Source organism: Ornithorhynchus anatinus, chromosome X5 (assembly GCF_004115215.2).
Source record: "Ornithorhynchus anatinus isolate Pmale09 chromosome X5, mOrnAna1.pri.v4, whole genome shotgun sequence".
In the NCBI taxonomy this organism is placed as follows: Eukaryota; Metazoa; Chordata; class Mammalia; order Monotremata; family Ornithorhynchidae; genus Ornithorhynchus; species Ornithorhynchus anatinus.
This window is the reverse complement of record NC_041753.1, coordinates 14262338-14334114: the sequence shown is the minus strand read 5'-3', so window position 1 is coordinate 14334114 and position 71777 is coordinate 14262338. Positions and strand designations below refer to the sequence as shown.

Here is a 71777-nt window from a genome sequence, read left to right as displayed (position 1 = left end):
AGGCACTGCGAGAAGTTAGCATTGGAGGAGTGAAGTGTGCGGGCTGGGTTGTAATAGTAGAGTAATGAGATGAGGTAGGAGGGGGCAAGGTGATGGAGTGCTTGAAACCCAATGGGGAGGAGTTTCTGATGAGGAGGTGGATTGGCCACCACTGGAATTCTTCGAGGAGGGGGGGAGGGGGTGACATGTCCTGAAAGTTTCTGTAGAAAAACGATCCGGGCAGCAGAGTGGAGTATGAACTGGAGTAGGGAGAGGCAGGAGGCTGGAAGGTCAGCAAGAAGGCTGGGATGCAGTAATCCAGGAGGGATTTTCTCCTCTTATCTCTCTGGTCACTCGTTCTCCGTCTCCTCCATGGGCTCCTCCTCTGCCTCCCACCCCCTGACTGTGGGAGTCTCTCAAGGTTCGGTTCCAAGTCCCTTCTATTCTCCATCTACACCCACTCCCTTGGAGAACCCATTCACTCCCGTGGCTTCGACTACCGCCTCTATGCAGATGATGCCCAAATCTACATCACCAGCCCTGCTCTATCTCCCTCTCTGCAGGCTCGCAGCTCCTCTCGCCTTAGAGAAGCAGCGTGGCTCAGTGGAAAGAGCACGGGCTTTGGAGTCAGGGCTCATGAGTTCGAATCCCAGCTCTGCCACTTGTCGGCTGTGTGACTGTGGGCAAGTCACTTAACTTCTCTGTGCCTCAGTTCCCTCATCTGTAAAATGGGGATTAAGACTGTGAGCCCCACGTGGGACAACCTGATTCCCCTGTGTCTACCCCAGCGCTTAGAACAGTGCTCTGCACATAGTAAGCGCTTAACAAATACCAACATTATTATTCAAGAGATTTTTACTTGGATGGCCTCAAGCTTAACCGTGTCTAAAACAGAACTCCTTATCTTCCCACCCAAACCCTATCCTCCCCATGACTTTCCCATCGCCGTTGACCGCACCACTACCTTTCCCGTCTCACAAGCCCTTAACCTTGGAGTTCTCCTTGAGTCCTCTCTCTCATTCAAACCACACATCACTAAATCCCCTCGGTCCCACCTTCGTAACATCGCTAAAATCCGCCCTTTCCTCTCCATCCAAACTGCTACGCCGTTAATACAGTCACTCATCCTATCGCTCCTGGATTACTGCATCAGCCTCCTTGCTGACCTCCCAGCCTCCTGTCTCTCCCCACTCCAACTCCAAACTTCACTCTGCTGCTCGGATCATTTTTCCACAGAAACGTTCAGGATGTCACCCCCCCCCCCCCAAAATTCCAGCACTTGCCCATCCACCTCCGTAGCAAGAAAATCACCATTGGCTTTAAAGCAGTCCATCACCTTGCCCCCTCTTACCTCACCTCGCTTCTCTCCTTCTACAACCCAGCCCTCATACATCACTCCTGTAGTGCTAACCTTCTCGCCGTGCCTCGATCTCACCTGGCTCGCTGCCCACCCGTCGCCCACGTCCTGACTCTGACCTGGAACGCCCTCCCTCCTCAAATCTGACAGACAACTACTCTTTCCCGCTTCGAAGACTTATTGAAGGCACAGTTTCCCCAAGAGGCCTTCCCAGACTGAGCCCCGTTTTTCCCCATCTCCCACTCCCTACTGCGTCACCTTGACTTGCTCCCTTTGCTCTTCCCCGCTCCCAGCCCCACGGCACTTACGTACGTAGTGATTTAATTTAATTGTATCGATGTCTCTCTCCTCCTCCCCCCCCCCCCCAGACTGTAAACTCGTTGTGAGCAGAGAATGTCACTGTTTATTGTGGTAATGTACTTCCCCAAGTGCTTAGTATAGTGTTCTGCACACCTAAGTGCTCAATAAATACAATTGAATGAATGACTACAGCATCTAGTATCAAAACATGCTGCAGAACATTTGCTTTACCTACATTTAGCCTAAAATATAATAAGCCAGGTTTTTTCACATAGAACAACAGAGATTGCACATTTCAAACTTCAGGTCTTTATGCATTTTATAATCTCCTTTAATAGTAGTAATATTTATCAAGTGCTTACTGTGTGCAAAGCACTGTACTAAACACTGGGAAAGGTACACAGGTGGGAATTGGAGAAATGATGTGATCTAATGGAAAGGTCACAGGCCTAGGAGTCAGAGGACCTGGGTTCTAATCCCAGCTCTGCTAGTTGCTGCTGTGTGACCTTGGGCAAGTCATTTAACCACTCTGTGCCTCAGTTTCCTCAAATCCCTGCAAAATGGGGATTAAATACCTGTTCTCCCCTCTACTTAGATTGTGAGCCCCGTGTGGGACAGGAACCGTATCAAACCTGATTACTTGTATTTACCCCAGCTTTTAGAACGGTGCCCGACACATAGTAAACGTTTCACAAATTCCATAAAAAAAAATTAGAGATGGACCTTGACCCTCCAGGGGCTCCCAGTCTCTGAAAAACCCTGAAAATTAAGATTTCTAAACAAGCTTTTCCTAACTTGTGTGCAGAGCTCTTATTCCCAGTATAGTTCCGAAAAAGAGATGCAGAATATGTCATAGAATCCTACAGTGTGAATAAGAGAAATATGGTTTGAAGATATATATATATACATTTATGTATACATATTTCATGGAGATGTGAATTGAGTTTGTATGTAGTAACACAGACACAACTATTCTTAAAGATGTGAAAGTTGGCATCCCGTCTCTAGTGTGTGTGTGTGTGTGTGTGTGTGTGTGTGTGTGAGATCAGGGCAACTCGGATTCTGGGTGTAGGAGGCGGAGTTACCATCCAGCCGCATCATCGGGAAGTGCAGGGACGTATATATTTTTTTTATTTAATGGTATTTGTCAAGTGCTTACTACGCGCCAGGCACCGTACTAAATGCTGGGATAGAGACAAGCTAATCGGGTTGGATACAGTCCCTGTCCCCATTTTACAGGTAAGGTAACTGAGGCCCAGAGAAATTTAGTGACTCGCCCGAGTTCCCACAGCAGACAAGTGGTGGAGCTTGGATTAGAACTCAGGTCTGTTCTCTCATCCACACTGTTTGGTCTTTTGAGAGCCAACAGTGGATGGATAAATCTGAGCGCTTCCTGCCAAGCTCACCCTTTGTTTGCCAGATCTGAAACTTTGCAGCTGCTGTGTTGTGCTGCTGATACTAAATAGTTTAGAAGTGAGAAAGGAGGGGCAAGTCATGTTTTCCTTTCCTCCTCTGTGATTTCTGGGTTGCCCTTTTCAGAAAGACACAGGGTAAATGGCTCCACCTTCTGGTTTCTCCCTCTTTTAGACAGAAGAGGAAGAGAGAAACTCATTTATTTTCTATCTTCCCCCTAATGCAAAAAGTGAAGAGTCACTTACGCATGGCATAGCCTCCCCCTGAGGCTCTTCATGACGATGAGAATTCGTCGCCCAGAAGGTACGGCGTCACCTGTAGCACTTACCCCGCTTGGGCATGAGAGCCTGGAGGTACATTCGCCGGTAGGAGTTCGGAGCAAGAGAAAGAGCTGGTGACAGACAGAAGAATTGGCCAGAGAGGTAGGAGGAGAACCAGCAGAGAACTGTGTTGGAAAAAAGCAAGAGGAGATTTTTATTTTTCCCAAGAGAAGAGAGTGTTGAAGTCAGTCTAGAGGTTGGGCAGGATTAGGATGGCGTCGAGGCCGTTAGAATTGAAAAGAAAGAAGTCAGAGGTGACCCCTGGAGAGAACGGTCTCAGCGGAGTAAAGCGGAGTAAGCGGTCGCAGATTTTAGAAGGTCGAAGAGAGAAGCGGAGGAAACCAGGTGGAGTGGGTGCGGTCACAGAATTCGTGCAGAGAGTTTGGTCAGAAATGGGAGGTGGATAATGCGGTGATACCTGGATAGTGCAGTGGGGTCCAGAGAAGGTTTTTATAGGATAGTGGGGACGTAGGTGCGTCTGACCCCTCTCGGGATCACACCTGGAGAGATTCCGGTCCTCTACCGGTCTCGGCTACGGGAGGGAGAGTCAAGCAGAGGCCTAACCGTTCCATTCCTAGCTGGGGCGGTGGCTAGCGGGTGGAAGGCCACCTGCTATAGACTCAACCGTGCTGGGCAGCAGCGGCACGGGAGAGAGTCGAGGGCGGAGACTCGAGTTTACTGCGCGGAAGGAGGCAGTGGTAACCCGCTTCTGTATTTTGACCAAGAAAACTCAACCAGAACAGTTGCAGATGGAGGTGGGGCGTTCTGGACGAGACGTGCCCATGAAGTCCCTATGGGTCAAAGAAGACTTGACAGCATAAGACAAGAGAAGGTATGTTTGAAAGAAGAGGGGAAGGAGTCAAGAGAGAGTGAGAAGTTGAAGATAGCGGTCAGGGAGGGAAAAAGAGCGGGCACAAGTGTTTGGAGAAGCTTAAAAGGGTCAGATGGAGGGATTAGTGTTTGAAAGCAGGGGGAGGATCTTCCGAGCGATGTCCAAGGATGAGAGAGTGGGTGTGGAAATGGCAGGGAGTTGGGAAGGTGAGGGTGGGAACCTCAAGCCTGATTGTGTGTCAATAACGAAGTTGGCACAGTCATCAGGGGCCAGAGATAATAATAATAATAATGATAATGGTGGTGTTCATTAAATGTTTACTATGTGTCAAGCACTTTTCTAAGTGTTGGGCTAATCGGGCTAATCAGGTTGGACACCGTCCATGTTCCACATGGGGCGCACAGTCTTAATCCCCATTTTACAGAGGGAGTAACCGAGGCACAGAGAAGTGAAGTGACTTGCTCAAGGTCACACAGCAGACAAGTGGCGGAGCCCGGATTAGAACCCGGGTCCTACTGACTCCAAGGCCTGGGCGCTATCTAATAGGCCGCTTCCCCGGAGGGAGCGCTAGGGGTTTCAGGAGGAAGTTAAACGTATAGACTAATTGGTATGGGCGAGGGGCATGGGAGTCGATGAGGGATATATTCAGTTGAGGAAGAGACTATCTAATCATCATTCTTTTTGTAATAACCCTTCAAATATTTGAAGAACATTATTAATTCCCTCCATCAACCTTATTTTATGGAGTGGATAATCTCATTTCTTTCCATTCGATAGTCTGAAATTTCCATTAAGTAATTGTTTCCATCGCTCTCGTACAAATCCTTTCCAAATGCTGTGCATTCCTTTCAAATTGTGAAGTTCAAAGCCTGAGACGAGGCTCTAACAAGGGCCTGCCCTGTTAAGGTAATCAGATTTCCAGGGGCCCAAGCTAAGATGGGCATCCAGGGAGAGGCTCTTAAAAGGTAGAAAAGTCCGAGACAGAGAAAGAGGGAAAAGGGAAAGAGGTGGGAACGGGGAAAGAGCGAGATGGAGGGCAGGGCCAGAGAGAACAGAGAACAGAGAAAGAGAGACAGAAGGAAAAAGACAAATTAGTAAAGGTGGCCTTTTCTCTCCTCTGCTCCTCTAGGGAAGAGAGTGCTTAAGGCCACCTTGTTTCCGGGGAGCTAAGAGGACTCGATTTGCCCTGGACCCCTAAGAGGTGAAAAGTTGGTGTCGGTCGTCTTGGACACAAATGAAAAGCAGCATAGATCCAAGAATCAAGGAGGGATTACATTCAGATTTAGTTCTTCACTGATTTGCTTTGGTCTTGTCCCAGGCACTTCCCTGACCTGTCTTTTCTCATTTGTAAAATGGGAATGAGAATTCTCAATAATGAATTAAATGTTTTCATTAGCTGCCCACCTTTTGGCCACGTCACTGTCCGTTGGCCAGGGGGAGAGAGAAATGTGAACTTCAAATCAGTCAAATTTTCCTACAAGCTTATAATTCAGGTTAAGGATTCGGGGGAGGAGGGGATGGAAACTATTATTTGAAAGGCCGGTCTTTGAATTTCCGAATCTGTAGATTCCATTTACTCACAGTTTTGCTGTCCCCCAATAACAGTAGTTAACAAGATTGACTTCTGGCAGCCCCAGAGATAAGGGGTCTCTCTCACTTTGCCATGGGAGCCTAAATGTAGGTCCCAGGAGAGTGGGTGACCAACGTGGATGTCCATCACGGAAACAGGCTGGACCTATCCTGGAATTACCAAAAGCCAGGACCTCCTGGGGTACTTTCCGTGTCAGACCCAGCCTTCTGTCTGACCCAACCTAGTTGTCCATTGTTCTGCAGAATTACAGAGCTTCAAAAAAAGTAGCCCACGGCCTGAAAAGGTCAACAAGATGGAGCTCTACCAACATCAGGAGACAATGTGGCTGAGCCACAGTGGCTAGAAACCTGAGTGTAACTGACCGGCTCTAATCCCAAGGCTCTGTAGGCGCCACCAGACATCTGGGGATCAGGTTAGGAGGGCTAGGGTGCTTCGTAAAAGGAAAACATCTCCAAGGGGTTGGAGATGGCCTTTCTGACAGGACGGGCACCTTAACCCTCCCCAATTCCCCACTCAAATCTTCCCAGTAATGCATACGAACACTGCTAACCCCACACACCTTCTGCTGAGGCTGGGACCAGTCAGAAAATAGACGTTTGTGAGGGAGGATCCGTCAGAAAGTGACAAAGATTTGGGGAACAGGTGGGCAAATTTGATTGCAATGAATGATAGTGTCTGCTTCTAGATGTGAATGCTAAATAGGAATTAAAATAAGTTAAAAAGGACCAAACATTTCAAAATCGCCAAAACGGATCACATTCTGACTTAATTAATGTTTAATTAAATCCCAACTTCTGCGTAGTGAGTTGCATGCTATGGTTATAACCAGATGGTTAGGGAATCCAATTTTACAAATCAAAGCAGAGGGTTACGACTCGATACTGTCATGTCATGTACTCTTTCCGACTCTGTATTGTCACGTCACTTCAGGCAATGTAAAAGCATTCATCAGTGATCTCGGGAAAGATACATGACATTTGCTTTATTTAGGACTGGCCCAAAATAGTGTTCTTCATCCAGTTTGAGACAGACAGCCACGAGTGGAAAGCAAGAGGATGGGAAGAGGGGAAAGTGCAGATTCCGAGGTACGGAGGCAGAAACTCACGAGGAGGCATGGGACAAGATGCTTAAGGATCAGAAGCACGTAATGACAAGCAGTCACTGGCTGGCACGACGGAAATCTCCCTGTCGCTGCCAGCTGTCTTCCAGGTAAACTATTCTTTTTTTTTTCCCTTCACATCTCCCAGAACCTGTTTCCCGCCCCTCCAGCCTCCCTCTGCCCTTTGTCCTTACTCACCCTGTGACTGTTTCCGAAATTTCTGCACCCAGACTCCCAGTTTATGTACCAGCGTTCTTAGACGTGATGACAGGAACAATAATATTAATAATTATGGTATTCGTTAGGCACTTACTATATGCCAGGCACCGTTCTAAGTGCTGGGGTGGATACAAGCAAATCCAGTTAGATGGAGTCCCTGTCCCACATGGGGCTCACGGTCTCAATCCCCATGTTCCAGATGAGGTAACTGAGGCACAGAGAAGCAAAGCGACTTGCCCAAGGACACAAAGCAGACAAGTGGTGGAGCCGGGATTAGAACCATGACCTTCTGACTCTCAGACCCGTGCTCTATCCACTGCTCCCAGTAGTAGTAGTAATAATAATAATAGCAATAGTATTTATTTAGCTTAGGGGCAGTGCACGCTACTAATGACTTGGGAAAGTACAACAGAAACAGAGTTACATGCCCAAAATGAGTTTATACTCTAACGCGGGGGGGAAAGATTAAAAAAAAAATCAATCAATCCTTTGTATTTATTGAACACTTATTGTGTGCAAAGCACGGTACTAAGTGCTTGGCAGAGGAGCAGCTTGGCCTAGTGGCAAAAGCCCGGGCTTGGGAGTCAGAGGTCGTGGGTTCTAATCCCGGCTCTGCCCGTTTGTCCGCCGTGTGACCTTGGGCTAGTCACTTAACTTCTCTGTGCCTCGGTTACCTCATCTGGAAAATGGGGATTGAGACTGTGAGCCCCACCTGGGACAACCTGATTACCTTGTAGTTATCCCAGCGCTTAGAACAGTGCTTGGCATAGAGTAAGCACTTAAATACCATAATTCTTATTATTATTATTACAACACAATAGAGCCGGTAGACCATGTACTCTGCCCATACATGTTTGCAGATATAATGATTAAAAAGTTGACTATATAATAATTATAAATACATTGAGAAGGGATGAGGATAAGTATAAATAAACGTGTAAGTACTAAGTCAGTCAATCGGTAGTATTTGTTGAGCGTCCACTCCTGGCAGAGCACTGGGAGAGTACAGTGGGATTATTAGGTATCATCCCTGCCTTCAGGGAGTCTATAATCTTGGAAGGAGATAGGGACTAAAAATAAATTTCATGTAGGAGGAAGTAATGAAGTGTCAAGGAATGTACATAAGAACTATGGGAAAGCGCGAGTACCCAAGTGCTTAGGTAATAATAATAATAACGTTAATGTTGGTATTTGTTAAGCGCTTACTATGTGCAGAGCACTGTTCTAAGCGCTGGGGTAGATACAGGGTAATCAGGTTGTCCCACGTGAGGCTCACCGTCTTCATCCCCATTTCACAGATGAGGTAACTGAGGCACAGAGAAGTTAAGCGACTTACCCACAGTCACACAGCTGACAGGTGGCAGAGGTGATGCAGAAGTGCTTAAGTGGCAGACGGGGGAATATAGATTGGGGAGAAATGAATCAGGGAAGGCCTCTCGCAGGAGATGTGATTTCGGAAGGGCTCCGAAGATAGGTCGGGCAGAGTTCTGCCGGATGTGCACGGGGGTTGGATGTGGAGGGGGATTGGATCCGCAGGCAGGAGAAATGATGTAAGCCAACGGTCGGCGGTGGGAGAGACAAGAATAGAGCACAGTGAGTAGGTTGGCTTGAGGAAAACGAAGTGTGCTAGCTTGGGTGGGGGGAGACAGGGGAAGTGTGAGAAGAGAGGGAGGGAGCGCTGATTACATTAGGGTTAGGGTTACAAAGCGCCAGGGCTGGTGGCTTCACCATCACCTCCACTCCACTCTCCCTGGTCACACGCCCGTCTGAGGCACGGTTGCAGCCAATCCCACTCCCTTCCCTCTCCGGCCTTCCCCAGCCTCTGGTCCCCGCCTCCGAAGGGTACATCTGCTGCCCTTCTCCTCAGCCACCTGCTCTCTGTGACAGCAGAGAGAGGCGAGCCGGGGTCTAGGCACTACCTGTGTACTGTCAGGACCCTTTGGTCCACCTGGCCAGTTTTCCCAGGTGGAGAGAACAACTCCCCGACTCCCTCCTTTCCCAGCCACCAATCTCAGGTAAGGAGAGCCAACCTTGGACCTTCACCTCCCCTGGGAAGAGAGAGCTGAGCTCTCAGGCGGCTCAGTCCGGGATGAAGGGAAGTTTTGCGCTTCCCAGGATCTAGAGGCTCCCCGCCACCCCAGGGACGCAGGGAATTAGGAAGAGGGAGGAGTGGAGTGAGGGAAAAGCTCCTCGGTGCTTCAATAAGTGCATTTTTTCAAACATCAAACCTTTTAAATAGAATCCTTCATGTTTGAGAGTGGGGAAGTGGGAAGGAAGCATGTAAAAAAAAAAAAACCGAACGAAATACGATTGCCATGTAGATGGCGGAGGGGAAGCGGTGACCCTGAAGAGACTCTTCTCACGTGTGTCGCCATTTTGTTGGGGGTCGATGGTATGGGCACCATCTTGAATGTACCAAGTCATGGCCATCTTGGGAGGGTTGAGAGGCTGCTCACTTCATTTATCATCTGAAGCAGGCTCTGGTTTACCTTCAGAACACTGAGGAGATGCCAGAAAGATCTCAAAGACATCACCATCCTCACTGTCTTCAAGAAGAAAGGCAAGAGAACAAATCGCAAAAAACTATCATACCACATCACTATTCTCTATTCCTGGCAAGATCTGAGACAAGACACTTTTGTACCCGCATCGGAAATACGCGGTTAATCATACAGTCCTAGAATCGGAATACGACTTTAGGCCCAGGGCTGCCCAGTCGAAACAATTTTGCTTCATGTCAGATTCAAGACGTGACGTTTAAAGTTCAACACCAGGACCTCTGTACTGTACAGGTCTCATAGAAAATCTGTAAAATCTAGCTCTGGCAAATTTCAAGCCAATTGGACAGACCAGAGAAATTGACCAGGATCCTGGTTCACTAAGTTGATTTCATCAATATAAGGTCAATTAAATCAGAGTTTTGGGTTTTTTTCAATGATATTTATTAGGCACTTACTATGTGCCAGGCACTGTACTGATACCAACAGTCCGTGTCCCACATGGGGATCACAGTCCTATCCCCATTTTACAGATGAGGTAACTGAGGCACAGAGAAATGAAGTGACTTGTCGCAGGTGGTGGAGCCAGGATTAGAACCCAGGTCCTTCTGATTTCCAGGCCCATGCTCTATCCACTAGGCCACGCTGCTCCTCAGAGTTGAAGATAGTTAATCTCATCCTTTCACAAAATCGCCAGCTGGGTAAAGTGGGTTGTACCATTCAACCTATTCTAAGCTGTTATACTGGAAGATAGGGTTTTCAGCTTCCAGAAAACTCTTCCAACTTAGGCTATGAACAACAGCAAAAACCCCTCTGATTGTCATCCAAGAGCTACCACTGCATCCAGATGCTTAGGTCCTATGAGCGTACACGAAAGAAAGCACAGAAGTGATCGTGAACTGATTTTATACATGCACGCACGAACACATATGCTTTTGGTAAGTCTAAGGACTCCCGGGGTATGGTACAAGACCGGGCCATGGGAACCTTAAAAACGTTCTAAGAGTTTCTCCAGTGACTCCACGGTGAAGCCCGTCTCAAAATTCTGCTCTCTAGGGGAGCATACTGATCAGCGACTCACTGCTAAAGAAAGAAGAAGAAAACCAAATCCAAAAGGGCAGGTTGTAAATTGGGAGACTGTCAGAAAGAATGTGGGGGACACTGTTCTGTCAACTTCAGCCTAAATTAAAGACTTATGGACCTGTAGAGCCACTCGATTCTCTGAACGCCCCCCACACCAAACACCCCACCCCGGTTCTTAATGAGTTCTATCACTACCTCTTACTTAGCGAGGATCAGGACCTGGCAAGACTAAAAAAAAAAAAAAAAGGCTTGGGATGAAGCCAACCTACCGGCGTGGAAGCAATGCTCATTTCTGCCGGGGTTTATCGCGGCGAGTACCGAGCAGGACATACTTGCACCGTGGATGACAACGGGATGCCCCCAGAGCCGCTGTGTTATGAACTGACGTAGAATGTCTAAAAAGGCAAAAGAGGCAGAGGAAATATTTAAAGGTTTCTGGGAAGGACGGTGCGGCAGCCAGACCAGCCCGGCAGCCGGGAAACAGAAAGGGCTGGATTTTTGTGAATAGAGGCTTTGGGAGGATCAGGAGGCTAGTTTGCAAAACCATCACCAGCCCCGGCCATTATGAATAGCAAATTTATCAGAACAACAGCTGGCAGTCCGTGCCCAGTGAGAAAGAGATTGACTGTCACACTGCCCCCCCTCCCCCGCCCCCAAAACCCACTTTGGTGAAGTCCGCTCTCAGTAGAGTCAACTTAGAATACGAGGGACATGTGAGTGAGTGCGTGTGTGTGTTTGTGTGTGAGAGAGAGAGAGGGAGAGAGAGATGAGGAATCACTCACACAATATGTGCAATTCTCAGTGCTTGTTAGACTGAGTAACGGGAACGCAAATTTCATTCCACAGAGAAACCATTATAGAATCAACAGCACCAGACAATTTGTGGGAGTGTGAATGTCAAAAAGCTTCTGCAAATACTCAAAATGCTGCAGAGAGAGAAAAAGTACATTCCAGTAACAAATTCAGATTTGATGAGGAGGCAACATATGCTCACCCAGAAATTCCCAGCATGCTCAGTAAAAGTGCACAATAAAGTTACTTGCACAACTATCTTGGGTCCATCTTAAATATCAGAGGTGGCCAGAAGAAATAAAGCTGAATCCTACAGGCAGTAACTAATGGATCTTAAAATAACCTATTCCTCTGAGCAGTCCTGATTCTTACATATTTTCATCCCCTCCAAAACCGCACCCACAGTCCAGCCTACCTCTCACCAACCTCAGCCGCCGTCTCTTCCGGCCAGCTCTTCGCCGCCTGTGCGCCTCCGGGTCTCTCTTGACCTTTGTGGTCCACAGAGCATTCTGCCACTTTTGTATTCAAAGCCCACTCGAGGGCTATTTTGGCTTACGTGGCTGCCTGTCACTCTCCTTTTCAAAGCCGCCACTGGGGCATCGAACTCTGCATGGTTCCTTCCACCACAGACCCAGAAAAGCCCTCCAGTGAGCTTTGAACTTGAAAAATAGAGGAGACTTTGAATTCTGTGATGACAGAGAGCCATGCAAACCAAAATAGCCCCAGAACGGGCTTTGAACACTGCAGCAGCGGAGCGTTGCGTGGCCCCAAATCACCCTGGAGTAGACTTTGAATACCACATTGGTGGAGTGCCCCTTGAACTTAAAAAGCCCTGGAGTTCAAAGTCAACACGGGGACTTTTTTGGTCCTCGTGGCTCCGTGCCACAGAGGATCTCGAAGCCGGCTCCTGGGATCTTTACCAACCAGGCTGCTCCTGATGACTGGGGGTGAAAGAGGAGCAGGATACAAAGGTAATGCCCGAGAGTGAACGTGTGTAATGTGCAGGGGAGGCTATGCGTGCGAGCGGGCACGTAAGTGGGTGTGGGAGAACATGTAGCAGAGACCCAGTGTAACAGTTTTAGTATTTACTGAGAACCCATTTGGCTCAACGCGCCGTACTAAACGCTTCGGAAATACAAAATATTGACGTGACGCCTTTCCTGCCCACAAGGAGATTACGTTCTACGGGGGGGAGACAAACTTCAAAAAAATATTTCCCGCTAGAATAGTCAAAACAAACGAATGAATGTACAACCGAATAAACAAATATACAGAAGTGCCGAGGATGGGTACACATCATTCACAAGTTCTAGAGACCGCGGATGGGTTTATATGACTTGGGATGCTGGGAATTCATTGGGGAGGTCTGGTTGGCCAAGGTGGGATTTTAGGAGGGCTTGGGAGGTGGGGAAAGCTGTGATCTTCTGGATTTGGAGAAGGAGGGAGTTCCAACCTAGGGGAACAACATAAATGAGGGGAAGAAGGAGCTGAGTTGGGAATGAGGTACAGCTAGCAGGTTAGTTAGGGAGGAGGGAAGAGAATCGGTGAATAGGGGAGGAGCAGAATAGATATGTAAAGTGGGCTAAATTGGCGGAGAGCCGATTGTGAAGAGTTTTTCTTTGATTCAGAGGGACGGAGGAACTCGGTAGAGGATTTTGAGGAGAGGAGAGATGTGAGCCGAACGACAGACGTGTGGAGAAAGTAATCCGGGAAACAACGTGTAGCTTAAATCGTAGTGGGGAAAGCCTGGCGGCGGGGCCACCAAAGAGGAGGTGGATAATAATAATAATAATTATGGTATTTAAGTGCTTGCTACGATAGTCTAACCACGATATTATAATGATAATGTGCCTGGCACTGTAGTAGACACAAGATAGTCTGTGCACAGTTCCTGGTTTCTCAGGGCTCACATTCTAAGAGGGAAGGAGAATGGGTATTTTATCCCCAATTTACAGATGATGATGCTGGGAGACAGAGAGGTTAAACACCTCGCTCAAGGTCACGGAATGGTTGAGTAGCTGAGCCCGGATGAGAATCTGAGTTTCCTGACTCCGAGTCCACACACCCTTTCAACTGGGTCTCAATTTGACCAGCTGTTTTGGGTGGAGAGGAAGGGGTGGGTCCAGGAGATCTTGTGTAGGAAGAATCAGCAGGGTTCGGTAGTGGATTTTTTTTTTATGGTATTTGTTAAGCACTTACTATGTGCCAGGCCCGGTTCTAAGTGCCCGGCAAAGTAATCAGGTGGGTCACAGTCCTCGTCCCACCTGGGGCTCACAGGCTTAATCCCCCAGAATTGCAGATGAGGTCATTTAGGCGCAGAGAAGTGAATTGACCCGCCCAAGGTGCCACATCAGACAAGCGGCAGAGCCGAGATTAGAATTCAGCTCCTTCTGACGCCCAGCCCCGTGCTCTATCCCCTAGCCAGGCTGCTTCTCCCAGCTCTGTCACCTGTCTGCCGTGTGACCCTGGGCGAGTCACTTCATTTCTCTGCGCCTCAGTCACCTCATCTGTAAAAAGGGGATTAAGCCTGTGGGACGTGGACTGTGTTCAACCTGATTAACTTGCCTCCACCCCAGTGCTTAGTACAGTGTCCGACATACTGTAAACTCTTAACGAACGTCATAAAACAGGACCCGAGAAACCGATAAGAACAATAACACACGCAGAAAGAAATGCAGAACAGTGCAGCTAAGGCCATCGTACACCGAATCCTTACTGTTCGGGCGGGGCTATCCAGAGGCCACCATTCGGTAGCATTTATGGAGCGCTTACTATGTGCAAAGCACTGTTCTAAGCGCCGAGGAGGATACAAGGCGCTCAGCTTGTCCCACGTGGGGCTCACAGTCTCAACGCCCATTTTACAGAGGGGGTAACTGAGGCCCAGAGAAGTGACTTGCCCAAAGTCACACAGCTGACCAGCGGCTGAGCCGGGATTCGAACCCATGACCTGTGACTCCCCAGCCCGGGCTCTGGCCACTGAGCCACGCTGCTTCTCTGGACCTAACAGCCTCAGTCGCAGCCTCCCATGGGGCTCACGGTCTTAATCCCCATTTTACAGATGAGGCAACCGAGGCATCTTCATCCCCAGTTTACAGATGAGGGAGGGCACTGAGGCACAGAGAAGTTCAAGTGACTTGCCCGAGGTCACGCAACAGTCAAGCGGTGGAAGCCGGGATTAGAACCCAGGGCTCTCTGACTGCCAGGCCCGCGTTCTAGCCCCTCAGGTCGCTCGGACCCCCTTTAAAGTCTCTACCCAACCTCTCTCTTGAGGCACACATAATAATGTTGGTATTTGGTAAGCGCTTACTATGTGCAGAGCACTGTTCTAAGCGCTGGGGGAGATACGGGGTCATCGGGTTGTCCCCCGTGAGGCTCCCCGTTAATCCCCATTATACAGATGAGGTCACTGAGGCCCAGAGAAGTGAAGTGACCTGCCCACAGTCACCCAGCTGACAAGTGGTAGAGCCGGGATTCGAACCCAAGACCCCCGACTCCCAAGCCCGGTCTCTTTCCACTGAGCCATGCTGCTTCCATGCCTTCCTTACTGAACTCAACTCCCTTGCAGCCCTGTCCCTCCTTCAGTCTTGCACCGCCAACCCTCAGCCCTGAATCTCATCCACAATATAATAAAGTCGGTATTTGTTAGGCGCTTACTATGGGCAGAGCACTGTTCTAAGCACTGGGGGAGATACAGGGCCGTCAGGTTGTCCCACGTGAGGCTCACAGTTAATCCCCATTTTACAGATGAGGGAACTGAGGCACCGAGAAGTGAAGTGACTTGCCCACAGTCACACAGCTGACAAGTGGCAGAGCGGAATTCGAACCCATGACCTCTGACTCCAAAGCCCGAGCTCTTTCAACTGAGCCACGCTGCTTCTCTATATATGACCGTGTATATATATACACACACACACACACACACACACACACATATATATATATCACCATATATATAACACCATACATATACATATATATATGTATATATGCATATATATATAACCATATATATATATATAAACTATATGTGTGTGTGTATGGCCATATATGTATATATAACCACATATATATATATATAAAACCATATATACACACACACATATATATATATATACATATGACCATATATACATACATACATATATATATATATATGACCAATATACTTCCCCCGTTCACACGCCCTCACGGCAGAGGGCTGTCGGCAGATATCTTATAGCTACCTGGGCATACAGGAAGCATTAGAATGTTTGTAAATTCATGAGGCCTTGCAGCCTAATTTTTATTTGTTGGTAGCCCCTAATTCTCGTTTCCATTATGAATATATAAAAATGATTCCTTTTTTTTTTAGCTAATTGATGGGTTTATTCCTTTTTCACCTTTTTGTTAGAAATAGTCAAGTATTTGGGGAAGAGGGTGAGTAGGGAGGCAGTATCGTTCATTCGAGGAGAAGCAGCATGGCGTAGTGGCCCGGGAGTCGGAAGGTCATGGGTTCTAATCCTGCCTCTGCCACCTGTCTGCTGTGTGACTTGACTGAGGCACTTAACTTCTCTGTGCCTCAGTTACCTCATCTGTAAAAGGGGGAATAAGGACTTTGAGCCCAGTGCAGGGCAGGGACTGTGCACAACCTGCTTTGCTAGTATCCACCCCGGTGCTTAGTACGGTGCCAGGCGTGTAGTCGTATTTATTGAGCCCTTACCGTGTGCAGAGCACTGCGCTAAGTGCTTGGGAGAGTACGATATCCCAGTAAACAGACCCAAACAGCCAGCAAAAATTGGCTGCAAATACAAAGGACAGTCTATTTTAAGCAGTGGTTGAAACTACCCCCAAGTCCACCCCGGCAGTGAAGCGTCGTGGCGACTCCCTGGTTAATTTAGGAAAAAAAAATATATTTTCGCCTAAAATATTCAGATGAGCGGGAAACTCCATCTCTGCCTTCCAACGAAGAAATCCAGGTCCCAATTCTCCTATTTTGCTACTCTCTGCTTCATTCTGTCGGTGTAGAGCGAGCCAAAGAACGGATCCACGCAAATACGCTCTGCACACAGTAGGCGCTTAATAAATAATAATGTTGGTATTTTGTTAAGCGCTTACTGTGTGCAGAGCACTGTGCTAAGCGCTGGGGGAGATACAGGGGAATCGGGTTGTCCCACGTGAGGCTCCCAGTTAATCCCCATTTTACAGCTGAGGTCACTGAGGCCCAGAGAAGTGAAGTGACTCGCCCACCGTCACACAGCTGACCAGTGGCAGAGCCGGGAGTCGAACCCGTGACCTCGGACTCCGAAGCCCGGGCTCTTTCCAACTGAGCCACGCTGGCTACCCGAGAAATACGGCTGATTGATTGAATGAATGAAAGCAAAAAGGACGCAAAGCGAAGGAGCTGGGCAGGAAAGCGCAATTGATTTCCACAGCGGATTCCGTGGAAATCGTTTGCGCTTTCCTGCCTAATCCCTTCTCTTAATAAGTCTTTAATGGTATTTATTGGCATTTATTGGCTTTTCAAATAGGTTTTTCCCAACCCAACGTGGGCAGTGTTGCTCGAAGAACAGATGCCCCAGCAGCGGCAAACCCCACCCAGCTGGAGCTACAGCTTCGGAGAGCAGCCTGGTTGAGTGGAAGGGGCTCGGGAGTCAGAGGGCGTGGGTTCGAATTCCACCTCCGCCACTTATCAGCTGTGTGACTTCGGGCAAGTCGCTTTACTTCTCTGTGCCTCCCTTCCCTCATCGGCAAAATGGGGATTAAGCCTCTGAGCCCCCCGTGGGGCAAGCTGGTCAGTGCTCGGCACCTAGCAAGCGCTTAACGAATAATAACAACGTCGGCATTTGCTAAGCGCTTACTAGGTGCGGAGCACTGTTCGAAGCGCTGGGGGAGATACAGGGTCATCAGGTTGTCCCACGTGAGGCCCCCAGTTAATCCCCATTTTCCAGATGAGGTCACTGAGGCCCAGAGAAGTGAAGTGACTCGCCCACAGTCACCCAGCTGACAAGCGGCAGAGCCGGGAGTCGAACCCAGGACCTCTGACTCCGAAGCCCGGGTTCTTTCCACTGAGCCACGCTACCATCATTTTTGTTACCGTCTCTACCCCAGCGCTTAGAACAGTGCTTGGCACCTAGTAAGCGCTGGGGGGGTTGAATCCCCATGTTACAAATGAAGAAATTGAGGAACAGAGAAGTGAAGCGACTCGTCCAAGGTCACACAGCAGGCAATGGCCGAGTTGGAATTAGAACCCAGGTCCTCTGACTCCCAGGTTGGGGCTCTTTCCACTTAACAGATACCATTTTATTATCAGAAGCATTACAGGGCTGATCGAGCATGTCATGAAGAGACACTGTATGCGCACAGATATACTCGTCCGGATTTGTCATTCAATTTATTTTATTAATGATGTGTATAAATCTACAATTCTGTTTTGACGCTATTAAGAAGAATAATCCCGGTATTTGTTAAGCGCTTACTATGTGCCGGGCACTGTTCTAAGCGCTGGGGGAGATACGGGGTCATGAGGTTGTCCCACGCGAGGCTCCCGGCCTTCATCCCCATTTTCCGGGCTGAGGCCCAGAGAATAATAACGATGTTGGTATTTGTTAAGCGCTTACTATGTGCAGAGCACTGTTCTAAGCGCTGGGGGAGATACAGGGGAATCGGGTTGTCCCACGTGAGGCTCCCGGTTAATCCCCATTTTACAGATGAGGTAACTGAGGCCCAGAGAAGTGAAGTGACTCGCCCACAGTCACACGGCTGACAATAATAATGTTGGTATTTGTTAAGCGCTTACTATGTGCCGAGCACTCTTCTAAGCGCTGAGGTAGACACAGGGGAATCAGGTTGTCCCACGTGGGGCTCACAGTCTTCATCCCCATTTTACAGATGAGGGAACTGAGGCCCAGAGAAGTGAAGTGACTCGCCCACAGTCACACAGCTGACAAGTGGCAGAGCGGGGGTTCGAACCCATGACCTCTGACTGCAAGGCCCGTGCTCTTTCCACTGAGCCACGCTGCTTCTCTAAAGTGGCAGAGCGGGGACTCGAACCCGTGACCTCTGACTCCCAAGCCCGGGCTCCTTCCACTGAGCCACGCTGCTTGCCCAAGAGTGAAGTGACCTACCCAAAGTCACACAGCTGACAGGCGGCGGAGCCGGGATTAGAACCCATGACCTCTGACTCCTCAGCCCCGCCTCTGTGATGCCTGTCTACTCCTTTTGTTGTCTGGCTCCCCACCTCCTCTAGACTGTGAGCCCGTCGGCGGGGAGGGACTGTCACTATCTGTCGCCGGATGGTCCTTTCCGAGTGCTTAATAAATAATAATGTTGGCATTTGTTAAGCGCTTACTATGTGCCAAACACTGTTCTAAGCGCTGGGGAGGATACAATAATAATAATAATATTGGTATCTGTTAAGCGCTTACACAGTCCAGAGCACTGTTCTAAGCGCTGGGGGAGATACAGGGTCATCAGGTTGGCCCACGTGAGGCTCGCCGTCTTCATCCCCATTTTCCAGATGAGGAAACTGAGGCCCAGAGAAGTGAAACGACGGGCCCACAGTCACGCAGCTGACGAGTGGCAGAGGCGGGATTTGAACCCATGGCCTCCAGACTCCCCAGCCGGGACTCTTGCCACTGAGCCACGCTGCTTCTCTGAGGGGGTAATGAGCTTGTCCCATGAGGGGCTCCCAGTCTAGGGAAGCAGGGTGGCTCAGTGGCAAGAGTCTGGGAGTCAGAGGTCATGGGTTCGAATCCCGGCTCTACCACTCGTCAGCTGGGTGACTGTAGGCAAGTCACTTCAGTTCTCTGGGCCTCGGTGACCTCATCTGACCTCACGTGGGACAACCAGATGAGCCTGTATCTCCCCCAGCACTTAGAACAGTGCTCTGCACGTAGTAAGCGCTTAACGAACACCAACGTTATTATCATTATTAAACTCCATTTTCCAGATGGGGTCACTGAGGCCCAGAGAAGGGAAGTGACCTGCCCCAAGTCACAGAGCTGACGAGTGACGGAGCCGGTGCGACCGAATGAAGGAACGAAGGAAGGAATATTAATAAAAATAATGTTGGTATTTAAGCTCTGCTTCCCTGGTAATTTTTTAAGCGCTTCCTAACTGCCAAGAACTGTCCTAAGCGCCGAGGGGGACAGACAAGGTTATTGGGCCGTCCCGGGTGAGGTCCCCAGTCTTCATCCCCATTTTCCAGATGAGGTCACTGAGGCCCAGAGAAGTGAAGCGACTGGCCCGCAGTCACCCAGCTGACGAGCGGCAGAGCGGGGATTCGAACCCGTGACCAGACTATAAACCCGTCAAAGGGCGGGGACTGTCTCTACCTGTTACCGATTTGGCCATTCCGAGCGCTTAGTACAGTGCTCCGCACATAGTAACGTGGCTCAGTGGAAAGAGCCCGGGCTTGGGAGTCGGAGGTCGTGGGTTCGAATCCCGGCTCCGCCGCTTGCCAGCTGGGTGCCTTTGAGCACGTCACTTCACTTCCCTCATCTGTCAAATGGGGATTAAGACTGTGAGCCTCACGTGGGACAACCCGATGACCCTGTATCTCCCCCAGCGCTTAGAACAGTGCTCTGCACATAGTAAGCGCTTAACAAATACCAAACTCATCATCATTCTCTGTGCCTCAGTTACCTCATCTGTAAAATGGGGATTAAAAAAACAAAAAACTGTGAGCCCCACGTGGGACAACCTGATCACCTTGTATCCCACCCAGCGCTTAGAACGGTGCTTTGCACATAAGCAGCGTGGCTCAGTGGAAAGAGCCCGGGCTTGGGAGTCAGAGGTTATGGGTTCGAATCCCGACTCTCCCACTTGTCAGCTGGGTGACTGTGGGCAGGTCACTTCACTTCTCTGTGCCTCAGTCACCTCCTCTGTAAAATGGGGATTAACTGTGAGCCTCACGTGGGACAACCCGATGACCCTGTATCTCCCCCAGCGCTTAGAACAGTGCTCTGCACATAGTAAGCGCTTACCCAATACCAACATTATTATTATTAACAAATACCACCATTATTATTATAGTAGTTAAGGTCCCACCGAGATTTGAACTCGGCTCGCTGGATTCAGAGTCCAGAGTGCTGACCATCACACCCTGGGGAAGCAGCGTGGCTGAGTGGAAAGAGCCTGGGCTTGGGAGCCAGAGGTCATGGGTTCGACTCCCGGCTCTGCCGCTCGTCAGCTGTGTGACCGTGGGCAAGTCACTTCACTTCTCTGGGCCTCAGTTCCCTCATTTTAAAATGGGGATTAACTCTGAGCCTCACGTGGGACAACCTGATTAATAATAAGAATAATGTTGGTATTTGTTAAGCGCTTACTATGTGCAGAGCGCTGGGGTAGATACAGGGTAATCAGGTTGTCCCACGTGAGACTCCCGGTTAATCCCCATTTTACAGATGAGGTAACCGAGGCCCAGAGAAGCTTCTCTTAACCTGTGTCTCCCCCGCTCCTCTGCACATAGCCCTTAACAAATGCCATTATTAATACTATTATCGTCATTGCTGATTCTATTTATTTGCCCTGATTCTATTTATTTGCTATTGTTTTAATGAGATGTTCATCCCCTTGATTCTATTTAGCGCCTTGCCTGTCCGTCTCCCCCGATGCGGCTGTCTCTATCTGTTCCCGATCTGTCCGTTCCAAGCGGTCAGTACGGTGCTCTGCACATAGTAAGCGCTCACTCAGTCCTATTGGAAATAACAAATGCCAACATTATCGTTATTATAGTAAGCGCTCAATAAATCCTAGCGAATGAAGGAATGACTCTCCAGCCCGGGCTCTTTCCACGGAGCCACGCTGCTTCTCTATGAGGGGAGGAATGAATGAATGAACGAACGAATGAATGAATGAATGAATGAATGAATGAATGAATGAATGAATGAATGAATGAATGAATGAACGAATAAGGGGGCGACCAGTGGACTTCTAACGGTCCTAATCGAGGAGGAGGCAAGGCGGGCGACCTCCGCCGCCCCCCCGGTAGCCCAACGGTCGCCACCCCCCAACGGCCGCCGCCCCTTCCGGCTCCTCCTCCTCCTCCCGCCCGGAAGGCGGCTGGAAAACGGGGAAATTTAAATCATCTCCGCCCAGCGCCGGCCGTTCGGCTCAACGGTTTTGGGCTTTGCCGCCCCCGGAGCGGAGCCCTTCCCCGCCTTCTCCTCTCGGATCCTCCAGGCGACCATCGGACGGGTCAGGCGGGCCGGGGGGGGGGGGGGGGGCGGAGGCGATCGGTTCAGTCATTTAGTGTCTTCGCGGAAAGAGCCCCGGGCTTGGGAGGTCGCGGGTTCGAATCCCCGCCCCAGCTGGGTGACTTTGGGCCGGTCGCTTCCCTTCTCTGGGCCTCGGGAAATGGGCACGAAGACTGGGCCGGCCCGAGAATCTTGTCTGTCCCCCTCGGCGCTTAGGACAGTTCTCGGCAGCTAGGAAGCGATTACTAAGGGGGAGCAGCGTGGCTCGGTCATGGGTTCGAATCCCATCTCTGCCACGCGTCAGCTGGGTGACTGCGGGCCTCATCTAGAAAATGGGGATGAAGACGGGGAGCCCCGTGAGGGGCGACCCCATGACCCTGTGTCTCCCCCAGCGCTCAGCACAGTGCTCTGCACAGAGTAAGCGCTTAGCAGATACCGACGTTGTTATTATTATTCTTCTCCGTCGCGGTCAACGGGCCAACCGTCGCCGGGCCGTTAAGTCCTGCGAGGGAGCGACGGAGGGGGTCTTGGACGCTGTGTCGTCCGGAGGAACGAGACCCTCGCTCTTCATCGAATAAAAAAATAATAACGTTGGTATCTGTTAAGCGCTTACTGTGTGCCAAGCGCTGTTCTGAGCGCTGGGGGGGGGGGGGGGATACAAGGTGATCAGGTGGTCCCACGAGGGGCTCACAGTCTTCATCCCCATTTTCCAGATGAGGTCACTGAGGCACGGAGAAGCGAAGCGACTCAGTCACCCAGCTGACGGGTGGCCGAGTCGGGATTCGAACCCATGACCTCTGCCTCCCAAGCCCGGCTCTTGCCCCCGAGCCACGCATCGGGGAGTGTTTCTTACAGGGTCGATTTAACGGATCGAGGGGAACCAGTGGGCCGCGTCGTGACCGGGATGGAAATCCCCTTAAAAAAAAAAAAAAAGCGTTTTTAGACCTGTGCCGATTTCTCCAAAGTGGTGGTTATTCATTCATTCCTTCAATAGTATTTATTGAGCGCTTACTACGTGCAGAGCACCGTACTAAGCGCTTGGAATAAGCGAGCGAGGCGCACTGAAGGCTCTTAGCTTTGTCATTTGACTTAACCGACGGTCAGCACGCTCCTTCGGTCAGTCAATCGTCTTTTGTCCGTCCCCCCCGGGAGCGAACTGTCAAAGCTGTTCCCTCTTGTAATACTAACGATGGCATTTGGTAAGCGCTCACTATGTGCCAAGCGCTGTTCTAAGCGCTGGGCTAGATGCAAGGCCATCAGGTGGTCCCCCGTGGGGCCTCACAGTCTTGATCCCCGTTCCTCACAGTCTTCATCCCCATTTTTCAGATGAGGTCCCCGGGGGAACAGAGCAGTTAAGCGACTTGCCCAAGGTCACACAGCAGACAAGTGGCGGAGTGGGGATTAGAACCCACCTCCTCCGACTTTCAAACCCGGGCTCTTTCCACGACAAAAGCAGAGGAGTTGTCAAAGGAGGAGCAGCTGGGAATATTTTAAATAGGCTGTCTAGCGACTGAGCCCCCCTTTTCCCCTGCCCCCCCTCCCCGCCCCACAGCACTCGTGTATACATGTACGTATTCTATGTGTTTTATTAATGATGTGTATAGATCTATAATTCTATTTAATAAAGATAATAATGCTGGTATTTGTTAAGCACTTACTATGTGCAGAGCACTGTTCTAAGCGCTGGGGGTGATACGGGGTCATCAGGCTGTCCCATGTGGGGCTCACAGTTAATCCCCATTTGGCAGATGGGGTCACTGAGGCACAGTGAAGTGACTTGCCCACAGTCACCCAGCTGACAAGTGGTGGAGCCGGGATTCGAACCCATCACCTCTGACTCCCCAGCCCGGGCTCTTTCCACTGAACCCAGCTGCTATTTATTTATATCGGTGCTATTGATGCCTGTCTACTCGTTTTGCTGTCTGGCTCCCCCCTTGTAGACTGTGCGCCCGTTGCTGGGTAGGGGTCGTCTCTCTCTCTTGCAGAATTGGACTTTCCAGCCGCTTAGTGCAGTGCTCTGCGCACAGTAGGCGCTCAATAAATACGATCGAATGAATGAATGAATGAATGGAACCCTCTCCTTCCTGCTCTCCTCTGACACGAAAGGTGCCGTTACAGAACTTGTGATGGAGCATTTTTTTAATCGGCCTTCACTAATCTAAGCTCTCGTTCTGTCGCTTACTGTGTGCAGAGCACTGTACTGAGCGCTTAGCCCTGTTGCCGTTGAAGTTCAAAATGCAGAAACTGATGCAGGGTCTCAACCAGGCTAAATTTATGCCAACTATATTGAATTCCTCCTAGCCCACCCCCCTGCCATCTTCCAGATCCGCATGTGAAATCGGATGTCTGTTGATGGTTGTTGGGTAGGGATTGTCTCTATCTGTTGCCGAATTGGGCTTTCCGGGCGCTTAGTACAGTGCTCCGCACACAGGATCCACTGAATGAATGAATGAAATGTGCTAGGGAAAGAAGGGCATAGCAATAATGATGATGATGATATTTGTTAAACGCCGACTGGGTGCCAAGCACTGTTCTGGGCGCTGGGGCAGATACAGGGTAATCAGGTTGACCCAGGTGGGGCTCCCAGTCTCAATCCCCATATTACAGATGAGGAAACTGAGGCACAGAGAAGTGACCTGCCCACAGTCACACAGCTGACGAGTGGTGGGACCCCGGGATTAACAGGACTCTGCATGAGAAGGCAGCAGGACTTCTTTGAGGGTTTTTGTTGCGGCACTCTAGCTTTTAAGACTTCCTTTCGTGATAAGGATGTAGAGAGCGCGTTAGGGAGCAGTCCGGTGAGAGAGGACCCGAGAAACTTTGTGCCCGCGTCAGTCGCTTCAGAAGCAGCGGGGCCTAGTGGCTAGAGCAAGGGCCTGGGAGTCAGAAGGACCTGGGTTCTGATCCGGACTCTGCCACTTGTCCGCTGTGGGACCTTAAGCAAGTCACTTCACTTCTCTGTGCTTCAGTTATCTCATCTGTAAAATGGGGGGTTAAGATATTGAGCCCTATGTGGGACAAGGACTCTGACCAACCTGATTATCTCGTATCTACCCCAGCGTTTAGAACATTGCCTGGCACGTAGTGAGCACTTAACAAATACCATTTAAAAAAAAACCAACTTATCTGTGCCTGTCTCCTCATCTGTATAATGGGGACTAAAACTGTAAGCCCCTTATGGGACATAGACTGTGTCCAACCTGATTAGTTTGTGTCTGCTGTGTGACCTTAGGCAAGTCATTTCACTTCTCTGTGCCTCAGTTGCCTCATCTGGAAAATGAGGACTGGGACTGTGAGCCCCATGAGGGACAGGGTCTGTGTCCAACACGATTCGCTTATATCCACTCCAGCGCTTAGTACGGTGCCTGGCGCATAGGTGCTTAACAAATATCATTATTATTATGATTATTATTGTATCTACCCCAGCACTTAGTACAGTGCCTGGCACAAAGTGCTTAACAAATACCATAAAAAGGGAGGGAGGGGTGTTACCTAATTACAGAATGAAACATGGTGAGAAGGTCCACTTGGGAGGGACCGAGAGTCCATAAGAGGGAGAGAGTTTATATGATTGAGTTCCTGCTTGTTACAGCGGGATGGGTAGCGCTCAGTACATAGTAAGTGCTTAAGAGATTCCATAATTGTTGTTATTATTATCATTAATCATTGAAGGTTTTTGAGGAATGGGGAGATGCGTGCAAAATGCCATTCTAGAAAGATCGGGGCAGCGAAATGAAGCGTGGCCTGGAGAAGGGCGTTGCCAGAGGCAGAAAAACAGTGAGGCGACAAATTCGGTTGTCTAGCTAAACTATGTTGAGTGAGTGGGTGACTGTAGTGGTTGTTTTAGTGGAGAGAAAGGGGCAGAGTCTGAATTTGCACTGGAGGCAAGAGGAAATATGAGATCGCAGGAAGGGAGCGTAGGGCTAGCCGGATAGATTTGGAAGTCATCTAGAGGTGGTAACTGAAAGAGTGGATGAGCTCCATGAGGGAGTAATTTATAGAGGGAGAAGGGAAGGGGACACCCACAGTTGAGAGGTGGAAGAGGGGACAGAAATAATTGTATAAACTACAAGTTTCTTTACCGATTCTATCCAAGCCCGGAGGAAAAGTTAGATTTTCTTCTCACTCTCAAGAAAAAAAGTTCACACATCTCTTCTCTAAAAATAATTTTGAATCTTTTTTTTTTTAATTCAGTACCACATCACGATCTTGTTTTTGTTTGAAGCTTATATTATTTTCACCCTACAGGATTCCGTATCCCTAAACAAACCTTTCCAGTATGGCAGCGGGCGATTATGATGATCTTCTCAAGTACTATGAATTATATGAAACTATTGGGACAGGTAATCATTCGGGGATGATGGGTGGGATGGTGGGTGGTTTTGGTAGTTTATAGCTTATCGAGATAGTTCGATCATTGTTAAGATTCCCCAGTTGATCAGTAGTATTTGAGTGCTCCCTATATACGGAGCATTCAACTAACGCACGCCCGGGAAAGTGCAGTTGAAATAAAGACATGATCCTTGCCCTTAAGGAGCTTTAGCATCTTTTTTTTCTTTCCTTTTTTTTTATTTGGTAAACTGGTCTCTCTGCTTTGAGCAGAATATAACATTCTAAGTTTTAAATGCTTCTTAGAGTATTGGGATTTTGGCATCCCTCATCAATGCTTTACTTTTAAAAGAGTCGAAAGCTTCCACATGAGACAAAGAACCACTCTCATGGAGGTGAAAACCACAGGAAGGCGTTTCATTTAGCAAATAAATCCTAAGGAAGCATTCCAACATTTCACTACTCCTGATCTTTTTAGATTATTTAAAGTGCTGGAAAAATCTGAGTTTGAGGACTTGATCCAGAACTAGTAATCTTGGTTCTTTCCTGCCCCTTGTGAATAACAGCTAACTTTGAAGACACTTAAGATTTTGTTATGTTTTTTTTTTAAACTCAGGAGGCTTTGCAAAGGTTAAGCTTGCTCGCCATGTTCTAACTGGAGAAAAGGTAGCAGTAAAAATCCTGGACAAGCTTGCTCTTGGGGTAAGTCATTATTTAATTGGGAGATCAAAGCAGCCAGGCAAATGAAAGCCCCCTGAAAGTACTTCCCTCTTTGACTTTCCTAATGTAGTTGAAGTTTTTTCTTCATTTTTGCATTAGAAGTGAGGGGAAGATGACAAGCGGAGAAGCTTCAGGCTACTTTCACTGCTGTTCTCGGTTACTCTTGGTTCCTATGGGGGGAGAGTCTTAGCTTCAAATATCACTAACTTGGTCACCCTGTCTCCCATCCCAACTCCCCAAATTCCAAAGGGGTGCTTTTCAGGGGCCACTTGTATCCCCACCCAGATAACATTGGAATCTGATAAATTTATAAAGTGCCCACGACTTTTCATGCTTTTATTTATATTTTTAAAGTAGACCATTCTAACATCCTGACTTAACTAAACTACTATGGATTAGCAAAAATGTGGCTAATATATGGAGTGCTTGATCTGTCTTGATTAAAGAGCTCTTGGTGCCTGTCGGAGGAGAGTCTTAACTTCAAATATCACTAACTTGGTCACCCTGTCTCCCATCCCAACTCCCCAAATTCCAAAGAGGTGCTTTTTAGGGGCCACTTGTATCCCCACCCAGATAACATTGGAATCTGATAAATTTACAAAGTGCCCACGCCTTTGCATGCTTTCATTTATATTTTTAAAGTAGACTATTCTAACGTCCTGACTTAAACAACTAAACTACTGTGGATAAGCAAAAATGTGGCTAACATATGGAGTGCTTGATCCGTCTTGCTTAAAAAGCAGTTAATGTAGGGCCAGGGATAACACCGTCGTGACTCACCAGATGTAATAGTAGCCTCTCTGAGGGGAAAAAATACCTTTGGTTAAAATAGGGTATCGTATAAAAATAACCTACCAATTTTTTATTTTTTTTTTTACTTCCAGGGTTTTAGAAAATTGACTTGGTTTACCAAGTCCCCACTGTACACAGTGTCAGTACTGTATTATTGACACTGTCGTCTTTTAAATCCTTTTGCATTTTAGCTAAAAATGAAATTTCTATGAATGAATGCCCCTGTTTATTTCTTGGTAATTATCTTCTGAAAACATTGGAGTCTAATGATCTGCACTAATAGTCCAAATTTTGGATTTGAAAAAGAAAAATAAGTTTTTATTCAGTTCTGCCTTTGGGTTTAATAAGCTGCTTTGGGTAGTTTTTAGGTCTGGGTCTTCATTTCGCCTTGCTTAAAAATGGATAGATTACAGTACATAATTAAAATTTTTATATTGCTTTATGTGGAATATAAAGTATCTTCGGCTCTTTGAACAGTTTTCCAGATGATACTCTGTTGTGATCTAGCAGGGGCTTAACTTGTAATATTCCTTGAAAATAAGCTTGTAAAAAATGTTCCATAAATGCTTTCTACCAGATTAGTTAATGCTCTTACATGTGATATAAAGCTGCCGGGACAATTTAAACTTAGAGTTTCTTCTTCTCCCCCCAACCCTCCATAATTTCTGCTAGAATTTAAAAGGGAAAAGTACTTTCTCCTTTTTATTTTTTTTTCCTTACATTTAGGACAATTCCCGTTTCATACTCCTTCTGTCCTTCCTAGTTCACGATTGTTCGCCCAATCCCCCGGCCTTGGTTATGTTTGTTCCTGCTTATGTATTTTTTGTTTTGGCAATAGTATTTTGTAACGTCTGAACTGCTTTAACTTTTTTTTTCTCAGAGCGATTTGCCTCGTATAAAAATAGAGATAGAAGCCATGAAGAATCTAAGTCATCAGCATATCTGTCGCCTTTATCACGTGCTGGAGTCATCGAAAAAAATATTCATGGTTATGGAGGTTAGTGTTTTTTTTGTTTGTTTTTTCGGGAAAATTCACAAGGTATCCTGGAAATTAACCTTCTGGATAGGCAGTATAGAATTGCATAGATCTAGATTTTGCTCTTTAAAAGTTGTGTCCCCACTAAGAACTGGTATATTCACAGTAGAATTTTTCTGAATAAGCCTGGATTCCGAGTGGGTAAGTGACACCAACTCGGGTTTCTAATGTTAGATCTGTGTTGCTCTCGCTATCCTCAAGAACCCTGAAGTCACCACATTGCCTGAGATGAAGTACAGACATCTCTCCTGAAATGCAAGAGTCGCTTTCTCGAAAACTCTTTGTATTTCCCTGTTTCAACACCACATGTGTGCACCCAAGTCAGAAAACCTTTACTATCACACTCTTTTTAAAAAAACAAAAAACAGGAACCCTCTAGCTCTTTATAACGTCCAGGATGGAGTAATATTGATGTGGGCAATTAATAAAACCCATCAGATGGAGGGCTCTAGTTCTGACTCTGTCCATGCCGTGTGATCTTTAGTCGTTGAACATCCTTTCCGTGTCTCACTTTCTCTTCTAAATATTGAGGTAATAACATGTACATTGCAAATATTCTCATTCTTTAGAAATGTCCTTGTATGATGCTCCTTGAAGGTGAGTACTGTGTTTTTTTATTGTTGCAGTACTGCCCTGGAGGAGAATTGCTAGACTACATAGTTTCAAAGGCTCGTTTATCAGAAGCAGAAACGCGAGTATTTTTTCGCCAGATTTTATCAGCAGTCGCTTACATGCACAGTAAGGGCTATGCTCATCGGGATCTTAAACCAGTAAGTGGCTTCACCTATTTCGTTTCATCTGTTAAGGGCTAGACGTCATCTGGCTCACAAAAAGGAATGAATGCATTTGATTTACTGGTTTCAATGCTTTTTATTCACATCATGGTCAAGTATCATCTCGCTGCCTTTGTTTTTGCTATATTGCACCTTGGACATAATCGCATCCTTGTTCTCTTCTCTCCACCACCTCCCTAAGCTATTTCTGCAGGGTTTTAAACATTTTTTTTTAGATGCAGAATACTAGGTATGTGACCCCATACTTGGGATGGTGAGGAAAAGAGGACTTCAATTTTATTTATAAACTTACTATTGCAGGAACCCACACTTTTCTATATATTGCCTGCTACAAAGCGAAAGCAATCTGCGTCAGACTCTCTCTACTTGTGGTACTTCCTTCCTGTCGTCTCTGTCAAATCTGCCCCAGGTTGACCTGGTTTATTGACCAGATGCCCTGGTGGGTGAAGTTGAGAAGCAGCGTGGCTCAGTGGAAAGAGCACGGGCTTTGGAGTCAGAGGTCATGGGTTCGAATCCCTGCTCGGCCACATGTCAGCTGTGTGACTTTGGGCAAGTCACTTAACTTCTCTGTGCCTCAGTTCCCTCATCTGTAAAATGGGGATTAAGACTGTGAGCCCCACGTGGGACAACCTGATTCCCCTATGTCTACCCCAGCGCTTAGAACAGTGCTCGGCACATAGTAAGCGCTTAACAAATACCAACATTATTATTATTATTAATAAGCGCTTAACAAATACCAACATTATTATTATTAATTCTTAATTGTAATGTGCATTGGGAGCTAATTCTCTTGAAAACATGAAAGAAAAGGGTCACTTTACAATTTTACAAGTTTAGGTTCAGTTTTTTAGCAATGTTAAAGAGAAGCAAGCCAGAAAAACTAGTGTTCTTTTGCTTCGTCGAGGAGGCCTCAATCATTAGAACACCATTTTTTTTTCATCAGGAGAACTTGCTGATTGATGAAGATCATAACTTGAAGCTGATTGACTTCGGTCTTTGTGCAAAACCCAAAGTACGTACGATTACAAATGGATTTCTTATATCTGTAAATGCTTCTTGTCAAGTTTGTTTTAAAATTATGTTGCCCAAAATTCCAGTATTACCCTGGAATGGCCTCTTGTATTATGCCTTTGAGTCATTTCCGACCCATAGCCACACCACGGGCACATCTCTCCCAGAGTGTCCCCACTCTCCATCTGCAGTCGTTCTGGTAGTGTGTCCATAAGGTTTTCTTGGTCAAAATCCAGAAGTGGTTTACCATCGCCGCCTTCGCCGTAAACTCGAGTCTCCACCCTCGACTCTCTCCCATCCTGCTGCTGCCCAGCGCAGGAGAGTTTTGACTTGTTTCAGATGGCCTTCCACTTGCTAGCACTGCCCAAACTAGGAATGGAATGGGTAGGACTGTGCTTGACTCTTTCCTCCCGTAGCCGAGACTGGTAGAGTACTGGAAAGTCTCCAGGTGTGACCCTGAGAAGTGGAATGGCCTCTACCCAGTTGTAATTAGTCTCAGTGACACATCAGCGCTTCTCATCACCCTTTCCACCCCCATTAAATCCTTTGAAAATAAGTCTAAACCTATTTAAATGGACCTACATTGAATAACCAACCTTTTTTTTTTTTTAGACCTCTGAGGGTTGTAATACACGTAATGGTGCAAATCCTGTTTATCCGATGAACCTGTTTAAAGTATTGCCACTCATTAATGTAGACTCTTTTAGTTTTCTTGGCTCCATGGAAAATCTTGCATAAATATTGTTTAAGAGGGAATAATAATCCCAACTGGGCTTATTTAGACAAGGATAGTAGAGGATATTGAGGTCCTGAGAGGGTGCAGGACTTTGGAATAGAACTTGTTTGAAAGAAGATGACCAGCTGGGAGCCCCTGGAGACTGGTTGATAGATTTAGGAAGCTAAGGAGCCCTCTTGCAGGGTGAGAATTGGCAAAACTGGAGTCCCCATAATGTGGCAACGGAGAGATATTTGAAGACCTCAGGGGTAATCTCTGTGATATCAAGGACCATTTTCACTTCCAACTTCTGGGCCAGGGCTATACCCTGAATAGCTAACCAAGTGACTATATGGATTCAACGCAATATATCTAGGTCCTTTTTATTTTGGATAGTTACGGCTACTATCTGTTCTTATTTAGTTACTAATGTATGGTTGTATAGCAGCAGTTACTATTAATCTTGGTGCTGCTGCTCTTTAATGACACAGGGGCCCTCTTGGCTTTGGGATGGTTCTTCTTTCTCAGTATTTTGTGGACTGGACAGATGAATGATAAAAGCTACCATTTGCCCGGTCTGTGAAAGCAGAGGTTTGGGTGGCTAATTTTCCCATTTGCCGATCAAAATCTATTCACTCTTAAAAGTGTCGAATTGTACAGTAATTTCAATTAATGACTAAATTTTGAACCAGTTCCATAAAAGGTTATTCCTGTCATAGAAAGAGTCCTGTTGCCTGCATACTTAGGACACCTAAATCCTGAGATTGGGCTGGTGAGTCTCTGGGGGCTTATGGAACTCCAGATTTTTCAGCTGTGACTGGTGGTGGAGCAACAAAACATACCAGCTGTCTTCTTACTCTTCTTGTTGGTCCTCTGAGGGACTCAGAGGGAAGTGGCGAACCAAACTAATGGGCTCTGCCCATCACTTCTCGTGGCTACAGTGGGAGCGAGCTCTTTTCAGGGACCACCTCCATCTCTTCCTCAGTCTCCCGTCAGCAGGTTTTATGGGGGCTTGCTCCCATTCCTTCCTGATAGGTCCCCAAGGGGCCAGAGGAGTGGCAGTTGGCAAATCCTTCCTCCAGTTTCAAGTTTGTTGAGGAAATGGACAGCCTCCTAGGTCAGCAAGTATCCTGGAGCAGTGAAAGCTGCTATGCAATAGAGATATGCAGCCATATTGGCTGACCTGTGACCATTTTAAATCACTTACAAGCTAGCTATTCAGCATTGAGAGGATGGGGTATTTCACCCTTCGATAAACAATAATTACTTTCAGTTGAGCAGTTCATGTTATCTCACTTGTCTTCAAAATGTCCCTGGGAGGTATATTTGGGGAAGGCGGTATTTCCGTTTTACAAACATAAAGGTGAAAATAGTGGCTTGCCTACTGTCACAGAGCTGTGACTAAAATCTCAGCCTTCTTGCGAGTCCCGCACAGATAAAATGTACCCTATTCTATCTACCAGGTTGCCTTCTTTCCAGAGCAAAAGTTTGGTCATTGTTGAAAAGGAAACTGATTAATTTTCCACTTTATTTGTGGCAGAGTGACAAGGATTACCATCTCCATACGTGTTGTGGGAGCCCAGCTTATGCAGCACCTGAATTAATTCAAGGCAAATCTTATCTTGGATCAGAGGTATCTTCATGCATCATACCTATGACAATGAATTGTACTGAACTGTGACTGTTATATGGATATTCTGTTCTGAGTTCAGGAGATTTCAAAGTGCAGTAACCAGTGTACTATAATGGCTTTAAAATCTGTGTGAAAGTACTCTTCAATAAATTCCTCCCATTGAGTGCCTTAGTTATCTCATTTCATTCAGTAGTTCATTCAGTTGTATTTGAGCGCTTACTGTGTGCCGAGCACTGTACTACGCGCTTGGGAGAGTACAATATAACAATAAATAGACGTGTTCCCTGCCCACAATGAACTTACAGTCTAGAGGGGGAGATAGACATTAAGTAAATTACAGATATGTACATAAGTGCTGTGGGGCTGGGAGCTTGAGCTTCCAATCTCTTCTTTGCATCATTTATCATCATTCTGCCCTTCGATGTCAGAGGGATATCCTGAAATGTCCTTTGGAATTCTCCCCTTCCAGTTCCTCCTCCCATATTCCAGAGTCCCCATAAAGCTTGGGAGAAGCTCCCTGAGCACGGGTGGAGGAAATTCTCAAGGCACATAGGGGGGAGTAGCTCTTGAGAGCAGGGAGAGCCCTTGAGATGGGGAAGTCCTTGCCCATCTGCTCCTCTAAATAGCAGATGAGAGGACTAAGGCAGTGGGAAGTCTGCAGGGTCAAGGGCAGACCTGGAGTATTGTACAAAGAGGAAGAAAAGAAATCAAGTGATTTGGTAGAAAGAGTCTCAGATATATCAACCATGTGCAAGAAACCCTGGCTATAGAAATGATTTTTCACCTGTCTTGCCCAATCGGTTAAAGAGAACCTTTTGTGTAAGTTGTGATTCTCAATGTGAGCTGCACTTATTTTATTGGAGCCTCACCTATGTTACCATGAGTGCATTGGCCTGCCTTTTCAACTTAACTTCCCGGTTAATTTAAGTTTTAATGTTTCCAACCTTGACATTGGAAAATAGTTGCATCGTGCAATTCCTGCGCTCGGAAGTTACCAGTGCCACCTGCTAGATGAATTTCTCTTATTTTTAGGCATCCTTGGGCTAGCACTCCCCTTCACAGAAGAACATTGTTCACCTGGTAGAAGCAGCCAAGCCAGTTAGGCAAATTGAACTTCTCCCAAACCTTAATTAAAGAACTGTGGTATCTATTAAGCATTTACTAGGCAAATGGCAGTGCTGGGATTCGAATCTACATCTACTGACTCCCAAACCATGCTCTTTTATTATTAAATAATGGTATTTAAGCACTTACCGTGTGCCCTACAGTGTACTGACTGCTGGGGTAGATACAAACTAATCAGGTTGGACCCACTCCAAGTCCCACATGGGGCTCATTCTTAATCCCCAGTTTTCAGATGAGGGAACTGAGGCCCAGAGAAGTAAAACGACTTTCCCAAAGTCACACAGCAGACAAGTTGTATTTAGCAGCGAGGTCCCTCTGACCCCAGGCCCATGCTCCGTCCATTAGAGCATGCTGCTTCTTCCACTAATAATTATAATTATGATACTTGTTAAGCGTTTACTACGTGCCAAGCACTGTTCTAAGCACTAGGGCAGATACAGGTTAATCAGGTTGGACACAGTCCCTATCTTCCATGGGGTTCACACTCTTAATCCCCATTTTACAGATGAGCTAAGGCCCAGAGAGGTTAAGTGACTTCCCAAGGTCACACAGCAGACAAGTGATGGAGCCGGCATTAGAACCCAGGTCCTTCTGACTCCCAGGCCCGTGCTCTATCCACTAAGTCCCGCTCCTTCTCCACTGCTACACTGCCTGCTTGTGCGTATGAGTCCTTGACAGAAAAACTTACTTCTTTCCAGGTTTTGGATGTTTGGCAGAGTTGTATGCTATGTCCACTAATGAAATTGCTTATCGCTATGTTTGTATGTGTATCTTTTTTCTAAAACTTTTCCTCTGCTGCTCTGAATCCTCTTTTAGGCTGATGTTTGGAGCATGGGAATACTCTTATATGCTCTATTGTGTGGATTTCTGCCATTCGATGATGACAATGTCATGGCTTTATACAAGAAGATAACCGTAAGTATTCAATTCAGATGAAGAGTGACGTTTCAAAAATGTTCATATAGACTACCTCTAAATGTAGAAGTGCAAAGTAGTCTGTTAGAGTTTTGTGTTTACATATGAATATAGCTCAAAGCTACTTACTGAATAAAGCACTGGACAAGAGGAAAAAAGTGTGAAAAGTAATCAACTAAGTGACTACTTGTGAAGGCTTAAGGACACCCCTGCTAATTCCAAGAGAACAGAATTGTCGCAGAGCCAGAATACTAGGTTTGTTAATAATCAGATGGAAAGAATAAAAACTGATTGTATCAAAAAAAAACCTTAATTAGTCAACACCAGGAGCTACTCATTCAGCAGTGGATTTTGTAAAATGGCTTAGAGGATGTTCAAGCAAGTACCGGACACCACCATCCAGGGGTTTGGTACAGCATGGTCTGGGTCCTCTCCAGGATCCTGTCTCAAGAAATGAGGTGATCAACAGTAGTAATTATAACGCAAGATCTCTGACTGAAGAGAGGAGAAACAGAAGAGACTCCAAAGGTCTCTGGAGAGGACGAGAGGGGCCTGGGTGATGGACCCTAGTGCCTAAAGAAGGTCTAATGATGGGGTCATTGAACTGAAGGAAGAAATATGGTGTCTTAGGGGGTTGAGACTACTTTCTGATTGATTGGGGGGCCGGCGGGGAGTAGGGGGAAATTTGTGACTAAGTTGGCCCCGACACCAGTGGGATCCCTCAAACTGCCCCTCCACCCAATTGCAGGGTCAACTTGTAGCTGGGTTCCCTTCTTCAGGACCGCATTGAGATGGGGATTCCCTTTCCCCGTGGAAAATTTTGGCACCGGGTGGGCATGCTAGGAAAGGGGATTCCTGGACACAAGCCCCAAGACAGCAATAATACCTAACTAGATGCACACAGGAAGACCCGGAGGAACTATAAAAATAGTCTAAGGGCTTGGAGAAAGATATGAATATCAAATAGAATATTTATGTTGGCTGAGAACATTTATGTATTTATTTTCAACTTTGGATGAAGGAAGATCAAGGGGAAAAAATGTGAACAACCTCAGGCTGAGGCTTTGGTCTAGACAACATAGATGGAATGCTGTATTCATCTACTGGCATATATAAATAGCAATGGAAGTAATTCATATTCTTTAGGGTAAGAGGCCTGGTTTATCCAGTGTTGTCCACAGAAGTTTTCAGCTTTGGGAGGAAACCGTATGGTTGTAGCTTCTTTATTTGTCCTATAATACTTTTTTAAATCGCGCCTCGATTCTTGTATCCCCCTGAAAGCCAGGTGGCCTTTTCAGCCAGTGTAACGTGCAGGTTCAGATATTCAGTTGTCCTAATTTATGGTCCTACGTGTACAAAAATTGGGGGACACACAAACTAGGTTTGGTTTGCCTGATCTTCCGATCTTAAGCTTCCAATTGTAAAGCCAACTCTCAATTACGTAGAACTGCCAAATGTGGCTTGTAGTTGATTTGGGGTCTTCTCAGCCCCACTTTAGCTCTTCATCTGTGGAGTTCGGGATTAGGTCTGAATTATACTGGGGGCAAGGGAGCATTTTGCAAGTAGTTTGGGGGTACGGTTCCTCAAGGGCAGGAATCCTGTCTTACTAATTGGGTCTGTTTCCCAAGCATTGCTCAAATACTATATATTTTTTTAAAAAACACTTTTGCAATGCATCACTGTAGGTGAAGCAAAAAGTTAAGGGAACTGCTTAATTTGTGTATTCTTTCCCCAGGTGCTCTAGGCAAAGGGCAAAGAAGCCAAATGTTATATGTACTTAGGTGAATCCCCCCTTCCGTTTCTGAACTGGAGTTGCAGTTTTCATATCCCATCACTTAAGCACTCACTCCTATACGTATCCACTTTTCTTTCATCCTCCTATTCGTGATTTCGTTGTAGTCTCTCCCTTTCTAGATTGTAAACTCCGTGAGAGCAGGAATCGCATCAACTAATTTGACTCGTATTGCCAAGGTTTTAGTACAGTGCTCTGCAATCGATAGTATGTATTGAGCTCTTACTATGTGAGGAGCACTCCACTAAACGCGTGGGAGAGTACGATACAACAGAATTGTCACACATTCCCTGACAATAACAAGCTTACAGTCTAGAAGGGGAGACAAATGTTAATGAATTTAGTAGGTGATCAGATATTGATCATTTAGTAGGTGATCAGATATTGATGAGAGAGAGGGTCACGGAGGTTTTGAAGCTAATCTAGGCATTTAGGACTGTGGTTCTAGAGTAAATCCATTCCTCTACTTCTAGGGAGGAGCGTGGCTTAGTGGAAAGAGCACAGGCCTGGGAGTCAGAAACCTGGCTTCTAATCCTGGCTCTGCCACTTGCTGCTACGTGACCTTGGGCAAGTTACTTAACTTTTCTGTAGCTCAGTTTCCTCATCTGTAAAATGGGGATTCAATCCATGGCCTCCCTCCTACTTAAACCGTAAGCCCCATGTGGAGCAGGGACTGTGTCCGACATGCTTACCTTGTATCTATTCCAGCACGTAGAACAGTGATTGTTGCATAGTATGTGCTTAACAAACGCCACAACCTTTATTTTTATTGTTACACTCACTGCTGAGTGTACGCTTGGGAGAGTACAATAGATATTGGTGTACCTGATCCCTGCCCTCAAGAAGCTTACAATCTACTTAGACTGGCTCCGGTTTACTGGTGGTCCTCTGGTCCAGAGATGACCCAAGCCGGTCGAAACCATCTGGAACTACCCTGCGCTGGAGCAGAGGCACCAGTCCCTCCCTAGTCTGGATCTCCTGGGGATGGGTGGGAACCAAACCTGCACTGCAGGTAGGAGGCTGATTACCTTCATTTGGGTGCATTTTTCTCTATGTCAGGTATCCAGGGTTCCAGAAGGATCCAGCAGGGCTATTCTATTTGCATAACTTCCCTTCCACCCCCGCTCTGTCCTTCTCTGTTGACTTTTTCTTTCTCCTTAAATGGATGAAAACTGATGCGCGCTTTCCCTCTCTGTCCCTTCTGCTCCCTTCAGTTACCACCTGCTCCATCTTACCCCCTTTGACCTCCTCAAGATAGTATAGGCACAGCAAACTAGGAATTTTGGTCTTCTTAAACCATAGAAGAATTGTAAGGCTGAACTTATTACAACCATCTTGTTTTTGAGTTTGACAATATATAACGCATGCAGTGGACCACTGCGGAGTAATGCTTATAACTTCAGTGCTTTTACACGGCCTTATTTGAACAAGGCTTGCAGATATGATGTTTTAAACTGTATTTATAGCTTTAACTTGCATGACTAGATCATAATTTGCATAGTTGAATACATAACCTGCTTGTTCAGTTGGGGGTGTGGGGGGATTCTTGCATTGCTAACCCCAATGATGGAGAGTGGGCTGTCTGCCATGGAGACGTTGCACCCGTGCTTATTGGTCTTCCCTAGCTGCCTATTTGCTTTCATTTGCAATTCAAAGTGCAGAACATTACCATAAACCCGTACATGTCTTGAAACTCATTTTCTTTGACTGCCCTATTTCATGGGCTCCCATTAGGCAAATTAAGATCAGCCTCCTGTTGATATTCCTTAGTCTTAGTTTGAGAACTGGAGGCAAGAAATTTTCTTATGGAAGTTGACGTAGAACTCTTCGGTGTTTTGTTGAGAACTTTTAGCTTGTAGGATTATTTATGGTGCTGTGTTTTGTTTTTTTATCCCTTCTTCTTCTTTTCCACAAAAGCATAATCTTCCGGTCGGACCCAGAAGCCTTGGGGCAGTTGTTGGTTTGAAGCTTACAGTCCTCTTGGACCGTAAGCTCGTTATGGGCAGGGAACATGTCTGCTAATTCCGTTGCATTGTACTCTCCCAAGCTCTTAATACAGCGTTCTGCCCATAGTAAGCGCTCAATAAATACTATTGATTGATAAATCAATTAATGGGGAAATGCATCATTTCAGATTCCCTTATCAAAGAAGGGATTTGTGTCCACTAGTTTATGGCTTTTTAGTTTGTAGCTGGATGGGGAATTGACAATTCTAGATATAGGATCCAAGAAATAGGATTTACTGGTTTCCCTCAATACTATTCCATCTATTAAAAAAAAAAAATGAGGAAGGTTGGGAAAGACACCTGAGGTTAAGCTAGAGTACCTTAACCTCCAGAAAGAGATCAGATCTTCAACAATACTACTTGCAGGTAAACAATTGTAAATCATATTTGAAGCAGGATATTTTGGACATGGAAGAAGAGGAAAAAAGGGGAATTTTCAGAATTCCCAATGCTTGAAAGCATATCCAGATGCTTTATGCAATCCAGATGAAAAGGTTTAAAGTAGCTTTCTTAAGAAGCAGCACTGCTTGGTGAAAAGAGCGTGGGCCTGGGAGTCAGAGGACCTGAGCTCTAATTCCGGCTCTGCCACTTACTTGCTGTGTGACCTTGGGCAAGTCACTTAGCTTCTCTGGCCCTCAGTTACTTCAACTGTAAAATTAGGATTTAAATTCTACTCCCTCTTACTTAGACCGTGTCCAGTCTGATTATATAGTATCTACCCCAGGGCTTAATTCAGTGCTTGGCACATAGTAAGTACTTGGGGGGGAAAAAAACACCTAGTGATGCCATATTTTTATTATTATCGTGCGCCGAGTTCGTAAACTAAAAGATTTGAGTCACGACATTTGTTGGCTAATCACATGTCTCCTTTCAGTCGATAGTATCTGTTGAGCACTTGCTGTGTACGGGACACTGTACTAAGTGCTCGGGAGAGTACAGAGGAGTTGACAGACGCAATCCCTGTCCTCAATTAGTTTACATTCTCTAATGGGGTTATTAATGGCATTTATAGATACAACATTCTGAGATTCAAAACAGTCCCTGCCCCACAGGGGTGCATGCAGTTGATCTTCTCCCCACTTTACAGATGAGGGAGTTGAGGCACAGAGAAGTTAAGTGACTTGCCCAAGGTCACCCAGTAGGCCATCGGAAGAGCTGGGACTTTTACCGCGATCTCAACTTCCCGGCCTATCCGTTTCCAGTAGGCCAAGCTGCTTTGAAATGATTATGCTGGCAAAATTGGCCACAGCGGGAGGAGAGGGGGGTTGTGGTTTGTTTGTTTGTTTGTTTAACCAGGATAGATGCAACCTTCCTAGAGTATTTACCAATATATTATTTGGTTCTATCACCCTGGATTTCTTTTTTTTCCTTAATTTTCATGTATTTGCAAGTTGAAAATTGATTGAAATTAGCACTTATGCATTATTGTGGAATTTAATTTCACACATTATAGATTTTGAAATTTATTGTAATCTTAGCTCAGAACTATTGTTCCGAGTCAGAGTGTAATTTAGTCTGCCGGTTGAATCTAATTAGGGTGTTGTATCACTTGCACGCGGTATGTTCCTTTGCCTAGAGTGCTCTAAAAGTCCTCACTCGGGAATCACGCTTCATTCGGTGTATTCTGGTTTGATTAAAAACCCAACAGGTGACGGAGGTGGCAGGTTAGGAGATTATGGTCAAAGAGTGGCAGTTCAGAGATGGTGAGATTAGAAATGATGCACTGACATAATAAAAATAATTGTGGTATTCAAGTGCTTACTCTGTGCCACGTACTGCATAGTAAGCCCTGGGGTAGATACAAGATAGTCGGGTTGGGCACAGCCCCTGTCCCACGTGGGGCTCACGGTCTTAATCCCCATTTTACAGGTGAGGTAACTGAGGCCCAGAGAAGTGAAGTGACTTGCCCAAGGTCACACAGCAGACAAGTGGCAGAGCCAGGATTAGAACCCAGGTCCATTAGAACCCAGGTTCAGTCCCTTCTCCAGTCTACTGCCCGGATCATTTCTCTGAAACAGCGTTCTGCGTGCATCTCTCTACTCGTCATAAAAATTCCAGGGGTCACTCCTCCCTCTCCTCAGTGAACGGGAACTCCTGACCCCTGGCTTTAAGGCACTCGATCAGCTCTCTCCCTCCTATTCTCTTCCCTCACTACGTCTCAACCCACACCCTTCAGTCCTCTCAAGCTGATCTGCTCACGGTGTTTCATTCTCCTCTCTCCCACCGTGACCTTTTGCTCACTCCCTCTCCACTGCCTGAAACCCCATCCCCCTTCAAACTTGATAGACCACAACTCTCCCAATTTTCAGAGGCCTTTTGAAAGCACATTCCTTCCTTCCCCAATTATTTCTAATATTACGACCATATATCGCTGAGCTGCCACATCGGCACTTTTGTCTCAGTTAAAGTACTCACAACCTTCTCGAGAACATATGTGCCTTTCTTCACACTGTTAGGTCCCCGAATCTGTATTTTACTTTAGCGTCCTTCTCCCCGACTAAGTTCCCTGAGGGCAGGGATCACGTTCATTCATTCTCTTTTACTCTCTAAGTCAGCACACAGGTGCTCAAATACCACTGATTGACTGATTGCTTTGGGCTTCAGTAAGATTTTATCCATGCATGTGCGCTTAGCTGACTGACGATCCCTTCCGCATTATATGCATGTCGGCATTGGTACTTGGCAGCACTGGTACCTTTTCTTTCTGCAGTGTCTGCCCATCAACCTGTCAGTTGTATTTATTGAGCCCTTACTGTGTGCTGAGCACCGTTCTAAGCGCCTTGGAAAGTAGTATACAATAGAGCTGGTAGACGCAATCCCGGCCCACAGAGGCGCTTATAGTCTACGGTGGGGGACAGATATTAAAAGAAGTTACAGATAGGAGGAAAAGTAGAGCGTAAGGAGACACGTACATAAGTGCTGTGGGATTGTCACCTTTAATTACCATTCTGCCTATTGATGGCATGATCGTCTGGAAGTCAAGTGACGCTATTTCTAATATTACAGCATGTCAGGCCAGAACGTAGAAGAAGTTCTTAGTCCTCTGATGAGACTATACAAAATCAGGTTTTTCAGAAATGAGGAAGTAAATACATTTGCACCTCAGTAAGTCATATAGCATAATTCCAGGATCAAGTGCATGGAGGGGCTGATAGTCTTTGTATATCTCCTATACCTGTGGACTAAGGAGGTCATCTGTTGGGTTTGGGATCGCAATTCTGGGAAGGCGTGGTTGGTGATAGTCTTGGGTCCCCTACCCCAAAATACTCTGCTAGAGTGTTCCTGGCACTGGAGACAGTGAGATACCTGGTAGTGTTTCTACGGGCAGCTGTCTCCACCTTTCTTCTCGAAGATGGTGATTACGATGGTTTCTTTGAAGGCTTTTGGTATTTCTTCCATGTTCCAATTGTTGAGGAATAGCCCATGCAGATGTTCGGCCACCTGGAATGGGACATGCCTTACCAGAGTGGAGTTCACTCTCCAGACCATTAAAATAGGTAAGTACGTAGCAAAGACCCCCAACAGTTTCCCCAAGCAGAACTTTACCTTTAGGTATGCTCTGCAAGGGCGGCTGAAGCAGCTGAAGGCACCACAGCGCCTGCTGCTTCATCATACAGTAGTGAAGCAGCGTGGCCTAGTGGAAAGAGCCCGGGCCTGGGAGTCAGAGGACCTGGGTTCTAATCCCGGCTCTCCCTGTGTGGCCTTGGGCAAGTCAGTTACCTGCTCTGAGCCTCAGTTTCCTCATCTGTAAAAATGGGGATTCTATACCTGTTCTCCCTCCTCCTTAGACTGTGAGCCCCAGTGGGACATGGACTCTGTCCATCCTGATTATCAAGTATCTACCCTAGCGCTTAGTTCAGTGCTTGGTCCAGAGTAAGCGCTTAACAAATACCACAATTCTTTGTATTTATTCATTTTCTATCGGTTATGGCCCCCAAGGTTAAAGTCCATCAGCTGTGGTTCTCTGAGTCAATTTCTAGGGCTCCAGCCTAACTAGAGTACTGAGCAAACCAGTGCTACCAGAAGAAGGGCAAATCAGAGAAGCAGCTAGGTACTCTTTTTCCAGAGGGTTCTCCCGTCTTCCCGGTGATCTTTTAGGCATCAGAGTTGAATTATGCAATCCTTATTCTTGAGCTAATGAAGAAAAAGAAGACTAAAAAGAGAAGGGGAAAACAGGATTGGGACAGACCCATTCCAGTTGTAGCAAAATCTGGCAAACCAATTACTACATGGGATTTCGCCTGGGGAAGAGGTCTCCAGACCACATGGGATTAGCAAGTTAAATGACGATGCTCCGCTATTGCTTAAGGAGCGTCAAACACACGATGCCTGTTCATCGCCCACGTAAGAAAAATACATAGATGAACTTAAAGTTCAAGCGGTGGCTTCTCATCGGGTAGAGCATTGCAGTCACGTGGCATCCTCTTGTCCAGTCTGACGGACTCCGCTCTGCCCTAATCCTCCTTCACTTCCTGACTGTCTTTTACACCGTCCAACGCTCCCTTCTCTGGGAAACGATATCCGGCCTTGGTTTTGCTGGCATGGTTGTAGTGTGCCTGTGCAACCTTTTTGACTAGCTGTGCTACATTCCAAGTGCTTAGTACAGTGCTCTGCACATAGTAAGCGCTCAGTAAATACTATTGAATGAACTAGCTCACCCCACCGCCTTGGTGCTGGAAAGGAACTGGAAGTGGCATGCTCTACCCCTTCCCCTCTGCTGGCAGATGCAGTCCCTGGCTCTGGAATCTATAGAGTGAGACATCCTCTTCGCTGTTGCCATGGAGGGCCTGAGTTGCCCTCTGCCCTCCCCCACAGCTAGTGACGTTGAAAATGGGCTAGCAAAACTGGAGCTAACGCAGGTGGGCTGCACACCAGGAAGGGGATAGGATTCCCGCCACCTCCGTTTAGCCTCTTCAGGCCATAGAAAATGTCACTTCCACCTTTCTGGGTCTCACCGGGGTTGATCACTGGCAGTTGCTCCTCCTCCGCCATCCCCTGCACTGGGTGAGCCATCTTCTCACCTTGCTCCCGCTCTGGTGATTGGGTGAACCAATGCCCCGGGTAAGGACCACAGCCAAGGGGCAGAACCACTTATACAGCTGGAAAATGGCACTGCCAAATTGTGCTTCCCAAGGGGACCCATGTGCCCTGGCAACTCTCTTTGGATCCCTGGCGGGAATGTGGGGAGAGGGGTCTCTTCCCTGGGACTTTGGAACACAGGCACAAGCTTGAGAAGGGGTTGCTTTTTTTAGCTGGGTGTGCCTGGGTAGCCCTGGAGTACCATCTCCTTCTCACCTGAGCTGTCTGCACCTAGCCCCGCTCCCAAGTAATGGTATTTACTGAGTGCTTACTGTGTGTAGAGCACTGTCCTAAGTGCTTGAGAGAGTATATTTCAATAGATTTGGTGGACATGATCCCTGCCCTCAAGGAGCTTACATTCTACTGAGGAAGATGGACATTAAAATAAATTTCGGGTAGGGAAAGCAGCGGAGTATAAGAGCATGTACATACGAGCTATGGGGCTGGGGGTAGGGTGGCTATCAACGTACTTAAGGGGTAAGCGACGCAGTAGGGAGGATGAATAGGGTGGGGAAATGAAGGGTTAGTCAGGGAAGTCTTCTAGGAGAAGATATGATTTTAATAGGGCTCAGAAGGTGAGAATGGTGGTCTGTCAGATATGAAGGGGGAGGGAGTTCCAGGCCAGAGAGATGATACGAGCAAGGGGTCGACGGCAAGATCAAGGTACCGTAAGGAATTCCCAACTGCAGATACCAGCGTGAGTGTCGAATGGGCGTTTTTTCCAAGTTATTCCTTGTCAGGCAATCATCAGAACTGGGACTACGGCAAGAAGACAACACCCCCATTGCTTCATTGAAAAATATTTCTGAGCAAGAACTGCATCAACGGCTTGTTGAGTTGTATGTTCATAACAAAAGGGGTGTCCACAAAACAATGTGATGTGACATGCAGACCTAACCAATAGCCTGTGTAGTCAGTGCTAGAATGCCAAGGCTATAGACAGCAGAGTTGGATTGACCTCCGCTAATCCAAGGAGTTCATTCAATCATATTTATTGAGCATTTACTGCGGGCAAACCACTGTACTAAGCACTTGGGAGAGACAATATAACAATAAACAGACACATTCCCTGCCCACAACGAGCTTACGGTCTAGAGGGGGAGATGGACATTAATATAAATAAATTGCAGATGTGAATGAAAAAAAGATTGAGGTAGGTATTGAGGTCTGGTTAAAATGGGATGGCCCAGTCTTTGTTCTAGTTTTTGGGGCAGTCCTTACCATGGTCAAAGCAATGAAACATGATAAAGAAATTGGATCCAATAGCCCTCCTACAAAATAAGGAGAGGACTTAAATACTTAGGGATCCGGCTAGTCAACTGTACAGGAGGGTAATCATTAATACCTTTTCACAAGAGTTATTTCCGGGGCTTCTCTCTGTCAGCTTGGGTGAGACTGGGTGTGGAAGTAGCAACTGCTACCTATTGCAATCCCCAGACTTTCCCCTGACCCGTTCTCATACTCAGCCCGGATATTTTATCCAATGGAGAACCGTCAAACTTGTTTCAGTTCTCTCGTCTGATCAAAATGCTCAGCCAAGTACTCTTATGATGTAGCTCACAAGCACGGCGCACTTGTTGTTCACTGTTCTTGTGGTCTCCGGCGTGGAACCGATAACTAGAATTCTCGCCTCTGAGATTCATATTGCATCTAAATTGCCGCTTCTATTTCCAAACTACTGATTTGCAGGTTCAAACTGATTTGCAAGATTTACTTCCCTAGGCTGTGCTTGGTTTTATCTGGATCGTCGAAGTTTTGTTATTTAAAATTTTAAGTCTTTTTTTTCTTAATTTTAAGTGATTATTTATTAAGAATTCATTAAGGGCAAGGCCCCAAACCTCATTTCACAAAATCCCAAGCTACCATTCTGTTCCGGTGCTTAGAACAGTGCTTGGCACATAGTAAGTGCTTAACAAATACCATCACTATTATTGCTAAGCCTCAATATGTTATATAGGTTATGTATGTTAAAACTGACTAACTAAACTGCTTTAACTGTTTCACTGTTGGTTTTTTTTTCCTACAGAAAGGGAAATACATGGTTCCTAAATGGCTGTCTGTTGGCAGCACTTTGCTTCTCCAGCAAATGCTGCAGGTAAATTTTGCTTTTAAATAAAGTTAGGTGACTAGGGAAACCTCTCTTCCTCATTACTTCTTTGTATGAAAATGTCACCAGAAGTACTGAATTTCTTAGGGGGAAAATGGTTTTTTGAAGGGAACATTGCTATTCTCTCCAGGTCATGCCTAAAATAATCTTTCACACCCTCTACCACATCCATCTCCTCCAGTCCATTACCTCACTATATCCTCTGTTAAATCTCTCACGCTGGGCTGTATCACTTCTCCCAATTCCTTACTCAACTAATGCCCCTCTCTTTGGCCGACTGAACTTCCTTTTATTCCTGTGCCTTTCTTTCACTCCGACCTACCGGGTTGTTGCTGCTTCATCTGCTTGGAATAGATTCCAGTTTTCTATTTGTCATCCCAGCCTCACATCTTCATTCAAACTCTACCTTGAGCATCTAAAATCTACATCTCCAGACCTGATCTCTCTCCCGTCTCACCTTTCCGTCTGCCTACTTGGATGTCCTCCCATCAACTCAGACTTAACACGTCCAAAACAGAACTCCTCATCCTCCCACCCAAACCCTGTCCTCCCCCTGACTTTCCCATCACTGTAGACGGCACCACCATCCTTCCTGTCTCACAAGCCCGTACCTTGGTGCTATCCTTGACTCCTCTCTGTCACTCAACCCACATGTTCAGTCTATCACTAAATCCTGTCAGTCCCACCTTCACAACATAGCTAAAATCCACCCTTTCCTCTCCTTCCAAAATGTTACCACATTAATACAATCGCTCATCCTATCCCGCCTGGATTACTGCATCAGCCTCCTTGCTGACCTCCCAGCCTCCGGTCTCAGCAAAAATATGTGGTAGTGCTCTTGCTGATTACAGCTGGCCGTGAATTGGAGTTAGAGTTTTCTGCCCTAGGTAATGACAGGGTCCCGCCCTGGACTCCAGAAAGCCTGCAGGAGTCACCTTTGGGCTGGGATGACTCCCGGGAGGTTGAAGTTCTGGGCTCTCGGGGAGTTCTGATGGGCTTTGAGGAGGAGGGGCAGTTCCTTCCTGACTTTCACCCTCCCTTCCTCCGTCTCACCCCACATCCACAGACTTCCCTGGACCTTTTAGAAGCCTTGGGCCCCAGCCCCTTGAGAATCTGCCAAACTTTCAGAGAATCTGCCTTTCAGAGACACAGTCCAGAGATGTGTATTTGTAACATTGGGTATGGCTTTAGAGTCACGTCTTCTCTTCCGGACTGTGTTGTGACTGTTATACATTTGCTCGTGTTTATTGTGTCTACGCTATTCACATCTACAGAATTCTACAGTTAGGGAAGAAAGAATTCTGTAATATCCATTTGAAAAGTTCCTTTCTGACGTTCTTTATGGCCACTAGGTGGATCCAAAGAAGAGGATTTCAATAAAACATCTGCTGAACCACCCTTGGATGGTCCAAAGTTACGTGTGTCCTGTGGAGTGGCAGAGTAAATATGAGGTGAGTATAGGAGAAACTAAAATAATTCTTATATTTTATATAGCTCTTAGTATTTGCCTTTTATGTGAATCCCTGCCATGGAATGATGTGGCTCCAATCCAACTCCACGAAGGTATGCCTGAACGCTTAAGACTGTTATTCCTAAATTTGCTCTGTCAGAGAGGTGCGTGCTCGTTTTCAGCATGTTACTTTTGGAATTTAGAAAAAGAGCAACTTCAGAAGTGTAAGTCTTGCATAATTTTTTCAAAGAATGGCCTAAGGATTCATATTCTTCAACTTTTAGTCTGGTATTCTTTTTGTTACAGTTCATTGCCCAAATATCTCCATGTTCTGAAGCTATCCGACTTACTTTGGAAATGTAAATTTTCTTTTCCTTTCTCAAAGAAAATTGTTCTTTGGCAAAAGGCGCTAAAACACTGAATTGGCCAGTAATTTAAGTATTTTGCACATCCATAAAATAAGCACTAAGGCTACCAATAGGTGGTCGTGTGGGCAAAGAGAAGCCTTTAGAATAAATACTCGTCTTCGGCCATCGGGTGTCATCATTTCTCTATGGTAGGAGGTTCATTATCAGTACCTATTGGAAGCTAATTTGCAATTAACCGTATAGTTCTCAACTTGGTAAAAAAAAGAAAAAAAAGTTTGTGTATTATCTGCAAGAAGTTTATGCTTTGGGTTTCCATTTAAAGCTAGACCAGAATAGAACATAAGCTAGACAATTACAAATGATCATTAATGCTTTGAATATGAATTTGGAGTTAAAGCATCATTAAATGGCACTAACTACTCTAGGGTTGTAAATGTGATTTTTAAAAAGAATGTAGATATAGTGAGATAAATGTGGTGAACGAATGAAATTAAGATGCGACACCAGGGAAATATGCCTCCAAAACAGTGTGAGGAGGAAAAGGAGGGCATTTTATTCAAGGAGGGGTGGCATGTGAAATAACCTATAAAGGTAAAGTCTCCCTTGACATGAAATAGGAAGATAATGTGTACCAAATTAAATATAGCCAATTTTAAATTCTTCAGAAATCTGTAGTGATTTATTTCCATATTTTCTCTTTGTGTTTCATTGTTTTTATTTGTAACTGCTATTTGGGTGTAGCACTAGATTGAAGACTTGAAGGAGAACGTGCCTCCAGATTGCTCATCTAATAGCCTTTCTGTAGAAGAAAGCTGTTTTTGTTTACCCCTTCCCCCAGCCAAATCCTCTATGTGCCTCCCTTCCCAGATAGTTGTTTTAGAAAGTGATTCTAGGTGGCAAAGAATAAAATTGATTATTGGAATGCTAATTTTATTATTCAGCCCTTTAAGAGGTTTGGCTGACTTGCTGGAATCTATTCTACACATTTGTTTTTGTAGATTGGAAAACTTGATGAAGACTGTATTATTGAACTTTCAGTTTATTTTAAACGCAACAAGCAGACAATGGAGAAGCTAATTTCAATGGTAAGAAACCCTAGTTAGTGCTTGAATAATAACTTTCTGCTCATTTTTCAGGGTACTTTTCAAGGCTCTTGTACTTAAGGATATTCTAAATTCAGTGTCGGTCTGGTTTTTCGATCTAAAGTTTTCATTGCAGGCTAACAAACTGGGTTCAAATGCTGATGCTCCTTCCCATTTATCACTTTGCAGACTTTGTTAAAAAGTGCAGTGCCTTAAAGCATTGATTTGAGGTCGTCGAGAATTGTGTAATGGAAATAAAGGGTTTAGGCTTTTTTTGGACACTCCAATGGTGAGGATTCCTACAGCAGTAATTTAGTCTTTAACATAGCTATTCTAAAATGGTACCAAATAATCTAGAAATGAAGGTTACTTCAATGCAGTTTTGCCCTTGCCCTACATGGAAAAGTAAAAGGGGAAGGGCGATGGTGTTCCATCACCCAAATATTTATAGGACAAACTCTCATTATCGTGATGGCTTGTTGTCTGAATTTCCCTTTGTCCTTATCTGTTAGAGCAGTGTATGTTTCAAGCATTCAAAACTTTAAACTTGCCATTTCATCGTACCATGTCCAGGAATTTCAGAAAAAGTACTCCCTAATGCTCCAAAATGTTTAAATACTACCCTTTTTTGTCACTGAACTTTGGGATTTTAAAAATGTCACTAGTTATCAGGGTGGAGGAATGTGCATGCAAACTATGTCAAAATGCAGATCAACCCAGTATTCCCCGTCATCCCCTGGGGTGTAGCAAATTAGGGTTGCTTTGGATCAGGAGGGGAATTGTGAAGAAACTTCCGGGTAGAACTCCCAAGGCTCTCCCCAGACACTTCATAGGTCATGCTTCCAGATTGTCAGCTGAGAAGGACTAGCTCTGAAAAGAATGGAGCAAGATTAATGAGCACTCCACTTTAATCGCCTCTTTCCCCACTCTTAGTAGAAGCAGTAATAGTAGATTGAGGCCCCCCCACCGAGGGACCAAGGGCATGTTTAATTCCCATCTGTGTATTCTGTCCAAGGGCTTAGCGCGGTGCGCTCTGCATGGTAAGCACTTAATAAATACTATTTCTAGTATTGACTGAGTGCCCACATGGTGCAGTGGACAGCTGTACTAGGTGTTTAATAATAAAAATAATTATTATGGTATTTATTAAGCACTTACTATGTGCCAGGCACTGTATCCGCTGAGGTGGATACAAGCAAATCGGGTTGGACACAGCCCCTGTGCCATGAGGGGCTCACAGTCTCAATCCCCATTTTACAGATGAGGTAACTGAGGCCCAGAGAAGTGAAATGACTTGCCCAAGGTCACACAACAGGCAAGTGGCAGATTAGAACCCATGACCTCCTGACTCCCGTGCTCTATCCACTACGCCATGCTGCTTAGGAAGTACAGAGCAAAGTGAAACGTTCCCTGCTCTTAAGGAGGTTTCTTTCTAATGTAGTGGTCAAACATATAAAGATTTACTGCTAGAGCTGAGGATGTGTAAAAATGAGTTCATAGTTTGGTCCAGCCCTTAGGACGTGGGTCCGAATCAGATAGGCCTGGGGAGGAGAGCTCCATTTCAAAGTGGCCCTAATGGACATTTGGATATCGGTCGCTGGGTCATCCTGGTCTGAAGGAGCCTACGGCAGATTGAGGCATTTGAGTCCACGTCTGTTCTAGGGGAGACCCGGGGAACCAAGCCAGCTGGCCCCAGACTCCCCAGAACGGCTCCCGAGGATTCCCCAGGTGCACCCCTGGAAGGGAGACAAACAGCTATTTCTGTCACCGTCTTCTCCTCCTTGTCCAGCTGCCATTCTCCGGTCGATGTTACTTCCTGCGTGTCTAGAAAGGGAGACAACAAGCTACTGAAATATAGCTTTATTTTTCCAAATGATAATAAATTTAATACTCCAAAGAGGTGGCCGTCATCCATCAAGATCAAAGAAGAGGGACGAGAAGAAAAACCTCATTACTGTATAACCAAGTACAAAGATGGAAAGGGGTGAAGGACGCCAGGTCAATATTTTTCAACAAATTCTCCTTGGATAAATCTTGTGTAAGGGTTCAACTATTTAAATCTTTGATGAGTTGAAAGTTGGCACAGGTTATTCAGACAACCAAGCACACTGAATGAAGCGACTCCCGCTTGACAACATCTCGTTGTCTGGGGATTAGCTATCGCTGCAGGCTTCGAACTGTTCCAGGAGGGACAAGTGGCTGTACCCTGCCGGGCAAGCTCTGCCTACCTTCTCCCTCCACCTCATCTCTTTCTCTTTCACCCATACGACTTCCTGGGAAGCTGGGAATCCAACCCTGAATACTACCAGTGCTGTTCAATGTTGTGAATCTGTGGCAATCAGGCTAAAGGGTATGTCATTGATATAGAAAGGATTTAGCAGTTCCCCATAAGTATATTGACTCTGTATTTTGGGAGGGGAGGAACATAATGATATTCATTCATTCAATTCAATCGGATTTATTGAGCGCTTAATGTGTGATGCCCGGCAGAGTACTGACAGTGCCTGGCACACAGTAAGTGCTTAACAAATACCATGATAATATTATGCAATGCAAACTGCCTGGGGGTGCACAGGGTATTAAAATATTCTTCTTATGAACCACCTCACTGGATTCTAAACACTCTCTTTCCCCAGTGGAAATATGATCAACTTTCAGCTACATACCTCCTACTTCTAGCTAAGAAGGTTCACGGTAAACCGATACGTTTGAGATTGCTGTCTACATTCCACGGGCAAACCGGTTTCACTCCGTTGAGTGAATTTAAGGTAAGTTTTAATCCTGGTTGCTGTGATTTCACCTCGGGCCAACTCCATTGTTCTGAAAAAGGCCAACTTTACCATGGGAAAAGAGTTAAGTAAAACTCAAGAATTTGCAAGCGACTATAATGCAAAACCTCAAGAGGAAACGCTTATGGGAGAGTTTATGTACATGTTTTTAAGTGAATGTATATTAAACATTATGTACATAAAAGCCGGGCCAAAAATGTTTAATAAGAAAACCATCGGGCAGTTCCTAAGAGGATTTTACTATAATTTACCTTCTTGAAAATGATACACAATTCAGAACTGAGATTTTGCAGAAACGAAAGGGTGTATGAAAAGTATTATGAGCCCTTTGTGGGACACGGATGGTGTCCAACCTGATTATTTTGTACCTTCCCCAGTGTCTAGCAGAGTCGTTGGCACATAGTAAATACTTAACAAATATCATTGTTATAAATGCCAGTTGTTTTTACTTGGGCGAGTCAGTGAAATGAGAGATCACAGAATGCTAAAACTGATATCTTGCTGCATTGAGAGATTCATGAGAACTCTCTCTCTCTTGCTCTCAAAAGGTTCTTGGGGGAAGAGGAGAGGGGGCTATAGAATGCTTTGCTCCAGACCAAAGGGAGGCATACATAGCTCTAAAGATGACTCTGTGATCCAACCTGGTACATGATTCATCGCCCAGAAATCATACCTTCACATTATTATTATATTAAGTGCTTACTATGTGTCAATCATGGCTCTAATTGATGGGGAAGATAAGTTAATCGGGTTGGACATCATTAAATGATAGATCCACAACCTATTTGGACCAAATCAGCGAATGTTGTATAGTGGGAAGATTGGGACTCGGAGTCAGGAAACCTGGGTTTGAATCCCAGCTTTGCCACTGGCCTACTGTGTGACCGTGGGCCGGTCACTTAATAATAATAATAATAATAATGTTGGTATTTGTTAAGCGCTTACTATGTGCTGAGCACTGTTCTAAGCGCTGGGGTAGACACAGGGGAATGAGGTTGTCCCACGTGGGGCTCACAGTCTTAATCCCCATTTTACAGATGAGGGAACTGAGGCACCGAGAAGTTAAGTGACTTGCCCAAAGTCACACAGCTGGCAAGTGGCAGAGCTGGGGTTCGAACCCATGACCTCTGACTCCACAGCCCGTGCTCTTTCCAGTGAGCCATGCTACTTAACCTCTCTGGGCCTCGGCTTTCTCCTTTGAAAAAGGGGGATAAGATCAATTGTGAGGCTTGTGTGGGGCTGAGATCGAGTCTGATATAACCTTTTAGCTACCTGGCACCTAACACATAGTAAGTGCTTAAATAAGTGCTATTATTACTGTAACTCAAAGAACAAATTAGTTGGGCATTTTTCATAGAAAACTGACCCTGAAATATCTATTGTGTATCTAAAAGCATCACATAATCTGTACGGTTGTTTCCGTTTCTCTTTTTTTAAAACTTTTTTTTGTAAAATGGAGGTGGAAATCCTGTAAATTGTGCATTACTGGATGAAATTTGCAAGTTTTTACAATTGGCCATTGTCTCGTTCTCTTTATACTGGCTGCTGTAATACAGTCATTTTTATGATGTGGGGACTACATTCGTAAAGGACCCCACATTTAAGGAAAATTGATGTACATCACATCATAACATATATAACATCACATTACGTACATACATAACATCACATTGCGTTCTGCCCAGATGGACGCACATTGCCAGACGAATGTTCCTTAATTCTGCCATCAAGTCCTATCCAAAATGCACAGTGCAAACATGTATTGTTGAACTGGCTATATTTGGAAGACACTCTTCATAAAGTGATTTTAAAAATTTCATGTCGCTTCATGATTTGAGATTCCAAATCCTATTCACTTCTTCACAATATTATAGTTCCATGAATCTCAAATTCGAAAATTTGGCTACTAAGATATTATATAGTTGGCATTTAGAATGAAATGTCCCTCTAACATAAACATGAAATTAGAGCTCTGGGAGCCCTGTGCTCTTCTAAGGCAAATCGCATAGCCCTTCAATTACCACTTGTCTCATATGCAAAACTGACCAAACTGACCTACTTCACTGGGCTTTGTAAGGAATAACTAAGGAATTATTTTGTTTAGCATTGATTTATTTTACTTTATATCAGTTCCTAGTGCCTTGGTGATGGCAATCCAATTCTTTAGTTGTGGTAAAATGAATATTCTAAAGCTTCCTGTTTGTCCAGGAAGTCCCGATGCCTCTTCCCTCCCATTTTTCACTGACTCGCCTTGCTGAAGGGTGCCTTTGTTCTACTTCTCTGTCCTGCCTTCCGGCTGAGGACGTTTTGGCAGCACCTGCTGAGGAGGCTGAATTATTTTTTTATATTTGTCAAGCGCTTACTATGTGCCAGGAGCTATACTAAGTGCTGGGGTAGATACAAGCTACATTCCCCGCGGGGGACTCAGTCGTAATCTCCATTTTACAGATGAGGTAGCTGAGGCACAGAGGAGTAAAGTGACTTACCCAAGGTCACACCGTAACCCAGTGGCACTGTGGTGATTAAAACCCAGGTCCTTCTGACTCCCCGGCCCCTGCTCTATCCAGTAGGCTACACTGCTTCTACTTTGCCCCTGTCCTCAATAGTCTCCCCATCTCTCTGCTCAGTGCTCTAGTTAAAGTTTGTCTTTGTGGTATTTATTTAATGCACTTAATCAATTTTTCATCCTTGTACAATTCAAGAAGCTTAATCTGGAAGAAGCAGGAGACCATGCTAGTTCTTTGGAAGTAGGCTCTGTACAATGTCCTGGAAAAGATGAATTGAGTGAAGACAGCCCATCAGCAGAGATAGGGCCAAATATCGCCCCCAAAACTGAGGTATGGGTTATTTTATTTTTGGTTTTAGATTTATTTTTTTTTATTCTAAATTTTAGTCTGCGTGTTTTAATTTTAATCTATTAGAGCTTCAAAACCTCAACTGTAAACCAACTGTTTTCGGCAACAACAACGTATACCGGAGTGTTACCTCTTCATTTCCACCCTTCCTAGTCATCCCTTCAGCCACTTAGGCACTGATGTGTTTATCAGTTAATTTGTTTATTCATGTCTGGTGGTTATTCATATCTATATTTTCTATATTTTATCTATATTATTATATCTATATTTTCTATATATCTATATCTATCTTTTCACTACGGTAAAACATGTCCCTTTTGTTGACCACATCCTTCATTTGCTTGAAAGCTTCTTGAGGGCAGTGATCCTGTGTCTGTTTCTTTTCCATGTTCCCCAAGGTGCTCAGTAAGTGTTCTCAGTTCACTTTGATTCACACCCCAGCCCCACAGTCATCGTGTACATATTCTTACGTTCTACTATCTTCCCTGTCCCTAATCTATTTTAATGTCCGTCTCATGTGGTCTTCGGCTTCTCGTGGGCAGGGATCGCGTCTACCAACCCTGTTGATTGTACTTCCCTCAGCGTTTAGCACAGTGACATGCACACAGTAAGCCCTCAATAGATAAAATTGCCTGGTTGATATTACCCGTGGAAGGGTAGGTTGTTGGAATGGCGTGGCTTAAATCAGACTTCATCCTGTAGGCCTAGTCTGGCTTGAATCAACCCCAACTACACTAGCCAGAAAACTGATGGTCCAGGCCTAATTTACAGGAGAGAGGCCACATTCTTACCTAGTGGAAAGAAAAAGAATGGTGGCATTTAAGTGCTGTACTAAGTAATGTACCCAGCTCACTATACTGACCAGCTTCACGAGAAGCAGCGTGGCCTAGTGGATAGAGCAGGGCCCTGGGAGTGAGAAGGACCTGGGTTCTAACCCCTACTCTGCCACTTGTCTACTGTGTGACCTCGGGCAAGTCACTTCACTTCCCTGTGCCAGTTACCTCATCTGTAAAAAGGGAATTAAGGCTGGGAGCCCCAAGTGGGACATGGACTGTATCCAACCTGATTATCTCTGTCTACCCCAGGGCTTCGTACAGTGCCTGGAGGCACATAGTAAGCACTTAAATGCAATTTTTAAAAAACGCACATACATGCAGCTAACCAGCCCACGACTATTACTTTTGTAGTGGTCTTTGGGTTGCCCGATTCAGGGCATTTAGAGAGTGTTTGGGATACAGGACCAGGAAGTAGGGTATGTGGGACAATTCCATGCCTATACAGGTTTTGCCCAGGTTCAATAGAATATATGTTTCATCCTGAGCGTAGTTTTTATTTTTCCAGTTCGCTTTCCAATTCACATGGTTCAATATTTTTTTTGGGGGGGGGGGGGGGGGGGGGATCGGCTAGATGCCCGTTGATGGGTGCATTTTTAACAATGCCATAAATTAGACTTTGGACTTTAATCGGTTCAGTTTTACATTTTACACTGGTTACAATAAGTTACGGTCTATGTTTCTCAAAAACCCTCCAGTTGCTAACCATACCTCATAGTATTAAGCTTTAAAAATTACTAGGCAACATAACAGTATTGTGACAAGTGATTAGAGCAGAAGAAATGAAGTTTTCCTCTCCTGCAATATGCCTTACCCCAATGACTTTTTTACAGCTGGCAAAACATCAGACAGAATCGCTTGGTGCGGCGTCTAAACCATTAACTCCAGTCATTCGCAGAGCAGCCAAAAAGAAATCAGAGAACAAAGAGAATTTATGCACTCCTAAGTCTGCTGTAAAGAATGAAGAGTACTTCATGCTCCCTGCTCCAAAGACTCCAGTTACTAAGAAATTGAATGAGAGAGGAATACTAACCACACCGAACAGTCGCACTCTTCCTTCCAAAGGTACATCTTGTTGGTGAAAAGCAGGGATGAAGTAGCGAATAAAAAGATGGTGTCTCTTAAAATCCATGTTTAAGATTAAGTTGATGACAAGCAGGGGTAAGGGCATGAGTAGTTGTTCAGAAAGAGGTAAAATTGCTGTACAATTTTCTAGAGTGATATGAACTCATTTTAATGATAGGTGGCATATGTTAGTCCATAAATTTAATGAAAACTATGTCTTCAGAGATTTTTGGAAACAATGTAAGTTTGACCTATTTTCATAATTTCCAAAAAGCTAATGAGTCGTCTCAACACCTAGGAAGGTACAAATGACAAAATTGATTATAAGCTTTAGAGAACATAATCATTTTTCTAGCCTTACCTTGTATCATTACCTTCTTACCGAGATTGGCTTTGCTCTTTACCAAACTTTTTTAGCATAAATGATTATTTCCATGATTCAAGTCTATACTTCATTGCGCCCCACCCCAAAATTCACTCTGGTAGACTCTGATATTTCTTCAGCATATTTACTGAAGAATATCAGCTTAACTAGTGAATGAGGCAACAAACAAGATCTATTCCCTTCAGTGTTAAAACAAGATAAAGCTATTTCTTTACCTTTTGGAAACACATTTCAGTTCTCCAATGTGGAAATTATATTCCTGTAAAAGTCTGTCTTGAGGAAAACTCGTAGTACGCTCTGTGTCTGGCACCGTGCCTACGTGCAAAGACCATTTCTTCCGATGCAACGACATGCTGAATTCCAACAGGATCACCTTGTCAAATGAGCATTCCCTAATTCTGCCATCACATTCTAGTCAAAAGGTGGAGTGAGAACCCATGCCATGGAAGAACTAAGCGAGCTGATCCGTGGTGATTGGTATCTTCCACTATATTTTTACCTTGTTTTATCATTAGCAATTTAGAGATGCTACCTAAGCATCTGAATTTAAATCCGAACCATCACAGTCCTCCCTGTGTCCCTCTATGGCACAATCCCAATCACCGTTCAGGCTAGTAAAGTTCAATCTCACTTGAATTTGCTCTGTCTTGGCCATTGCTGTCCCGCTCTAGCTCTGAAGGGGCCTTCCCTGGCTCCAGGAAACTTCAGGAAGAGTTTGGTGGTTGGGAGAGGGTTCTGTTAATGCGGGATCGCAGTAGCTAATCTTTTCTGGAGCAGAGAGAAGTACTCAGATCGTTCTTCAGAAATGCGATAGTATAAAGTGTATCTCATTATCCCGCATGGTTTGCAGCTCAAAAAAGATTTGGGGAAAATTCCTTGCATATTGGTTGTCGTAAATATCCGACTGGGGGTTTTGAGAGGTGGTCTAAGCATATTTAGCCAGTTTCTGGGATGGCTTATCTCATTCTTGTCTTATGCTGTCGAGTTGTCTCTGACCCATAGTGACACCATGGACACATCTCTCCCAGTACGCCCCACCTCCATCTGCAATCGTTCCGGTAGCGTATCCATAGAGTTTTCTTGGTTAAAAACTACGGAAGTGGTTTACCATTACCTCCCTCCATGCAGTAAACTTGAGTCTCGCCCTCGACTCTTTCCCGTGCCGCTGCTGCCCAGCACAGGAGAGCTTCACCTTTTCGCAGATCGCCTTTCACTCTCCAGCCACTTCCCAAGCCAGGAGTGGAATGGGTAGGCCTCTGCTTGACTCTCCCTCCCGTAGTCGAGACTGGGAGAGTACTGGAAACTCTCCAGGTGCGACCCTGAGAAGGGGCTATCTCCTTCTAGTACCTATGAAATTAGAAACCAGGAAGAAGGTAAGGAATGAAACTTGGGAAAGATAGGAGCAACAATAATCTGTACTTTATTTTAATGTCTGTCTCCCCTTCTAGACTGTACGTTCTTGGTGGGCAGGGAATATATTTGCAAACTGTCATACTGTACTCTCCCAAGTAATTATTACAGTGCTCTGAACACAATAAGTACTCAGTAAATACTGCTGATTGTTTTCTGTTGTATTAGCACGTTTTTGGGGGTTGGGCTGACCTCGGGACCCATCCGGTCTGACCCGTAACAAGCTTCCAAGCTAACTATCCACATCATTTACTCTTTTCATTTGATTTCAACTAGCTTATGGTAATAATGCATTTCATTTCAAGTTTTCAATTATCTAGTCGGTGACTTTGGGGGGAGATTAATTTTTAGGATTAAATTGTCTCAGTGAAGAGAAATCAAAATCATTTTCCTAATTCACTGCAAGGTGTAGCTTTCCAAGGTTGTGGCATATAAGTGGATTGTTGTTTTTGGTTTTTTTTCCCTCAGAGAAAGATCAGTCCCAAAAAGAAACAACAATGAAAACCTTTACAGACTCTGATATTTCAACTGATTTGGTAGGAGCTGCCATTAGCCCTGAAAGAAGGTGGGTATCTATTACACTATGCATAAGAACCAAGTGCTTTAACAATCGTATTTTCCTAAATTTTAATGCAACTAAACCTCTTAGTCCAAAGGAGTGATGCAGGAGCTATTTGCAACTTCCAGAGGGGTCTGAAGTGGTCATTGGTTCTTACACCCCAATCGTGGGAACTAGATGGTAGGCCTGTATAGGTGTATCAAACAACCATAAACTGGCAGGGACTGTCTCTGTTACCGATCTGTACATTCCAAGCGCTTAGTACAGTGCTCTGCACATAGTAAGTGCTCAATAAATACTATTGAATGAATGAATGAATTATACCCTTACAGTGTGTGAAATGCTGTACAAAGTTCTGGGAAGAATACTTGGCTGTTGACTGAGACACTGGTGACTGGGGAGGTTTATATGTATATATTTATATATACAGATATATATATATACACATACTTGAACCTGTTTTAGACCGCATATGAGCAGAATGACATAAAAATGAGACATAAAACTTTGGTTAAAATTGTCTTTAAAGGTGCCACTCAGTTGAATTGTCTCTCAACCAAGCCCATATGGAGAGTGCTCAGAAGAAAAAAGGAACTGGAGTATTTGGAAGTCTTGAAAGAGGCTTGGATAAAGTGATTACAATGCTTACACCAAGTAAAAGGAAGGACTCTACCAGAGATGGACCAAGAAGACTAAGGGTAAGAGCACCAAGGCGTGAATTTTGTTTGCTTATTTGTTTATTTTCCAGGAGCGTATGATCTGTAGAGCCTTGTTTGGCCCGTGGGCCTTTTCCCAGGTATAGAATAGCAGGATTTACATGTGAGGTAAATGTGAGAGTCATTAAAGATGACACTAAGATTGCCTTATATGGTACTCTTATATTGTACTCTCCCAACCGCTTAGTACAGTATTCTGCACACAGCACCCAATAAATACGATCGATTGGTTGCAAACATGCGGAACCAAAAGGACTGTGGTGTTCCTGACACAGTGATGGAAAAGTTAGAACACAGTTTCGGAGAGAATCCAAGACCGTTACATACTTAACCGTGCTTTATAATTGATCGTTCGCCAAGTAGTATTAAGGAGCCAATCTTTTACTTTGGTGAGTCTTATGAAACTGTCAAAATTCCCACTGCTGGGAGTGTTGTTGATTGGGAGCTGCAATTTCCTTTTCAGTTGTATGTGGCTCTTAATCTCCCTGATTCTTGGTCTGTGGTTTTGCTACTCTGTTCATTTACTTTGCAAGTAAAGGAGTATGTGGATACATTTCTCCAAAAGTGAATGCATTATGAAGAGCCAATTACCTTTTAACTAGCAGAAACACGCTAAGAAAATCTGAATAAATACTGCTATGCACCTCTGCTTATCGACCTTTCTACTCACCCACTTTGTCTCCCATCCAGCAGACCTCACATTCACCTATTTTACTGTTGAATATGTCTCTCCTATCCAGTTTTATCTTCCCTTCCCTGTATTTTCTTGGCTGTGACTCCAATTTTATCTGTATTGTTTCTACCCTTTTTCTCTTGGTGCTACTGAGCATGCCTAAAACCATGGTTAGGGGTATCGCTATCACCATTTCAAACACAAAAATGAGCATTTGTGTCCAGAAACTTAATTTGTGCGACATAGAGTTTCAACTATTTTATAAATAATAGTTTTTCTACTTTCTCATTTTTGTGGAACTAAGCGGTTATTGTGCAGCCTGGTTTTAATGAGCTCGCTTGGGACAATAACTTGACTCTGGCATTAGTCATCACTTAGCCACAGCAAATTCCCTATAGGAAGTACAAAAAAAAATAATCCTGGGTTGATACTTTCCCTCTCTTTCTGAGAGGCTTTTTTTTTTTTTTTTTTTTTTTTTTTAACAAAGAGGTAGGCTAGAAAGAAGGCCTACTGCCACGGGCCCCACTTATCAGTTGAAAGAAAGAGGGTGAGAGAAGAAAATTGGGAAATTTTGAGGATGTCCTGAAGTTTCACTTGGCAGTTAGCTGACTGGGAGGCTAGGTTAGCAGAGGGGGGAAGCACATGGTCTGATTTGCAAGCAGTGGAGAATATCCTGATTTGCAGCAGGAAGAATAGAGATGCTAGTGCTCATTCTCAATATTAAGACGGAAGAGATTGAACGTTAACTAATTTGCATGATAGTATATAAATCGGCAACCCCCTGGCCAGTGTAGACTTCAGGGTTTATTCCATTCCAATTTTTGTTGATCCTCCTCTGGAAAGCAAAAACAGCGAGGAAGGTGAAGATGAAGCTCAGATTCAAACATGGAAACCATGTAAGATCACCTTCAGAGGTTGAGACCTGTGAGACACAAGAAACTTGGGGGATTGATTGGGAAGGAGAGTGATCCACTCCCAGGAGTGTACTCTCACTCCTGCACTCCCTCTCTCAATCCCTAACCACCATAGCTCATAGTTGTTTTCGACTGCTATTACTCCAGTTTATATTAGGTAATTACAGATATATTCTAGTGCAAGATTCTGGAGGAAATGTTCAGATGGTGGACTCTTCCTATGAAAATGGCGGATGAGCCTCCGTCCTGAGACTTTAGGACAGATAATCCAAATAAAGACATTAAATTATCAAAGGTATTTACTGGGCTCTCCCTGGGCAGAGCTCTGTATAAGCGTTTGGAAGACTACAGTACAACAGTGTTGGGAGACACGTTCCCTGTCCACGAGGCGTTTACACTCTAAAGGGGAAGGCGGATATGAAAATACATTACAGGTATATACTGGGTTTGAGGGTGGGGTGACTATCTCAAAAGATACAGACTTAAGTGGCACCGAAGGGAGACGGAGTAGGGGAAATGAGGGTTTAGTCGGGGAAGTTCTCTTGGAGTAGATGTGATATGAATAAGCCTTTGAAGGTGAGAAGAGGGGGAGGGAGTGCCAGGCCAGAGAGAGGACGTGGGCAAGGGGTTGGTGGCGGGATAGTCAAGATCGTGGTACAGTGAGTAGGGTGGCATACTAGGTTGTAGTAGGAAATCAATGAGGTAAGGGAGGAGGGGGCAAAGTGATTGAGTGCTTTAAAGTCTGGGGTAAGGAGTCTCTGCTGGATGTGGAGGTGGATAAGCAACCAATGGAGATGTGGAGGTGGATAAGCAACCAAGGGAGAGACACGGAACTGTATGTTTTTGTTAGAAAAATGATCTGGGCAGCAGAGTGAGATGGGAGATAGAGTGCTAGTGGCTTTTTCTGCACCACTCGCACTCTTGTCCTCATCGGTCCTGCGATCCCGAGTACAACAAGCAAGTAGCAGGGTAGGGGTGCAGTATCTTGCCCAAATGCACACAAAGTTGTTTAGGTTTTTGGCTTGGTTTGTTATTTTTCAATGTGCAGGGCCTTTTACAACCAAGGTAACTGCAGCCTAGAGTCAAGGCCGTGCCCTAGAGCTGGACAGCCGTCACCTCAGTCTTTGATGCTCACCCTAGCCAGCTATTTTTCAGGATTCTCGCTAGACCTACCTACCTTGTGGAACACCCCAGGGGATTCTTTGGTCAGGAACCTTCGCCGCTGATGACGTGAGACGATTACGTCGGGCCGGGCTCGTCTCATGCCGTCGGGTCGTTTCCCACCCATAACGACACCACGGACACATCTCTGCAGCTATTTTCTCCCCAGCTAATGGCGGATGTTCATTATAAAGAGTTTACATCACATTGGGATGAATTTCTGCTACTGGAACAAAAATAGATTGTTTTGAAATGTTGATGCGGTTAGTGATGGGATCTTAAAATGTTTTGGTTCAGTAGAGTATTTAAATTAAAACTCTTAATGTCCTGAATTAAATAATCTTAAGGTGATTTAGTATTAAATACTCAAATATTCCCAAATCCCAAGTAATTGGCTACCAAAACCACAAAAAATGTAAGTTTTGTGTATTGGGAGGATCGAATTTGGGTTATTTTAAGGCAAGGTCAAAGACCTATCAGATTTCACGTAAAAAGCGTCAGTGTGCTTTGGAAAGACCTAGTCTGTGTCTTAGCTAATGTGTCAGTAAAACTGTTCTATAAATAAATGTGGGTTACAAAAACGAACCAGGTGCCAGACGAATGCACGCCCAACTACTTCTCCATTCTGGCTTCAATTTTTATGCCTAAATTAATTTTCTGGGCTCCCTGCTCTACGTGAACCATGTTGAGTTTCTCCGTAGAATGTTACTAAACTTCGAAGTATTCATTATAAGTGAAGACTTTAACCTCTCGACTTCTTTTCTCAGGTTAAACAACCACACTTCCTTTTCATTTTTCCTCAGGAACAGTATTTAAGTGGTCATTTATATCACTTTGGGAAACCCTTTCTCTTCTCTCCACATTGTTTTGTAAAACACAGTGACCAAAACTAAACAACCCAAAAGGAGTTTGTGTGGACCCGTGTAGAATCACTCCACTTTCCTCAAAATGGGGAGGGAATTTTTGATGGGCCCAAAATGCGCATACAATGCTAAGGGAATAATAGTAATTATGGTTTTTAAGTGCTTACTATGTGCCAAGTGCTGTTCTAAGCGCTGGGGTAGATACAGGGTAATCGGGTTGTCCCATGTGAGGCTCACAATTTTAATCCCCATTTTACAGATGAGGTAACTGAGGCACAGAGAAGTTAAGTGACTTGGCCAAGGTCAAAAAGCAGATAAGTGGCGGAGAGGGGATTAGAACCCAGGTCCTTCTGACTCCCAAGCCTATGCTCTTTCCTCTGAACCACGCTGCTTCTATGTTACCAATTGACCTCTTTCTACCTATAAAATCTGATTTGGGAATGTTCATTTCATTTCCTCTCAAGAAGGACTTTCTAGACGTCTATTAGCGGGACTTCTTAAAAGCTTTTAGGTCTTTAAAGGGCTTCTCGTTTGCTCTAATCCTAAGTGTGAAGACCCTTCTGCCCTTCTGAACCCATTATTGGGGCTGTAGGCTAAGCTGTGGTCAGGGCGCTTTCCCACCCAGAGCAAACCCTACAGGTGAAGTTTCCTATTCCTTGCATTTTGGCGGGAGATAGTCAGATATTCTTGCATCTGTGGCTCCTTCGACGAGGGAAGGGAGGTAGTGGTGGGTGCTGGGGCAGACATGGCCCTCACCAGCTCAACCGTAGAGCACACTTAAATTCAGGAAGCTTTTTAGTGAAAGCTTCAGCTCAGGTAAGGAAGATGAGAACCAAGTTGGGAAGGGGGTCTCATTCGACGTTTCAGTGTGTCGGTCCTTAAGTGCCGGGTTCTGAGCTGTACCCAGCTGTACCGCCTTACTCACCGTGCCCCTGTTGCCCCTCTGCTTATGGAGAGTAAACATTTTAGACTTCTCCATTTTTGCTAAAATTAAACCACTGCTTTTTTTGCTTCTTGGGTTTTTTTATTATTATTATTTGTTTTGGTTTCCCCTTGGCTAGCCACATACTTTGATTTTAACTGTTCCTACAACAGCCGTGTGGAACTGAAAGGAAGGTTCTATGAAGGTTTTTAACGGGGTACGGGTTGATATTTCAAAAAACTTCCAAACACGATTGGCTTCAGCACTATTACTGAGCTAGATTTTAGGGTATGAGTTTCTGAGAAGCAACAACGGCATGGGGTAGCATGCCATATAAATGACGATGATAATTGTGATTTTTTTTCTTAGTGTTTAGTGTGGGCCAGGCACAGTACTGAGCGTTGGGATAGATACCAGGTGATTGGGTTGGACGCAGATCCGGTCCTACACGGGGCTCAGAGTCTTAGTCCCCATTTTACAGATGAGAGAAGTGACTTGCCCTAGGTCACACAGCAGGCAAGTGGCGGAACCAGGATTAGAACCCAGGTCCTGCCGACTCCAGACCGCTAGGCCACGCTGCTTCTCCTCAGACATGGACACACCCGCCAACTGCCAATTACTGTTCATCCAAAAAACCAGATTCCCATGAAAGCGGAAGATAAAGGGTTAGACGATAAAGGAGAGTCAGATTATATTCAACTTTTCTTAGTCCCATTTTGATTGATTTCAGCCTGCTCTGTGATGTGTTTTTGATATACGCTGCTGTGTAGGTCTATGGCGCTGACGAACTCTATCATATCATCATTTCTGTGTTCCGCTTGGGTTTGATTCCTTTCATCAACATTTCATCCAGGTTTCACTGGACATCTTCAGAATGATTCACAGGCATTGGACAACCGCATGTGATAACAGACCATTCAACCAGGTGACAAACGAACCGAGAGAGAGAGCCGAGCAGAAAGCATGCTGGCTTGCGCCTGAAACCGCCAGTGCCTAAAAAATCATCCTGAAGATGCCCAGTCTAACTTGGACGGTACACTGATGGAAGGAATCTGTACACAACAAACGTGGTACGTGTGTCTATTCATACCCTAATCAATCTCTCTCCCCAGTGCTTAGAGCAGTGCTCTGCACACAGTAAGCGCTCAATAAATGCCATTCAATGATTATCTGTGCTACTAGATGGGAGAGGTGGCACTAAAGATACAAAACAGTTAAGGAAAAACTGGTGATAGCTTGGGAGGCCGTGGCTAGGGCTCCAAAGTGGACAATTAATAAATTCTTTGTGGATTTTTTTTTAATGCTGTTTGTTGATCGCTTACTGCGGGCCGGGCACTGTACCGAGTGCTGGGGTAAATATAAGATAATCGGGTTGGACACCGTTTCTGTTCCACATGGGGCTCAATCTTAGTCCCCGTTTTACAGACTAGGTTATTGAGGCACAGAGACGTTAAGTGAGGTGCCTTGGGTCACGCTACGGGCATGTGGAAAAACTGGGATTAGAACACACATTCTCTGACTCCCAGGCCTGTGCTTTTTCCAGTAAGTCATGCTGCTGCTGAGTTGACTCATGCAAATTGTTTAAAAACTCCATTAAATCTTTCAGGGTACTAGGAGAGTTTAATACATTGCTGTTTCCGTGTACACTGGTGAGTTGAAAGAGTTAGACAATCACCAAAAGTTCTGAAATGCATTCCCATGATCTGTCAGTGGGCAAATTTGGCCCATTATCAATTAAGCACCCTCAGGCACATAATACATTCGAAACAAGCATAGTCCCTATTCTCTAGGACAAATGTCTATCAAAATATTCTATTTTCTCAGGTTACTCCATTCAGTTTTTAAGATTAAGATTGGGAGATGATGCTCTTTTGCAAAACACTTAGATTGGATTTATATTAAGACTTGTCTGATTTTTTTTTTTTTTTTTTTTACTTTTAGGCCCATTATAATGTGACCACAACCAAATTAGTGAATCCAGACATACTCTTGAATGAAATCATTTCTGTCCTTCCAAAGAAACATGTTGAATTTGTGCAGAAAGGGTGAGTATGTATAACTGGGAACCACTACTATTTTCCTCTTTGGCCTATGAAAGACATGCATAATAATAATAATGGTATTTGTTAAGCACTTTGTACCAAGCACTGTTCTAAGCACTGTTCTAAGGTAATCAGGTAGCCCCACGTGGGGCTCACAGTCTTAATCCCCATTTTACAGATGAGGTAACTCAGGCACAGAGAAATCGACTTGCCCCACGTCACACAGCTGACAAGCGACAGAGTGGGGATTAGAACCCATGACCTCTGACTCCCAAGCCCGTGCTCTTTCCACTGAGTCACGCTGCTTCGCTAAAGAGTGTCACTCAGTAATCCATTCTGTGGTTTTCACATTTTCCTTGCCCATCAACCCACAGCACTTTCTTAAGCACCTTAATCACCAATTTAAAAATTTGTGGTGAAAAATTGGAAAATTTGAGGAATGGCCTCATCCTGCTCCTTAAAAGCGTCATTCTCCCTTTCCCTCCTCTAGCCTATTACCTCCACCATGATATAGATGAGATCATTCCTTGTCGTTGGGCTAGCTTAGGATAACTGGCCCGTCATACAGATGAAAGCTGTAAGTGCCAGTAGGAGGAATGTATTCTAGGTTAAATAATGCTGTAAATACCCACTGTGTTTGATCAATCTTTTCTTCAACCCCATTGAAAAGCTGGTTTGTTAATACTTCAAGGAACACTGTTTTGAGGTGGGAAGCATCACGAATGCTTTCAAATGGGCTAAACTCATGAAGTGCTGCCATTGCACAATTAAAAAAAAAAATCTTAGCCATCCATGTGTTAAACTCAGATCCGATGCTGCCAAGGAGAAGGTTTTATTGCTTGGGGGATGTCAGGTGACCTCTTTTTTTTTTCTCATTTACCGAGTGCTTACTGTTTGCAGAGCACTGTACTAAGCGCTTGGGAGAGTACAGTGTAACAGAGTTGGTAGACACATTCCCTGCCCCCAACGAACTTACAGTTCTAGAGGGGAAGACAGACATTAATATAAATAAATTCTCTGGAAGATGTTTCAGAATCACTTGGCAAACGGATAGGGAAAATAATTTATCAATCAGTGATATTTGAGCACTTACTGTGTGCAGAGCACTGTACCAAGTTTATCAGAAAAACGCTCTCAGAATTGATCTCTGACTTTTCTGGCGTTTCCAATCCAACAGTCCCATTCTTAGAAGTGAAGAGAGCAGGGCAAACTGGACACGTAAGTGATTTTGACTACTAAAAGGACAAGGAAAATAGGAGTTCACCTACCTGATTCCTCTGATCTCCATCCTTACCAGAAATGGCTTCCCTTTGGCAAGCAGAGGGGTCGGTGGGACGGGTACTGTCACCTCAGTTGACAGGAAACCCCTTCTTCGGAGTTCCCCAGGCAGCAAGGCTGTTGCCTAAGAAGAAGTCTCTGCCCTAGCATCACAGAGTGGAGTCCGTGGAGACCACATCCATACTGCTCACATATGGTCCCTTGGGAAAGGTGAAGGTTCTTCCTTTCTCTTGTATTGGTCAAGCACCCGGCCTGTCAGTATAAGACTGATCGTCTTCTCTGGTCTTGGGGAACATGTGGAGCTTCTGGATCGCTGTGGCCATAGGATGGAGCCAAGTCCAGGACCTGTGAATGTATAACTTAGGCTGAACTGCATCTGAAATTGAGTCCGTCTAGGCAGCCCCCGAGCACAGTTTTCGTGCCGGGAGATTTTGCGAGAAAGAGGGTCACTCGTGTTACGATCGTTTTTTAAAGATCGGAGCCAGAGATGCAGATCTTGGGCTGCATACAAGGTTCACCCAAGGTTTGAAAGGAAATATTTAAGCAGATTTTTTCCCCCTCTGTTTTTCTTCTTCAAAACACGGACGGACTTGCGGGTACAATAGCAAATAGTGTCACAAAAGTAAATGGAAATCAGCCTGGGTGAAGCTGGTGGAGCTTTTTCTCCCCTGTTTCTCCAGAGGGTGCAGGGGCATCCATTGTGCATTAGTGAGGCATCACTTTGAAACTGGGCAAAAAATCACTGACAAGGAATATTACTGATTGATGTGGAACAACCTTGTGTCAATTGTATTCATTAGCACCGTGAAAATGTCTTGCAATATACAGAAGATTACCGGTCCGCACACTAACCTTCTCCCACTTTTTTTTTTTTTTTTTACAGCTATACCCTGAAATGTCAAACGCAGTCAGATTTTGGCAAAGTAACAATGCAGTTTGAGCTAGAAGTGTGCCAGCTTAGCAAACCCGATGTTGTGGGTATTAGGAGACAGCGGCTTAAGGGTGATGCTTGGGTCTACAAAAGATTAGTGGAAGACATCCTATCTAGCTGCAAGGTGTAATTTGATGGATGGCTTAGATCCTCTACAGGATCAGTGCCTCAGCAGAGGCAGGAGTTGATTTGTTTTATTTTTAAAGTTCATTAGAATTTCAAAACTAATTTAAAAACTCTCTTAAGGACCACATATTTGTTTAAGCAGAAGGCATTACTTTGTGAATACATCTAAGACAAACCCATCTGTCATTATCTGTCTATTTTCATTGTACATCTTTGTATATTAATAACTCTAGTCACGTCTGGGGGTTCTCTTCCTCATCTGAAACTTCTGCCTGCATATGTGTAATTTTCTGAAATAAAACAGTTGTCAATATAGTCAGCTGTCCTCCGTTTTGTACATAAAATGCAGTCCAAACAAAACTGTTAATGGCATGGCTCTAAGTAAAGATTATTTTGGGTGTATCTTATCAGTTATCAAGTTTGTGTTGGGCAGAAAACAGATAAGAATTCATTTGCATAATTCTTTTCCTGTCTCTGCCCTTAAGTAGGATTTATTGGGATCGTTAACTAAGTCACAGCTGTGGTTACTAGAGTTAAACTACATGCTCAATATGTTGAATAAAATAGGATTGACTTCAAAAATGTGTTTAAGCCAATAATGATAGTATTTAAACTACCTCTAAAAACATTACCGTAGAAAATATGGCAATTTTGCCAAAGTCTCAAAACGGTATTTGTATTCTGCTTTTTGATCTGCCGTGATAATCTCTACAGGTCACAGCTAGAATTGCATTGGCACCGGTGACTAGCTAAACCTATGCAGAGAGTGAGAAAATTGTTGAAGTATGAGAGGTGGATAACAGGAAGAATAACTAGGGCCTAGGCACAGCAGTTACCATTTCATTATGCCAGCCTCCTAATCAACTGCACTTTCGGGGGCCCTAGCCCATTAGTGTGGCCTAGGAATAGCGGTATTGTCAACGGATCGGAGTTACAATGGATTTCGCACAACTGGAATTACACCAGGCTCCAATATTGGAATTTACATTAAAACCTTAATCGCGTTTCGCCCTCGCTACTGAAGGGGACTGAAGAGCTCTCTGAGTAGACTCGCTTTGGAGCAAAAGTCCCTGAGAGATCTCTTTCGGTCTCCTCAGAGGAGACTCCATTTCAGTGCTTATTCTGCCTCTTGGCCTGCCTTGTTCCTTAATTCCCAGCCCCAGGTCTCCCCCTTCCCCTATGACCCTTTCACCTCATCACCCTCACTCACCTCGCTCCTCTCCCCCGGTGCTTTCGAGACCTCAAATATAGTCAAAGTCCTGGCCGCCGCAGCTTAACACGAGGGAGGAGGCTAGTTTACTAACGACGCTAATTTGTTAAGCGCTTACCAAGTGCCAAGGACTGTTCTAAGCACTGGGGTCCATGCAAGGTAATCAGGTTGTCCAGCGTGGGGCTCACGGTCTTAATCCCCCTTTTACAGATGAGGTGACTGAGGCGGAGAGAAGTGAAGCGGCTTACACGGCAGACAAATGGGGGAACCGGGATTAGAACCCGTGTCCTCTGACTCCCAACCCAGTGCTCTTGCCACTAAGCCACGCTGCACCCCAGGAGGAGATTTCTAACAATGCAATCCTGAAGCACAGTCAGCTCACCAGCACCGAGGCAGTGTTCACAGCAATACTCGTTCCACTTAAGACTGGGAAACCCTGTGCGAGACAGGAACTCTGTCAGACCTGACTGTATTTTATCTACTTGAGTGCTTAGCCTGGGGCTCCTATATTCTAAGCAAACACCACTATCATTACTATCATTATTATTATTAGCTGAGCTGCCAAGGACATGTGAGAAGAATACATGACAACAGGATACACAGATAGCTGCTACAGCAAAGTCTAGTGGAAATTGCCTGGGCCTGGATGTCAGAGGAGCTGGGTTCTAATCCTCCCCCTGCCGCTTGCCTGTTGGGTGACCTGGAGCCAACTGCCTAGCTTCTCTGTGCCTCGGTTTTCTCATCTGTAAATTGGGGGTTCAACACCCTGTTCCCCCTCCTACTTAGAATGTGGGAAAGGGACTGTGTCCGTCCTGATTATCTTGTCTCTGCCCCGGCGTTTAGTGCAGTGCTTGGCACCTCGTAAGTACTTAAATACCACAATTATTACTGTTATGAAGTTGGTGAGATTAAAGAGGGCGCCAGTAAACTGGAAGGGCAGAATAAACGATTTAAAGACCTAGCGGAGCCCGGTGTCAAACAGTATGGCATAGGAATGGACTGTTGGGAAACCTTCTTGAGCAAAGAATTCACAAATTATTATATTAGTATTAATAGTATGAATCGTATTTTTTGAGCACTTACTGTGAGCAAAGCACTGTACTAAGCGCTTGGGAGAGTACAGAACATCGGACACATCCCTTGCCCACAACGAGCTCACAGTCTAGAGGGGGAGACAGGCATTAATATAAATAGATAAGTAAATTGCATATATGTACATATGTGCTGTGGGAAGGGGAGGGAAGATGAATGAAAGAGCAAATATGAGCGGCGCAGAAGGGAGTGGGAGAAGAGGAGAGGAGGGCTCAATCAGGGAAGCCTTCCTGGAGGAGACTGAGATACCCAGAGGAAGATGCTTGAAACAGAAGCGGGCACAGTAAATTACCATCATCACAGCCAAATCACGCAGAAGGGGCACATGATGATCGCACAATGATCAGCCACACTCAATCAGTGAGTGTCTTTCCTGAGTGCTTACTTCATGCAGAGCACTGTACTAAGCACTTGGGAGAATACAATAACTGCCCCTTTCCCTGTCCGCAACGAACTTACAGTCCAGAGAGGGAGCTTACATATTCACATATAAGTAGACTGTCCTATCCGTAGCATCGTCAGAAATGAAGGGCATCCTTATATGTATTGCAAACTTTAAACATCACCCCTTTCTGTCTGCCCGATGAAACTATAAAGTTGTTAGGTGGAAAGAGCAAATGAAGCATCGCCCCAATGTCAACCACACAAGCACTTATATTTAAATTTTGTATTATAAATTATTTATATTTAATGTCCGTCTCCCCCTCTAGACCGTAAGTTCGTTATGAGCGGGGAACATGTCTGCTAATTCTGTGGTATTGTACTCTCCCAAGCGATAAGTGCAGTGTTGTGCACACATTAAAGCACTCAATAAATACCACTGACTGACAGAGAAGATGGAGGTTTAATCCAGTGCAAATGTCTGTGGACCGTACCTAAATTCTCAAAGTGGAGAAATATTTCAGAAGAATCCATAACCTTCTACAGTCACCTATTCTGAAATTTAACAATGTGCCTAATGAAGGAATCCTTCCTTTAATATAAATTCTTCTAGACGCAGCTAGTTACTTTCCTCTCATTAGGTTCTGAATGAAGAGGGTGAACTGCTGATCACCATCCTCTGTAATAGTTGTTCATATTCCCAAAGACCATTAAATATATCACCTTGCAGTCATCTCTTCTCCAGGCTAAAAAATCCCACTGTTTTTAGCCTTCCCTCATAGGTACTATTTTCTAACCCTGTGGTCACCTTAGACAACGTTTGGGTTGTTAAAGAAAAGCTCATTGTCACTGAATGTAATTCAAAGACTCTACAAACCACTCCTATTTCCTTTTTTCCACAGGTTGAGGAATATTTTAAGCATTAGTAGTGGGTCAAGGAGTGCTTCAAGGGAAAAAGTA

The 71777-nt window shown here is 45.2% G+C and overlaps 1 protein-coding gene and 1 non-coding gene across 2 annotated transcripts; one reads left to right on the top strand and one right to left on the bottom strand.

Moving 5' to 3' along the window:
- The first annotated feature begins 21516 nt into the window (after positions 1-21516).
- MELK (maternal embryonic leucine zipper kinase) lies at positions 21517-68449 on the top strand. Its single transcript, XM_001509167.4, has 18 exons — positions 21517-21659; positions 25907-26001; positions 26604-26689; positions 28380-28496; positions 29162-29305; positions 30273-30341; positions 32596-32688; positions 34630-34728; positions 45632-45700; positions 47065-47163; positions 48529-48615; positions 51249-51380; positions 54104-54238; positions 55923-56154; positions 58418-58514; positions 59038-59206; positions 65699-65802; positions 67961-68449. The coding sequence occupies exons 2-18, from the start codon at positions 25938-25940 to the stop codon at positions 68136-68138; spliced, it is 1974 nt and encodes a 657-aa protein (XP_001509217.3). The 5' UTR covers positions 21517-21659; positions 25907-25937; the 3' UTR covers positions 68139-68449.
- LOC114808551 lies at positions 57731-57868 on the bottom strand. The gene has a single exon (XR_003756398.1). It is a non-coding gene; the product is annotated as a small nucleolar RNA SNORA7 (small nucleolar RNA).
- Positions 68450-71777: the final 3328 nt, after the last annotated feature.

Bases quoted from the DNA above. Each gene is read 5' to 3' on its own strand.
- MELK (XM_001509167.4), top strand. From the start codon at position 25,938: ATGGCAGCGGGCGATTATGATGATCTTCTCAAGTACTATGAATTATAT. The intron at 47,164-48,528 runs GTGAGTATAGGA...TTGTTTTTGTAG, and splicing joins AGTGGCAGAGTAAATATGAG to ATTGGAAAACTTGATGAAGA. The intron at 59,207-65,698 runs GTAAGAGCACCA...TTTTACTTTTAG, and splicing joins ATGGACCAAGAAGACTAAGG to GCCCATTATAATGTGACCAC.